The sequence below is a fragment of the Tenebrio molitor genome, chromosome 3 (assembly GCF_963966145.1).
Source record: "Tenebrio molitor chromosome 3, icTenMoli1.1, whole genome shotgun sequence".
Classification (NCBI taxonomy): Eukaryota; Metazoa; Arthropoda; class Insecta; order Coleoptera; family Tenebrionidae; genus Tenebrio; species Tenebrio molitor.
Genome location: NC_091048.1, coordinates 10,984,396 through 11,056,484, shown reverse-complemented (window position 1 = coordinate 11,056,484; position 72,089 = coordinate 10,984,396). Strand labels below are relative to the sequence as shown.

Below are 72,089 nucleotides of genomic sequence, written 5' to 3'. Positions count from 1 at the left end.
AACTTTGCAAATTTGCAAATCGTTAACGAAACGGCAAATACAATGCTTCAACAATGTCGGTTGTCATAGTTTTGAATTTGCAACGCCTTATCGAGCCTTACCAAGTTTCGTGAATGACCCCCTAAGGTAGGAACTGCATTGTAATTTTTTCAAAGAATTAATAATAAAAACTGCTTAAACTGTTAATTATTTTAATATTTTAATTTAATTCTTTAATGATGTATCGAAATAATGGCATAATATCTAAAGTCGGTACAGGTTGCAAAGAAGCATCTTGCAACCGACATTGAGAAATTTGCCTAATGTCAAAGAATAGTTAGTCTTTGGTAAAACTATGTTAGTAAATGGGCAGTAATCGTACGGTGCAAGATTTGCTTACAATGATTAAATAAAGAACATTGGTTTGTACATCAGAATTACGATTACTCCAGCTTAAATTAGGGTTAAATTGGTTATCAAAATGTTCAGAAAAATACAGCGCGTCTTTCTAAAATAGTGGGTTTGTAACTTGACTTTGTTTAACCAGAATTTATTAATTTCGCTAAATTTTCCCACGACTGACCACACGTGCAAGTGTAATCTGCTATCTTACTTAAAAGTCTCGATCTGTGACGCGTCTCTCGCCACCTTAACTAATCGGACCAACCCTTGGCTGGCGACGCTGGGTTTAAAATCTAAATCGCAGACACCAAATTCTAGTGGATCAATTCGTTTGTGAATATTTTAAACAATTCGGCCGATTTACAAGGATTTAAACTAATTAACAAATTTTACTATATGAATTTAGCAACCCCGAACAAAGCTTCCTATTTAATGTAAACATCTTATGAGAAATTTAAATGAAACGTCATTTACGACCCAACTCAGACCAATTGAATTATTATCAACGTTGTTAATTCTAGTTAAATTAGGTATTTATCACTCAAGATACACGGTTACTCCTTTCTAAACGGATGTATTAATTTATTTATCGTTATATCTCTATTTCCGTCGATTTTAAACAACAATTAAATTATTTATCTTTTCGTATGCAAATGAATGCTTTGCCTGGTCGACTGGTCGTGTGGGCGTCTCGCCACCCTGATAACTTAGAGAAATACCAGATGGCCTTTTGAAAGAAACTGAAGAAGTTAATTTTGCGATTTGAAACGGTCTTAAATTCCAGGAAACTCTGCGTGGGAACGGCTCTGTTTTTCTAACATTCTGATATTTACAAAACACGGGTGTATTTTAAATGGAAATAAATGGAATTCATAAATTGAACAGAAACAATTGGAAGTTGTTAAGACAAATCTAAATTTGTTGAAGTGAAGGTGAATATTTTCCGCGATGGTAATAAAATAAATTTATAAATACCGCGTTCATCACAGTACTTACAAGAATAGTATATCATATGGGGATTCAAAGTGAATGACACTTGGGTTGTTATTAAATCCAACCCTGGAACGAATATTAGACAAAAATATTTCTAGGTGATCTTGATATAATTTATACGTAAGTAAATAGTTCAGATTATTTTGTTTCAATATTTGATCATTCAATATTCCCTGGATACTTATCATATTTACCAGATATCCAATAATACCAGCTTTTTTTCATGAATTTAAAATAAGTTCCCCATCACTGTTTCTTAGCCTATAAATATATTCCCGCGCTTGATCGAAATACGTATGTATAAATTGTTTACTACATTGCGAAACAGGTCTTTTAAAAGGACTTTTACTCAAACTGTTACGGGTATTCATCATATCGAAAACATTATTTATAATACGACAGAAAATGGCTCATTGAAACTGTGGCAGCTTAAGAGAAGAGCATCTACTACACTATCACTTAAAGCCTGAACTGCTAACTTTACTTTTATTTTCTCTTTTTGATAATTGACATGCCCATTTCTCAGTTAAACCCGAACGGCATCACCTGAAATAGGAAGAGGGCGCCGTCCGGTGTTGAGAAAGCGGTGTATCCCTTGCTTGCTTCCTCCATTGGCACCTGCCAGTTCCCGTGGCAGAGGTTAAGGGTGGTGAATACCGTCGCTTGGCCGAGGTCTCGGAGCGTTTCCTGGATGAGTGGCAGCTTCGTCGACGGTTGAGGCACCTGTGGTCCACACATAACCATCGTTGACCGTCCTTTTTCCTAACCACCACGATCGGGAACGCGAATTCCGAAGTGAAGTGTTCAATGATTCGGTCTGCCAGCATCTTCACGATCTGCTGGTAGATAATTGTCTTTTTCTCGTCCGAATAGCGGTATGGCCGAATGCGGAACGTACTGTTGTTTTTGAGTCGGAAGGTGTGTCGCACCGTGGGGATTGTTGACGGTAAGGGCTGTTTGTTGAAAATGGGGGCAAATTCGTCAAGGAGCTGTTGCAACTCGTCGATATGGCTGTCGGGAAACCCGTGGTCGACCTGGTCGGGTCGGAGCGCCTGTGACGGAACCTGGGCGCGCGGAATCTGAGGATGACTGAAGGTGATATTCCCGGGCCATCCGCCATCTCGTCACCGGAGCGTTTGTGTCCCGATAGTGTGGTTTCCCGGCTGGGTAGTTGCAGTCAAGAGGTGGAATGGCTCTGGAAGTGCTTCAACAGGGGCGTCGATGGTTCCATTCCGGATGAAAGTGTGCGTCGCTCCGCTATCCAGCAGAGCGTCTATTTCGGACTTGCCTATGTGGAGGCGCTGCCGGGGTAGAAAGTGTAGATTGTGAGTGTCGGCGGCCGATGTGTTGGAGCTGGGGCTGTAGGTGTTTGGGCGCCACTGGGAGCTGCGTTGGGGGTCCCTCTCCCAGCAGGGACGTCAAAGAGTCGACGTCGGTGTCGGGGGCGCCGACGACGCGAAACCTGTGAGTGACTAAAGAAGTTTATTGGGGACGTGCATCCAGATCGCTGGGCGACGGCTGGCGTACAGTCCTGTTGGAGTTTCCCTGTTGCTGGGTGTTGCTCTGCTTCAAAACGGGGCATTCCGCATGATAGTGTGTCTCAGGGCAGAAACGGCACTTTGGGAGGGATCGTTTGGTGTTATTTTGGGAGGTTTTGTGGCATTTTTCTGGCTGATCTTCCACTCTACATACTCCATAAATGAAGTCATCCATAGTGGTGGGGTGGCCGATGCCGATTTACACTACAAGCTCTGGCTGGAGCATCCCGCTGCAGAACCGCACCAAAGCTTTATTTATTCTTCCATTTCGGGGACCAAACGTCTGGCTAACAGACTCTTCTTTCGTAAAAAATCTTCCACCTTCTCGTCGTTACGCTGCTGTTGGCCGCAGAACGACGCTAGGAGTTCGTTACGGCGATCTTCTCGGTCGTAACGGTGCAGGAACGCGATCTTAAAATCATCGTATGATGGCAGTAGTTGACGTTGAACCTGAAACACTGATTTCTGTGGTATACTGGATAGTGGATACGTCATTTTCTCTGTAGGAGCGGTGGACCACTTAGAAGCTGCGGCGGCCATTTTTTTGGAGGCATATGTCCGATCGGTCGGTAGCGTAGAACGCCTGAGACCCTGACAGTTCACCCGTTCACCAATAGTTTTGTTGTTGTCAACGTTTGAGGCCGAGGAGGTATTTGTAAAAAACTGGAGTAGGACCATATTTGTACCTTCTTCTGAATAAAATTTCCTTCTCATTTTAAAATGTCACATTTAAACCAGGATTTTCAATAGAAGAATTTTATATAACTCCGGTTTCCGTGAAAAACCGTATAAGTCCGTTTTCAATGCTTTTGAAAAAACAACATTTTCATGTTTGAAATACTCACTCATTTAAATCCATGTAAATCAGACGGGAATGTTTATTAGAAATCAGCGTGTTTACTGTTTGCGAGGCAGGATATCTACTATACCGACAAATCAGGGATATATGCCTCCAAAAACATGGTCGCTGCTTGCTTCAAATCGGTCCACCTCCCACTCCTCTATCCACTATCCATTGTACCATAGAGATCAGTGGCCTGAAACCACAGCGCTGCTTCATCCCTCAACTGAGCGGTGGCTGCGTTCGCTACCACGTGAAGAAAACAGCGGTTCCAACAGTAAATTTACCCCATGCAAAGAAAAAATAGACGATTCGCAACAAATAGAAAGAAGCGGCAGACTTTTAAAAAGGCAGAGGCACAAAGAAGTTGAAAAATTTTTAAATGTTAGTTTACTACAATCCTTGAGTTTACCATTCGATAATAACTCCCAGGTTTCAACTTCACAAGTTTGTGATGAGGTCGACTCTGAAGAAATAAAGTCCACAAGTCTGACGAAAAGTTGTCTCTTGAACTTAAATACAGGGTGACTGACGAAAAACCTTTGATGCTGTATCTTGCTTATTTTTTATCCGATTTGAATAAATTACACATCAAATGAAATAATTCTGAAAACACTTCAATACCAACTAAATAAAAAAAATATATTGCGTCCAGTTTTTTCAAATAGCACTGTACATTTTGTTTTATTCTGTATTGTAGAGATTTGTCTTCTGAATATAAAAATGCAAAGAACTATACCCATTCATTAAACAATAGTCAAGAAATTAAATAGTAAATTTATAAAATTTAAAAATCAAGTGACTGAAATAAACAAGAGAGAATTTTGTTCTAAATGCTCGAAATGACTAAGTGAGCTCTGAGTATTCATTTGTCAAAACAGTTTGATAATAATAATATTATAATGTTGCTGTGGAAGAAAATTTCCAAAGACGATTTAATGTTAACCTGTGGTGTGGCATTCCTGGAGATAGAATGGACTAGTGGGTACCTTTTTAATTGATAGCAGTCTCAATCAAACAAAATATCATATCATTTATTATCAAACGAAACAAGCAATTTTCTGGATGAGATACCATTAGCAGTGTTGAATAGAGTCGTGTTTCATCAGGACGGCGCCATACCACAAAATGCACGTATGAATTTTGTATTTTTAAATCATTTAAATCATTTTGGTGAACGACGAATGGGTGCTCATGGAGCTATTCGATGGCCCGCTAGATCCCCAGCTTTGAATCCATTGGATTTCTTTATATTCATTCGAAACTTTCGAGACAATGTTTATTTGACCCCACTAGGTACCCAAAAAGAGTTAAGAAAAAAGATAGTGCGAGTATGTCAGGAAAAACCCCGAAATTTTTTACTGAATGCAAAGGTGGGCACTTTTAGAAGGTATCGACAGTGTCTGCAACAGCATTGAAGAAATTTTGAGCAACTAGAATAGATTTTGTATTGTTTACAAATTTGATTACTTCATTTTTGATTTTCAATTTTTTTCATTTAAAATACATTTTTTGTTTTTTCTTTTAATGTAAGAATATTCAGAAGAAGATTCTTTATAAGAACGAATAAAAAAACATATAGAGTGTAATTTGAAAAAAAAAGTTGGCTATCGTCTGCCAAAAAATAGACGTCGAAAAAAATATCGAATAGGATAATAATGAAGTGTTTTTCGAACTATTTCATTTGATGTGTCATTTATTCAAATCGGATAAAAAATAAGTAAGATACAGCGTCAAAGGTTTTTCATCAGTCACCCTGTATAATGAGTTACTGGAAAAATATGTATAATGAATTGAACTTGAAACGCAACATCAACTATTAAAGAACAGTACTCGAAAGAAAATTAAGTTATTGAATGATCAATTACGCCATTATAGAAGTAAGTGTCAACAATTCTGTAAACAGGAAAAAATTCTTTACCAAAAACCAAATGGACTTGTTACTAAAGAGAAGAAAACGTGTTAATTGGACTTCAGAAGAAGCTGCTTCTGCCTTTACTCTGCAGTATTATAGTAAGAAGTCATATCTTTATGTTAAAAGTACATTGCAATTTCCCCTTCCTCGTTTATCTTCTCTAAGACGATGGGCTAGTAAACTGAAGATTACCAATGGTATTTTAACAAATATCTTGAAATTTATGCAATTAGTAGGAGAGTCAATGAATGACTTTGAAAAAACAGTTGTGCTACGTTTTTTATTATTATTATTATTAACATTGAGCGGAGCGGAGATCAGTGATGATCTATTAGCTCCCACGCAAAAATAAAAACTTTAAAGTTGATTGTCCACTTTGCTTTTAAAAACATTTAAACCGACCGCACTTACAGTTTCTTCAGTAAGCTCATTCCAAGCAGCAAACACTCTATTTGGAAAAAAATTGCGCCTGACGTTGGTGGTGCAACATTGCATTTTCAGTTTAAGTTTGTGACCTCTCAAATGTGAATTGTCAGTCAACCTGAACAATCTTTGTAGGGAACTGTATTTTGCGATGTTAAAAACTTTAAATGTCCAAATTAAATCGCCGCGCTTTCGTCTCTTTTCAAGTGGTAATAATTTTAATCTCCCAATCCTGTTGTCGTAGGACTCATTCCGCAAACTCCAAACTCGTTTGGTAGTTTTCCTTTGCACTTTCTCAATGAGTTTGATGTCGCGAATCAATGTTGGAGACCATATCACGTTTGCATATTCGAGCAGGGGTAGTATATATGACTTGTATATTTTTAGGAAGGTTGTCTTAGAAGGCCGAGAAAAAGCTTTGAACATGACATAACTGCTTGTATTTGCACGTTTAACTGTGCGTATAATATGCTCTGACCAGGATAAGTCGCTAGTGATTGTGACGCCCAAGTCGTTATGAGGATCTACTCGTGTTTTGATGAAGTCAAAGTCAAGAATGTGTTGGAGTATGATGTAGGAAACGACAGAATATTGGGTCCACATAATTACATGCAATGTGTTATGGCCATAAGCATCCCATTTCCAACAACGACATATTTGTCTTTGCAGATGTTCCACACCTCTTAAAGTTAATAAGGAACTGGTTACTAGATACCGGTTTACTATTACAAGATGGAAATTTGATAAACAAGAACCCATTGGGGGAATTGTTAAAATTAACGGACACGGAAGTCAATTTATGTTACAAACTTTCAAAAAAACATACCTATCGAGTGTAGTGGACCTCAAAGACAAAATGTTCGTTTGGCTGTCGAGTTGTTATCAGAAACTACTGCAAAAGCTATTGGTCATTACAAGCCAGGTGTAGACCTTCTTCTTGCTTTGAATGTAGCCAGCTTTATTAGCGACATAAACCTATGGTTTGATATATTTAACAGTAACGCACCTTATACTAAGTTATCAAACAAAAATGCTTTCGGAATTAACTTAGAAAGTTAGATGGCACATTTGGATAAAATTATCAAGTTAACAGAAAATATAAAACCTATTGGCAAAAAAAATATTTGAATATTTCAAAACGGCATAATTATATCAACCAAATAATTAAAATCCCTTTTTAAATTAATACAAAAACAATTGAACGCTACCGACTTCAGAGATCGGATTCAAATAGGCTTTAGGTAGGAAGCGGAGAATCAGTTCATAATATAATTGCATGCAAAAACGCTAACCAAGTAGCCCAAGTACTAATCGCTCACTACTGATGTGGTTTCATATTATAAATACAATCAGCGCACGGAATAATGCTAGTTAATCCGACTTGCGATGGTGTTTATTGCTGAACGTTCGACTGTATGGTTTTTGCCGAGTTTTTGCTCCGTTTTTATTCAGCGTGAGACGGAAGCAATGTCCGGTGGCGTACAAAGAGTTTAGCGAATTTATTTGAATAAAATTCGATAAGGTTGTAAAGTAAAAAATTAATTATCAAATAATAATGGAAACAATATTCAAACTACAGTGAGCGGCAAAAGTATGGAATAAATTCCTTAAAAATTAAACAAAATTTTTTTCAAAAAAATCTTTGGAAAGGTCAATTTTAGTTAATAAAAATACATGTTTTAGTACCAAAGAAAATTCTAAGCAGTCATTTGTTTTCGAGTTATGACGTCATCGATTTTAATTTTAATCGTGTAAATGAAAGTGTACAAATTTTGTTGTCTTACATGAGGAAATTTTTGAGAAAAAAAATAATAAAGTTGGAAAAAATAAATTTTATAACGAACAAAAACAAGTCAAAAAATCAAGTAGGTAAATCAAACAGTCAAATGTTATTGTCACTTTCATTCGTATGTGTTATTTGTTTTACAAAACATTTTCGAAAATGACTCATTTAACAGAAACACGTCTAGAAATTTTAATTTTGATCGGGTGCGGGGATAAAACTAGATAAAATTAAAATAGGGGAAATTTCTTCATAAACTTGCTTATTGTCAACAAGCTGGGGGATGGCGATTCGAACATCTAATTCCATAATTTTAAGTACTTACTAACACAGTTTTTGACTTGTTTTTGTTCGTTATAAAATTTATTTTTTCCAACTTTATTTTTTTTTTCTCAAAAATTTCCTCATGTAAGGTAACAAAACTTTTATATTGGCGTTTAGACAATTAAAAGCGCTATCTGAATCAAGAAAAAAAATAGGATGTTTCCATTTAAAAAAACTATCGATGACGTCATAACTCGAAAACAAATGACTGCTTGGAATTTTACTTTGTATTAAAATATGTATTTTACTAAACTAAGATTGATCTGTCCAAAGATTTTTTTGAAAAAAATTTTGTTTAATTTTTAATTAATTTATTCCATACTTTTGCCGCTCACTGTATAAGACGCCAGGTAATCTGTCAACTCTTGTACTGCTTCAAAAAACAGACAAACCATTATTAAATCGTGAAATTACATTGGGCGCGACGCCCTGCAAGTACTACTTAAATCGCCTAAATCTGTCCGAACACCGCTACTTATGCACACACCGGTTAAATCAAGATTGCTTGGAAAACTCTTTTTTGAAGTAAAACTTTTTATGGGAGGGGTTTGAAATTCTGATCGGCAACCTTTTTGTGTGATGAAAAGTGGTTGGGGTAAACACTGTAAGTTAATCTGTTTGACACGATACAAACATCCCTTAAAATTGTGTATATTTCTGTCTTTGTCACACTCACCGGATTTATCGATAATGTCCTCTCTTTTAATTTGGACGCTTAAAAATGAACAATGAGTTACGCATTTCGATATTGTTTAGTGTTATCGTTAAAATATACAATTTTGTTGTAAATATGCCTAAGTCAGGCGCAGAAAGATCAAGAGCGTGGCGTGAGAGAAAACGTACGAGTGAAGTGACTGTTCAGAATGTGAAAAGAAAACGTGCGAGTGAAGTGACAGTTCAGAATGAACTAGCCTCCTCTTGCACCTATCAGTGATAATTTACAATATTTTGATTTCCCTGTAATACAAAAGTTTCACTTCTATCGTGCGTCTTTACGATACACTCTCTTTTTTTTTCAACTAAGAAGTAGAGGAGGTGCAGATGATCATTCTTCGCCGTTAAATGCTCTATACCGGGTGTCCCAGAATTAACGCCCTTCCCATGGAGGAGTCGTATTCTCATGTGTAGTGCCTTCGTTTTGTGGAGTTGTTGGCTGTGTCTTAAAATTTGTTCTGATCATTTTATAACTGTAAGTCCAGAAATCTCGTCTGTTATCAGGCCGGTATTGTTCAGAACACAGGTTTACAACATAACCTTGCCGGTTTGTTTATCCTAATAACTGATCTATTGTCAGTCTCCAAATTATGTAAAAAACTACGCTGTACTACCATAAAATGTGCTCATATGGACCAGCTGTATAACAATTTTATCCCAAGTCATAGTTAAGGTTATGTGTAGTGTAGTGTAGAGCGTCGTGAATCGTGAAGTGAACTTCACGATTCACGACGCTCTACACTCTTTCAGCACAGATCACAGGTAATCTGTGCTCTTTAACTAACAAATGCCAATGATGATTGTAAAGTGCAAATTTTCGGCTTAAGAAAATGCAATTGAAACCAGAACAAATTTATTTAACGAACAACACAAATTAAACGTATTATAACTAAAAATATTTTTAACATTAATCAGAATCTGTTTCAGAACCAGAATCTTGAGGCTCCTAGTCATCATCTGAATTTCCTAACTCAATTATAATTGCAGGAATGTCTTCCACTGACGTGTTTCCCAACAATTTTCGCCAATCTTCTTGAATCAGTCGTTCAGGAGTGAAATTATCAATAGCTGTTAACCACATTTTCTTCACTCTCTGAATTTTTGTATCTGTGGTTGTAAGTGATGGCTTGTCTTTGTTGTAATAGGTCTTTAAAAAACCCCAAGCCAGGTCATGGGATTGTACTGGCAGTTAGTGGTAGTAGTACTGGAATAGTACCAACACTAATTTTTGATCACACAGAGCAGAAAACGCATTTCTTAAATGCGTTGGGCAATTTGGATGATAGTTCATCAAGTGATGAAGGGACACCACCTCAACAAAGTCCAAGCAGAGAGGATTAACTAATGATAGTACAGTACAACTAACAACAAGTGGTGGGAGCCGAAGTACAACATGCCTATTTGTTTCAATTAAATTTAAATTTAAATTTTTAAAATTCAATTACATACATTTTTTTCAAGGACTTGTTTTCTTTCAAGGATTATATGATATAAAAAAAAATTCGTTGCACTAAAAGGGTATGGTATATTGTTGGAATCTAGCCAGTTTATCATCTCTGCCTTTCTCGTAGATGAGACTGGAGTCTTACTGAATTGTTCAGAATGATATGGAGCGTTGTCCATTACTACTACACAAGGTTTATCCAAACAATTTAAAACTGGAAGCAACTGAACTTTTACCCATTTTGTGAAAAGGATGGCATTCATGTTCCTGTGGTAGTCTCTGTACTCTACTTCGGAGCTGAGCAGTAGATCACAATTAGGCAGAAAACCTGCGGAAGTTCCTGCATGAAGAATTGGGAATCTTCTACCCTCACCCTCCAATCTCTGTGGTACACCTAATGGGTCTGATTCATTAACCCACTGTCTCAGTTGGTTGCCATGTTCATATATCCATGTTTCATCCAAAAAGACAAATACAGGGGAGGTCATGTAAGGCTTATTTCTGAATTTATTTTGTACGCAACCAAAAATACTAATGACCACTTGATACCGTTTATAATGTGTTTTAATTTAGTAATCAACGTAGGTATGTCAAAATGACGTTATCCTGTTCTGATTAATGATATCAAAAATTAAATTCATCAACTGTCATTTTGACATTTTTAGCCAAATTACATACCTATCAAGTAGTAGTATCAAGTAGTCAGCGTCATTAGTATTTTTGGTTGCGTACAAAATAAATTCAGAAATAAGCCTTATGTGACTTGCCCTGTATATGTATAATTACCTGACTGTAAATACTGTAGATATTTTCGTAAAAACCGGATTCTTTTTGGAATGATATGGGGTTGCTCGACTAATATTCTTCTATTGTTATTCTATGTTATTGACTATTGGGATATATACAATGTTTTTAAATGTTGCCACATTTAGTATAACAAATAGGTCCATATCTTCTACAAAAAAGAAGATTGGTTTTTTAAAAACATTTTGACCTGATATTTTAATGACTACTTAACAACGTACTGCTAAGCTGTTCCGCGAATTTTGGGACACCCAGTACCTATATCTCTGGATGTGAAAAATATGCCCTCCTACTTCGAACTTCCAAAACATTAGAGAGCTAAAGTGTTGACGAAAATGGTTTTCCAAATTTGTGAATATCTTGCAAACGAGTCCTATTTGCGGCTTGTCATTTTCTATGATTGTAATCCATTTGAATATTGAACCAATTCACATAATTCCGCAATTTTGTCCCAAAATAATTCGTTTAATAAATATTTAGTAATAGGCCGGAGTTCTTTTTGACAATTTTTATCTATTGAAAGATGTTTCAGAAGAGCCTTGTGCGAGAGAACACTCTTGAGACATGATCATTGATCCCCATCTTGTACGTTTAATGAAATGTGTTTTCCGCTGCTAATATGTTCATTTTCTTATTTTCGTCCTTTCGCCTCACTTTCATTTCTGTCGACTCAGATTTTTTCGCTTATTCTTACCACGATTTTTGCAACACGTCTTTTTGTCCCATTTCGGCGCTATCCGAACAATCCGTTTTCGACTTTTGCGGGTTTCCTGCGCTTTTTCGCATGTCTTTCGACGAGGTTCGGCGTCTTCGTGCCTTTCCGCCGATGAGGACGGCCACTTCTATAAATGCGACCGACGCTGGCCGTCATTTTCAGTCTGCATTTTATCGAGTTTCTTCCTCGTTGCGGCTCGCTCGCTCAATTTCCATTTTCACCGCACGCACCCGGGTTTATTTTTCTTCATTTATGTGCGAAAGATGGCTCCTCGTCGGAGTGCCCAGCATTCGAGTCATTCATGTCAGACGTTGGCGGTGCGGGAGCCATCGGCAGCCTGATTTTCTCCAAGTTTACATTTTCGACTCTCAACAACGCGGATCGCGCCTTCTTCGTGGTTTTCGGCATCCTAAACAGAATCGGTTAATCCTTCCTGCAATCGGAATAATTCAGTGCTCACTTATATCTTTGTTGTTGTTGGGACATTACAAGCGGACACCTGCTGGACTTGAACAGGTATAGTGGTGGCCGGGGAAAATGGGAATGACTTAAATTACTTTGGATTGTATTTAAATAAATCTGTAATGGTTATCATTATAAAGATTTACGACAGGGACCGATTTCTTTGAATACCTGTGTTCTTAGAAGGAACGGTTTAAGAAGGGTTTTGTTTGCAGGTGGTGACAGGCAAAAATTTGGCCCTATTACAGTTTTATTTGAATACAGCCCATAGTGATTTAAGTCATTCTCATTTTCCCCGGCCGCCACTATATGTCCGTCACGCAGAATGACACCACGCCGATGCCGCCCCACGACGGTTATACCCAGTGCACCAATGTACAGATCCATTTATGATGGTCGACCATTTCAAACGGCTCTTTGCTTCTCACACGTCGACGCCGATAGCGCTCACCGTCTGTAAGCCCTGGATCGGCCCCCGATGCAACCTTCGATCTCCACTGTGAAGACTCTTCTCCACTGTACGAACCGCTCGTCGACTCCTGAGAAGCTCGTCAAACGCATTCGCTACCTCTTGCGAAGTCATCTCATTGAGTCAAATGTCCATCAACGTCAGTTATTAAATTCATTTATTTCTTCATACCGTTTGTTGGGACCAAACGGCACCACACTCGATTATTTGTTCAATAAAATTTAAGTGAAATGTGTTCTATAGTTTTAATTCCATTTTGAAACACAACGTAGGGTCCACAAGCTTTTCTTTTTTCAGCAGAAGATGGCGGTAAATTCGCAACCCTATAAATGCGAAACCGTGACATCGAAGTCCGAACCGGTGGGTTGTTCCATATTCGCCTTTGCTATCAAAAATATACAAAGCGCACATAAACGGTGAACTCCGTTAAATTGATCAAATACATTTGCAAATACGTGAATAAAGACAGCGACATGGCAGTTTTTGGCATTCAACCAGAAAGAAGTGATAGGAATGCGGTCATACATATCAGGCTGGAAGATATTAGCTTCGGGGAGATCGACTTCTATATGACGCAGGACCTCACCGGGCACATACGTTAAGCGAATAAGGAAAAGGCAGAGTGCGACATGTATGTACTGCGCTAACGAGGACCACGCGGAGGAAAGGAGGAAAGTAACGTTAGACATCCAAGAAGAGCTAGACGCGGACAACCTGGTCGAAAATATGTTAAAAGGAGAAAAGTGCTGGAATGGGATGCAAAGGTACATGAAGGAGGTAGATGAGATGAGGGCACAGAGACAGAGACAATTGGAATGAGATCAGACCTGGGCTCCGATGACAAGTGACAAACGGTTCCGGAAGACCCAGCAAAGTAGGAGAGAGGTTTTAGTGAGGTAAAATTCCCACATTCCCCCGCGGAATAGAACATCTTCCCGCGTGGAGCCTTTTGAAAGTTTCCTCTCCTCAAGCCAAAAAAAAAGGCTGGAAGATACATAAGCAGCAATGAAGCTGTATGGTGAATTCTTTCATTTCCCATTCATGAACGAAGTTCAGCTGTTATTCACTTAGCAATAGTATATCTGGAAAATGGACAACGCGTTTATTTCACAGCTCCAAATGTGCAACAAATAGCCCTAAATCCACGGGTTACAACGTTAACTGCTTTCTTCAAGTTGTGTCAAAATGACGCGTTTGCGAAAATACTGCTGTATTCGGAAGTGACTACGTATTGCACATGGAAATGCGAGTAGAAAATCATTTGAACGACGCAAATGAGGAGAGCGAGTCGATGGACAGCCTGGCACATAAAAAAATTTTTATAAGACTGTCCCAATTAGATGAATGTTTCTTTTTTCGCATGCTGTTGGTAAATGTGCCCGCTCCAACGTCTTTCCAGCAATTGAGAATATCAACGGCGTTACACATGCCACTTTCCATGCCGTGCATGTCAAGCTCTGAATTTATTGGAGAACGACCGATACTGGGATGTACGCATTAATGACGCGTGCAACACGTCACATCCAAATCAAATTCGTGCATTGTTTGCAATCATATTGACCGCGTGATGTTCTTCATTTCCAACACAATTATGGGCACATGGCTGAACATATTTTCCGTCGAATACGCGAAGAAAATTCAAAAATGAATACGGATTTCACAGCACAAATCTACAACGAAGCGTTGATAATGATTGAAGATTTGTGCTTAGAAATCGAGAACAAAGTTCTCAGTCAATTGGGCGAATCGATCTGCTGCTGCTGCTTCGTTCTATGTAGAATTGCGTTGTGAACAAAATTACAATGCGGGTGATCTTTTGTCGTATGTGCAATCAAATATCCCTAAGCTGACGCTTGAGCAAAAAGGCAAACTGTCAATAATAACGGGGTTGGAGAAATCTTCATCTTAGATGCGCCACGAGGAACTGGTAAAACGTTCCTAATTAAGATTGATTCTGGCAGCAATTCGATCCCAAAATGACATAGCCTTAGCTCTTGCGTCGTCCGGAATAGCTGCGACATTGCTAGCAGGTGGAAGAACTGCTCATTCCACTTTGAAGTTGCCATTGAACATGCAATTCATTGAAACTCCCACGTGCAACATTTCCAAAGCATCCGACAATGGAAAAGTATTGCAGAAATGCAAACTTATTGTTTGGGATGAATGCACAATGGCGCAAAAAATATCGCTCGAGGCTCTTGTTCGATCATTGCAAGATTTGCGTGGAAACATCAGACCATTTTGGAACGCATTAATATCATCACCACCACACCAGCTTACGAAATAAATACTTGCCTGAAATATTCTACTTTGTGGCGACACGTAAAGACGTTAAAATTAACTTCAAATATGCATGTCCAGCTACAAAACGATCGAACAGCTGAGATATTTTCACATCAACTGCTGGAAACTGGGAACGGAAAAGTGCCGGTTGATCTGACCGCAGGATGAATTTCATTGCCTGATAAATTCTGCAATTTAGTGACGTCAAAAGAAGAATTGGTTGAAAAAGTATTTCCCAATCTTCAAACCAATTTATATGAATCACGATTGGCTGACTGAACGAGCTATCTTGCGGCCAAGAACAAAGACTTCTACTTAACAATATTATTCAGTCTAACATTCAAAGAAAGGCAGTCACATACAAGTCCGTCGACACTGTTGTCGAAGCAGATGAAGCCATTAATTATCCAACAGAATTTTTGAATTCACTGGATTTGCCAGGGATACCACCGCACATAGTGCACTACTGATTTTCAAAATCGCCGTGCCAATTATCTTGTTGCGAAATATCAAGCAGCAAAACTTTGCAACGGCACGCGGCTTGCAGTAAAAAAATTGTAAGCAATACTTTATTGTCGTTATGAAATGATTGTGTCATATGTCAAAATTTTATTGAAAATGACGCCAATATCCTTATATAGTAAAATTAAGGTAGTAACTCTTGCCCAGTACGGCTTATCGCTTATCCCATGCGCAAATTTCAATAGACCTTGAAATAGACATCCAGTGTCGATTCGATAGGCGACCAGGACGAGGCACTGCTTAACGTAATACGTAACAGTCCTTTTACCACTGCTGTTGATGGAGCAAATATTAGCTTATTTCCTGGTTCCATTAGAACTGGTCGTCGGCGCTTAAGGGCAAGTGAACTTGGGAACCGTGCGCCGTGCCGGCACGGAAAAATTGGCCTTACGCCCCGTCATAAAGAAGCAAGATTATGGTTTGCTTTGGAACACCTTGCTCGAGATGAAGCCTTTTGGAGTAGTATAGTATTTTTTGTTGAGAAGGTGTTCCAGTCCTGTCCTAATGCACACCTAAGGGCCGGTTGTACAGCCGCCCGCAAAAGAATCGAGCCTACCCGGCTGCAAGGGAATAATCACCTCTCATAAACTCGTAAATCTAGCCTGCAACTATTTCGGACAGTTTGGAATACGAGGGTTGTTTCATTAATTTTTGGTCATTACTTAGACGCTTCTGAATTAAAAATGTTTCTTTTCTTAGATATCCCTAGAGTTTGTCTGTCTCTATATTTAAAAATTATTGATTTAATTCGATTGCAATAAATGTGATTTGTAACGGCCGACGTTTAGTAAAACTATAAAAATATGTGTATTAGCGCTGCTGAAATTTAAAAACTACCACCTGTTGAATTAAGTTGGTAAAATTGAAATTACACTAAGGCCCAGTTTATTCACCTTCAAGTAACTTTATTTGATAATTACCGTGGATCTACCAATAGCAGATTCTAAATCATAGCAACTACTGGCCAGATAAATTTACTTGAAGGTGAATAAACCGGGCCTAAATGTCCAAATGATAACTTTTATATTACTAGGATGCCAGCTAGACCTTTTGATCGATCTCTTTATTATGTCAAAAAGTGAGTGCCGTAAAAACAATGAAATCTTTTAAATAACACAAGATTACAACAAATCGAATTTTTATTTATAGTTTTCATAAGGTATCATTGACATCACTGTAACCAAATATTTCTATTTCCCCTATGTCAAAAATCAACTATAAGCATACAACGTTGTAGGTTGTATTTTCTACGTAGAATCCAGTGTTGGTGGTTTTTTAGTTTTGTAACAGATAATAGAAACCAAGTCTCCAAAAAATTGAATTATAGAGCTAATAAAATAAAATAATTATCATTTATCAGTAAGTAGTAATATAACAATTGACTTGAACATCGCATTGATTTGCAAAGGTGATGCCATTCCCAATCCCGATTTATGCATTTTTACAACAAATTGACACAATTCGCATGATTTTAAAAAATGTGAAACGTATTTATTAGATACTATAAAGAGTTTGCTTTCAAAAATAATCACCAATTTATTTTAGAGAAAGAGTTACAGTGATGGATAGACGTTAAGGCTCTCTATCAGTACCGAAAATGTATACGAGAAAACACCCATTTTTTACCGATAAATAACATCTTTAATCTTCAATTCTAAAGGGAGATCGATATTTATACAGGATGACAAAGTTGTTTTCTATGTCAGGACAGGTTAATTATTTTTAAATTTTGATCCGAACGCCTTAAAAAACACAATAATTGAAAAACTTTTCATACATTTTTCTCCAAACCTATTTCTTTGCCAATCTTCAGACTTACACCAAAATGACGAGCATCTTGCGAACTAGGTAGGTGTGTGTTTACTTTTTTAGTAAATGGAATGTAATTCTCTCTATTTAAAAATAATGAATCGAAGCAACGTAACTTTTGCATCGAAAAATTCCTTTTCGAGGGGTGATTTATAAGCCCTCATAATTTATATTGCCCCCCTGGAGAGCGGTCGGACTCGCCGCCTCGCTACTGCTTTAAATAGACACAGACCTAGGTACCAATTCTGTTTGCCGATTTTGTCTACAAATACTTCGACTGCGTCTTTAAAATTTAATTTCATACTGTCCGGTAGATGTTCGATTACATTATCAATAGAGCATTAAGCATTAAAAATTGGTAAAATAGGCAGGGAAAAAGGCATTAAAAATTCGAAGATAAACATTGACAATTAAATGTTGCTATAAGTATTATTGTTTCAGTGATTCACTGTACATTATAGAAAAAAAAACATCATTTACAACAATCAAATACATTTTCTCAAAATTCACTGATTTTTGACAGATCTTACAAAAAAACAACACGAAAGCATCACTTGAAAAAATAAGACTTCTAAAGTTCCGCACAAATTTATTTAATTTGTCGGTAACTTTCGACATTATGACAGAAACGATTCTTACTGTAAAAAATTTGAAAGTGAACGAATATCACAGAAAGAAAGTAATTTCCAGGTAAAACGAGATAAAAGCAGAAAGGGGCATTTAAGTTACATTGTGGATTATAGGAAAACTCGAGTCAGGTAATGTAGATACCGTAATGGGATGGGATTTTCTATGAACTGTAGGTAAAGTTAGTTCGTTGCTGCTATGTATTCCATGAAAAACAAAATTTATGTCAAAATTGGCAGTTATATAAGCCAAATGGGCTTTTTTTAGGAAATGATCAATTTGAGTCCGGTAGGTGAGTTACAACAGGGAAGCAATACTTATCCCTGTTTTATTTTTATAAATCAAATCTTACAGTGAAAAGTTAAAAAGTCAAAAAATATTCGGTCATTGTTGTAACCGGTGTTTGTAAATTTCTCTGATGGTTAAACTAGGTACTGATAAGACATGGAAAATTTCTCCGATGGTCAAATTAGCCCCTAATTAGGCATGGTAAATTTCTCCGCCGGATTATGGAAGCATCACGTCCGACCGATCGACTACCCCACATAATCGTAGAATATTATCCATTCATGATGAATGTGGATGAGGGGCGGCTGTGATTTATTTTTATCATCTTGGATAAACTGACACAATTTTGTTATTTTTTCTTGTCAGAAATATAACATGTTTGTTCCGACATTGAAATTTGAACAATGTTGTCTAATTTAATTTGATTAAAATTTTTTGTTTGTTTGTTAGAGTATATATTAAGGTACAGTCGCCAGCAATACATTTTGTTCGTCAATGTCATTTCAAAATTTGGTTAGATTGTCACAAATTTAAAAAAAATCCCCGTCTGATTATACTCACGTCAATAAAGTGTCAAAAAATTGAAAAAAAAATTCAATTATTAATGTATCACAATAGAGCATTTTCTATTGCGTCAAAGAATGACATTGACGACTAAGATTTATTGCTCGCAACTGTACTTACCATTTGGTTAAAACAAATTATAAGAAATCAATTTGTGATAGAAAAAATAAATACATGCCTACTCGTGTGTCAAAATAATAAGCGCCTACTGAAGAGTTAATCCTCTCAGGTACCGAACAGACCACCGGAGCAATTTGCCACTTTCCAGAAAGGCTAGAGTTAATCCTTCAGAGCAATTTACATGTTTGAGGGTTGAAATCGGAGGAATTTACGTCTGCCCGTTGTAACATAACATATTTAGCCGTGACAACCAAAAACAAGATAGTGGAACGTATTGATATGAAAATACAGGGTGTGTCTGAAATAAGTACATTAATTTTAACTGGTAATAGAACTCATCAAAAGGAACAACTTTTCTCTCTGCCATTTTGGCGAAAAACGTTGCGTAGTGGCTTAAAAAAATAGGAAAGATTTTCCTAAAACCGTTCATATCTCCAAAACTAAGCTACCTAAAAACGTGAAACAACCAGATTCTTACGAAGTGGATTTTTTGCTATACGGGTAGATTTCTTTGAATTTCGATTTCTGCGTTAAAACACGTTTTCTGGATGAAAATGGACGTTTTTTTCATATTAGCGCTGATCTCAATTAGCCATTGCAGTATTTAGTGGCGTAGGGCTATTTTAGTGAAAAATCTCTCCAATTTTTTTTTGGAATTAAACATCGTTTTTCGGCAAAATGGTAGATAGAAAAGTTGTTCCTTTTGACGAGTTCTATTACCAGTTAAAATTAATGTACTTATTTCTGTTACGCGTTGTACCTATGTAACCTGTGTTTCAACCTGTGTTTATTGGCGGAGTGTTTATTGGTGGAGTTCCAGTATCGACATACGATTTCGGATTCATGGATAGCTTGATTACAAATTAATTTGATCGCTCTTTATAAGATCACAAAATTCCAAATATATAATTCTTCTGGGAAGTTTTCCTGATCTGCCGTGTCCAACCTGGCTGTTACGGCTAGCTAAAGGATCATTATTGGACGACACCGTTATTCATCCCCGTTTCAGGTCAATCTTGAATATAAATATGCTGTGTTTGTTTATACATATTTCTATTTATTTTGACTGCGTCCTAGTGACTAGAAGTTGAGTTATTATCCGAGTGCGTTTTAAAAATGGGTGTCCATGGCAAGAATAAGATTTCTACAAACGGTTACCGGAAAAGTATAAAACGTAGAATGAAGGCAATACGTAATAAGAGGTAAATATAATGAATATAATTTCTTTCTCAATTTTACTCTGTCTTACTTTTCGCAACTGTACGACACTTGCAATCTGCATCTATGTTATTTATTACAATTATGTTATTGTTACATGTTATTCTTATGCTTTTTTAGATCAAACAGTACTTTTCAATTGTTTCATTGCCAACAGACTCAGTCATTGTTGATCACGCTGTACAAAGACAAAAGCAAATAAGAATTAGTTAATTACTTTAATTTAAGCAGTAAAAAAACGTAACAGTGCTTTTGAAATCAACAATGCCGAAACGGACAACAAAACTAAAAAATTATAATCAAGGTTCGCGCAGGGCAAGCAACAATATCATATGCGTACACACCGTACTGTCACTATTTACAAAACATAATTACAGAGCCAAAAATAATGTATATTTATTTAATTATGAAAATAAACTGATTTATAATTTCAAAATTTTTATTTTCTTACTTATAAATTTAAATCATATTCTGGGGAATCCGACGGAAATTTCGTAAAGCGGCTCGGGATTTAGAAACAGGGCAGAGTAGCAGGTAGTCTCCTTTGGGCGAAGTGCTCCTCTTCACACTAGGAGGTAACAAATACTAATCCCCTCATTATTAGCACTGCATGGTAGTGCCTGTCGTAAAACGGTCAGCAGGTGTTGTATGGTTGGTTGTATAGTTACGAAATAGATATTTTCGTTGGGTGATGGGCACCCTTAACGAAATTTTTGATTTTAATATGATGAGTTGAATCTTTAATAAAATGATACACAATCGAAATAACCGGTGTGCTTAATAGAAAAAATAAATATGTAACTAAAATCAAAATTATTGTAATAATGAACGTAATAAAATAGATCGTTACAATATTTAAGAAAATTCTGGGTAAATTTGCAGAGGTAAAGTATCTTTATTAAACAAAACTAAAACAACATTGGGGCGGGGAGGTTAAAATGGCCAAACATATTTTAAATAAAATTTTCGGACGTAAATAAGAATCTCAATAATCGTGAAATAATCGTCAGGTATAATAAATTAATCAGGGCTTATGTTTCTTTTACTGTTTGAACAAGTTCTAGCTGTTAGGTGCCGTAAACGGAGAGTCTTGCTTTCATACCATCGAGGGTTTTATGACAGAGTTGTAAATTTTGGTATACCGATTACAAAATAGTGAATGTCTGCTTTTATCTAAGTCTTATTTATTTTTTAACTACGAGTATTTTATCCCATGTAATGATAATTCATGTGTAACGATCGAAAATTGATTAAGATCAATATTAAAGAAACGCAACAGAAATAGTGAACAATTGTGCCATTTAATTTTTAATGAAACTTATTTGTATCTTACACTACTTGTGTTCTTATTAGCGAAAATAAAAGCACCAAAAGCGGATTTTAAAACATAATTTTATTCAACAAAGCAAACCACACTGAACTGAGCTAAAATTACTACAAGAAACAATTTGTAAATATGTAGGTAACTAAACCCATCCCCGAACTACCTGTGGCAAGTTGTTTTGTAATGGAATTCCCAGGAAGAAAAATTTTCCTTACCGAAAATCATCGATTTGCCCTTTAGCGCGGGCCTGGTCTCTAGGTATTTTTTTATAAATTACTAGCACCGGGCAATGCTTCGCTATTACTAAATTTGGTTATGTATGAATGAAATAAATATAAATGCAGTTAGATAACAAATCATTTATTCAATTGAAATCACATGGATTTAATTGTGTGATGATTCTTTTTTGTTTGTTTTATTGCTGTTTTGTTTTTGATATAATATATTTGTGCTATATTAATAACATAATTACATAAACATTTTTGTTTTATAATACAAAAATTTCCGATAATATTGCGGAATCTGGAAAAGTGCTCCGAATGCTTGCAGCGTTTTTGATATTGTTTGTTTTCTTGTTCTTCAGCTGAAAGATGTGGTTGTTAAGTTGTTCGAATAAAATAAATAGAAATCAATTAGTCCTCTCGGTTTCTGTTCTGTATGTTACATCCCATCGTTGCATCGTTTATTTTAATATTAAAAAAGATTTCGACTATTTGTCTTTTACTAGCAAGTGGCATAACAATTCTGAACGACTGTAATCAGGTTTACAATTATTTTCTTTATTATTTCCAGCATTTACAAGTAGTAATTTTTTGTTCGTTTTACCTCAAATAACGTATGCAAACATGGCTTTGATTTTTCTCTCTCATAGCCATGGATACAACATAAATGAAATATTTGCAGACTATTGGGATACATAGAATTTTTTTTTTCTATAATTGATTCAAAAAATTGAAATTCACGCATAGTTGTCTGTGCCTGAAGTGGGTCATTTTCTGACGTGTATTTTTTTTTTGCATTGTTAGTAAAATCGAAACCATAGAAACCATACAAAACAGTGTGTGAAATGCAATTTCACGCATACGACTATTTCTGTTTTTCATTTCACGCACTGTTTTTTATTAGTTACCTAGCAACATGGTCACTGCATTGAAACTTCAGAGTTCCTTCAAAAATTTGAATTTTTAATTTCAATTTTTGAATCAATTATAGAAAAAATATTGTTTATATTTCGTGCGCGAAGATGTTTTTGTGCATTCAAAGGCTTATACTGCCTCGACCTTCCTCTCGGCTTAAAGACCTTTTCATGCACAAAAAACACTCTCTTCGCGCACTTAATATAAAAATAACTATTTTGTTTGAGAATTATTTTCTCCTGTGTGAACAGATTTTGATAAATGTCACAACTTTTTAATTGTGGGCCCACTCATACCAAAAAAAGCCCAATTTACACACGAACTCGTTAAATAAACTACATACTACGTATTAAAAAATATTGCCACATTTACTGTAACGAATAGGTCCATTTCTTCTTGAAAAAAGAAGATTGATTTTTTTTTTACATTTCTACCTGATATGTATTTTAATGACTACTTAACAACGTACTGCTAAGCTGTTCCGTGAATTTTGGGGCACCCGGTATAATGTAAAATAGTACGGGGTGATCAAGAATGACTGAGTCTGTTGGTAACAATGAAATTTGGCAAATTTAAAATTTACCAACGAAGGTTCATTTTTGTAATAGTATAAACATAACCTGCATAACCAAGAATGTGTTTAATGTCATCTCAAGTTAAAAAATCCGGTTAGTGCGTGGTCAGTGCCAATTACTAGACAAAAATCACCAGTATTTTCAATTGTTTCATTGCCAACAGACTCAGTCATTGTTGATCACGCTGTAGTTTAATACAACGTTTTTTTGTTCGACGACCCTCTTAAAGGCTCAAAATCGCTTAAAATCTTTAAAATTAGCTTGACATTTCGTTTTGACAAGTTGTGACCTTTATCAAAATCCGCTCGCACAGGAGAAATTTCTCAAATTTTGAGTGTCGAACAAAAAATTAAATTTTTGAAAATCGAGATTTTTAGAATACAGAATACAGGTAATTTTAACAAGACAACCATTATTTGTCGCTAACGGAAATCCCCGGATCAGCCAGGCAAGATTTTACAGTCTTGGGTAAAATGGATAGTTGTATTAGATTTCACCCGGAAGAATGTTTAGTTTGCTGTTAATATCTACTATGTATTACTATTTATTTTGGTGGTAATCTAATTTAATTTTTACTTTTTTGTACATAGGTTTATTTATAGCAAATTTCTCTATTACTTTAAAAAAAAACTCAAGTTTAATGTCATAGTTTGCAATCTAGCTGGAGTTTCTTTATTTTAAGATTTCAATAGAAAATCGCACGGCACTCAAAATCAGCCAATGAATGAATTAGAACTTTTAATAACTGCCTAGCAACTCAAACATTTTCTGATATTTTACATGTTACATACCCAAGCAAAATTAATAATCGTTTTTGATCAGTGGCGCTTTTTTTACCAGAATTCCGAATTACAGGGGTCCCTTCGAAAATTCGTACCTTCCAAATAGTTGCTCATTAATTAAAATAATTAAATAATTATGAAAGGCACATCTAACTTTCACAAACTTTATAAAATCAGGCCTTTTGAATACGCTTCAAAAGGGTTCAAAAAAATGTATAGTAAATGCATAGTAAATTCATACATCTTATACAAAACAACCCTAAAGGAACTAAAACAAAAACCATTGAGTCAACTAAAATTTAGGCCTCTGTTGGCTTCGCAACTTATTGGGCAATTTACAAACCGTATAAAACAGGGACCTTCAGTTCTAACTGGAAACGGAATGAAACGAAACCATCCCGATGGCAGACGAACAGTAGAAAATTCGAAACGACTGAGAAACGTTGGAAAATAAAAGGAACACGAAGGAGGTGTTGCCATTGCAGCACACTAAACCGCCAACAAAGGAGTAACATTACGTGTACAGAATGCAATGTCGGACTACTTTTTGTCAAAAGCCTGCTGATCGTATTAGGAATGTTGATAGAGACGAAGATGTATTACACCTCTTTAATATCGCACCTACTACAAGTCTGCGAAGAGCAGAACTCCAACTTGGAATTCCAAGATCTTCTCTTCAAAGAATTTTGAAACGAGACAGGCAGCATCCATACAGATTTCACGGAGTACAAGGTTGGGAACCTAACGCCATGTGACTTTTACTAGTACCTCTGGGGCCACATGAATGACATGGTTTACAGTACACTAGTAAACAGCAGAGACGAATTAATCCAACGAATTGACAATGCTTCAGCAGCAATACGTCGGAATAGGCCATAAGTTGCAAGAGTCGGTAGAGTGACTTTGTTATAATTTTTCTTTTTTCTGTCTTTTACTTTGAATTGTTTTTTTACAATAAATTTATTTCATCACAGAACTGTTTTATTCTTTATCGTATCATTAACGACTATGATCACTTTATGTTACACATTTATTGATAATTATGAAGTCCATAATATTCGAATAACTCAGCTTCCTTAGTTACTAATAATACGTTAGTTACTTATAATAATACATTAGTTACACGCTCATAATACGTTAGATACGATGCTACGATAAAGCTTTGAATATGACTCGAATATTAGCGATTTAAACCATCTCGGACGTTGCTATGAGGATGACTCGGCTATAGCGCCTCAATATTATAAATCGCATAATATTCTCGTTATATTAATAGCTACTTTGTTCTAGTAATTAAAAATTGAATTACGTAATATTTTTGTTTTACAATACAAAAATTCCCGATAATAATTTAGATTAACAAATCAAAATGAAGAAACAAGAAGTGTTATTATATAATTTATTTATAAATACTGCTGTTTTTACCAATAAAACACAATTTGTACCATTTTCCAGTTGTGATGGTAAGAAAACATCTGTTTTCAATCTCCCCGCTACGAAAGTGTAACTTTCTATTTTAATAAGGCGATTGAAAGCGAAAGTAAAACATGCTAGGGGATCGGTTGCCTGTTATGAAAAACTTTCGTGCCCTGGACGACAAAAAAAACAAACGCGCAATTTTGCAGAATTTTGGTCATCTCTTTTCGCAGAAGCGCAGGTGACATATTTGACGTTTATCTTGGTAACCTTACAAACACTTACAAAATTAAAGACAACATTTGGACGTAATTTATTAGTCTGGATGCTTTAATTCTTCCATAAAATACTAAAACACGATCGGGATATTTTAGCAAGGTAATTTAGTTCACGTACGCTTCCTGTGTCTTCAAATAAATTGACGACTCTCTTAACCTTAGATTTTGTAAAGCCTACATTTGGACAGTGTTCCACGAGAAAACGAACTGTGTCATTGAAGTTCTTACGACACTCTCCATAGGCAGATTTTTTTCCTTTTTCAACAATACTGAAATTTCTGCCGCTCAAGTGACGGCCAAAATTCCGTGGCCGCAATTGTACGGGATGTGAATTTTCCGGCACGACAACTGGTTTCGGGCACGATGGCGCAGCCGAGTGCCTGATTAGTTGGAGGGCCGGAAAATACGTCCCGTACGACATTTGTATTAGACTTTTCGGCTGACCAAAATATTAAATCTTTTAAAAATCAAGACTAATTTTATTGTAGAATTTGACATCGTCAATAAAGAATCGAATGCTGTGGAATCAATTCCTTGACGACCGTGACCGCTCATTTGTTTTATTCCTAACAAATTATTTGCCGGCTAAATTTTCACGGTCGTACTTCAAAATTTGATTTTGGTGTATGACAGATGATAGTCAACTTTTTTTTTTCAAATTACACCATTAACTTTTTTTACTCAGTTTTATAGAGATTTTTATTTTGAATATGAAAATGTGAACAACCATGCTCATGCACAGAAACAAAAAGAAGAAATTAAATAATGTATTTTTTTAAATCAATCAGTTACATTAAACAGTAATAAAAGTGCATTCTAATTTTGCAAAGTGACTAAAGGCGGGTACGGATCAAGCGCGCTGATCCGCGCCGTGCCGTGCAAAACGTTCGCGAACGTTGCAGGCGCGGTCAGTTTGGACGGGTTACCGAGCACAAACGCGCAACAACGCACACGAACAAGCATTCGCAAACATTATCCGCTTGATATCGGTACATCAAAGAAATCTGCTTGTTCGTGCGCGCTCGATTTGGACGGATTTTTTATGTTTGTCGGTGAATTCGTCAAGAGCGAACGCAAACAGCTGTCTATATTTGGGCCAACCAACAGATATAGTAATAAAACCGCCCCATAGTGCCCGCGAATTTTAAATTGCAGCTTCCAATTGGCTTATTCAAAACGTACGCAGATTTTCGAAAGCCTGATGTTCATCCACAAAAATTACTTGACGGCATCCGGCATCTCATTTGTTTTAACCTCGCTTCGGGAGTTTGACCACGTGTTTATGTTTGTTTGTTTTCCTTGGCATTTTTCGATTTGTATTACAAATTTTGTTTTGTTTTGTTTCTCTATTTGTTAGAAAGTGGTACGTGGTACGCTTCATTGTCAAACAGGCTTCGGTGCATATCGTTCTACGCAACTAGGCCACATCCCCTTTTTTTATTACTACAGGTGTTCTCGAAGTTGACGCGTTCCTTATAACACGAGGTACTACACATTATTCTTAAGAATTTTAGCCTAAATCTTCTTAGTAAAATGTTTGTATTAACGGACATAATTGATTGTACTATCGGCGCCAACGAAATGTGAACGAATTTCTGGTGCCATAGAAACGTCTTCTGTTTTGTTCTACATTAAATAAAACTTTGTTCAGTGGCGTACTATATGTATGAAAGTTAAGAAAAGATTTCTACATATTACCTATAACTTTCTATTACAATTTTACAATTTTCCTCGAGTTTGGCAACAGCCCTCGCTTTTCCCATATCGGTCAAGTGTCGTGGCATGTATATTGTTTAAAAATAAATTAAATCTGTTGACAAATTATGTTTGTGAAAATTGTCACAAATCTGAGACATTAACGCACGCCTATGATTGATGCTACAACACACACTAGGAAAATTTGGCGTTCACATTTCGATGGCGCCGATAGTACCTATATTTTTATTGTTTTCTAAAATTTTAAGTCCGGTCCTGTCCATGTCTCCGCTGTACTAGATTAATAACTAACCTGGCCCAGAATGGTGTCTTTCCGGAAATCGCTTTGCAATACTCTCTGGACGGTGCAGATGCATTCTGATAACGTCATAACATTGCCCATGCATTTGCAACATATCTGTGAGCTCATTATTTTCCTAATAATAAAGCCATTTCGACTAATTAGATGACAACTCTGACAGTAGTTTTGATTAACGTCCATGCTCATTTGATTTTTTTTTTGTCAATTCCAATTTCTAACAAATCAGCGCAAATTTGAGCAGGACCGGTTTCAAAAATTTCAAAAAAAATTAACTTATTGTATCTTCATTGCCGTACACACTTTACTAAGGTGATTTTGGCTAAAATTCTTTAGAACAACGCATATTACCACATGTTAAAAGGAACACCTCAACTTCCAAATATCTGTTGGTTGGCCCAAGTATAGATATCTCCAATTTAGTTAAAATGGAAGACGGTATTTTCGAATGAAACAAACGTAGGAAACTCGGAAACTCTCCGAACACAGCCAAACATCCGCGCATTTGGTCAGTCTGGACAGTTCTTCAAACATACACGAATTTTGTTAGCAAACGTTTTGCACGGCACGGCGCGGATCGGCGCGCTTGATCTGTACCCGCCTTAAGATTCAACACAATTAGTGCGATTCTGTTTCAAAATTTAGCAAGATTGTTATTGAACAACATTGATTTTGCATAGATCCAACCAATCAACAGCTTCATAACATAGCAACTACAAACTTGTTATATAGCAATATTGGTAAATTTTAAAACAGAATCGCACCAAATGTCTATTTGACTCCGGCCCATAACAGAGATGATTTAGTAAGAAGAATCGTAGCAGTATGTGAACAAATACCACCAGAATTTTTATTAAACGCCGCAATGGGCGTCAGTGGAAGGTGTCCAATGTGCCTTAGAGAGAATGGAGGTGATTTCGAACATTACTATAGTAAAGTTATGGTTACTTGATTTTTGGAAATTCTATTATTTTTTTTTTAGTAAAAACAAATTTTTAATTTTTTATTTTAATGTTTGGGTATTCATAAGATAAACATCTGTCAGAATAAAGATAAAAAAATATATAGTGCAACTTAAAAAAACAAAGTTAGCTGCGGTCTGTCAAAAAATATAATGTCCAAAAAAAACATAGCATGTCGGGCTACAGTGTTTCTAAAACGATTTTGTTTGAAGTATCATTTAATAAAATCGGATAAAAAATAAGGAAGTTATAGCACCAAAAATTTTTCATAATACACCCGGTATAATAAAGGTATGGGTGGGGTCGACAAGAGCGATTTTTTAGTGGCCCTCTATCGCACATTTATTCCGTCCAAAAACTGAACCCTTCGCGTAATTTTCCGTTAAGTATTTCAATGTTGCTGTCTGCAACTAATGGCTGGAAAATCGTCGAGATGCCAATTAGCAAGTGTCCCAGTTGTCAAAAAATCATACAAAAACCATAAAAGTAATAAATCTGCCATAAAACGTCATGAAGAGTCGGCTGAATCTTTTTATGAAGAAACACCAAGCGAGAAAACCCCTGAAGAAGCAACCCAATGTGTCATTACCTGTTAGGGAATAAATGAAGACAAGAAGAAAGTTATATTTGAACAATTGAACAGTTTGGATATAGACCCAGTCCTTGTCCTTATAGTGAGGAACACATCTATACCCCCTCCAAATGAAAACGCTGATGCAGTTCTGGATGCCATAGCTACCTGGCGGAGCCCAAATCTTCGGCGGGACCAGTGGCTGGGTGCCCGTCGTTGGGTGTTTCACTTCCGAGACATTTGTGAAATAACAGCTTGTCGGCTGGAAATGCTCAACACACGCCCGTACTGTTTTGGAGTAAGCCCAGATTTGGTCAGTAGTGGTATCGCAGTACCGCAGAGCAACATCTTCGCTGATGCGGTCGTTGTTAACAAAACAACAGTGAAGGAGGTCGATGTTTTTGTTTAACCTTTCTTTATGTGATAAGCACAACTTTTAATAATTAAAAAACATTATTTTTTGGCATTTATATTATGGGGTATAATCGCGCAAATTCTTTTGCTCAAATACTTTGTAATTTTTCTAGGTTGCTTACCATATAATGTTAATGTTATTTTTTTGATCTTCATTTTGGATAGGATACTTGTTCAGAAAACAGGACTCTATGAAATTTTACTAACAATTAGTGCAATTCTGTTTCAAAATTTAGCAATATTGTTACTGAACAACACTGATTTGGCATAGATCCAACCAATCAACAGCTTCATATCCTAGCAACTACAACCTTGTTATATAGCAATGTTGGTAAATTTTAAAACAGAACCGCACCGATTAGCTATCTTATAAAACAGAATACACATAATTACCCTTGACTTGGACACCTGATATACTTTGACTGAAGTAAAATTGCAATACGAGAATTAAAAAAAATCTTTCAGTGATGATTGACTGACAGCTGACAATAACAAAATAGTGAGTGATCACAACACTTCAAAACTAGTAACTTTTTCTAAAGGTTGGCGAAGCAACGTTGCCAGACGTTAGTGGGCCATTCCACAGACCACTTTTTGAAGTCAATGTCTGGGTCTGTTAAAATGGAGACCGCCTTGGTATTAGGTGAATTGTTGTTACCAGGTAGCAAAATTAATGTTAAAAATATATATTTGTCTGGTCAACTGTTTTATACCGGATGATCAAGAATGACTGTTTAAGTTGGCAATACAATTAAGAACATTTTTGTGTTCAGCTATTTGCAACACTGCAACCGGAAATGTTTTGTTGGTTTATTTGACAGATATCTGACTCAACATTAACAGTGACTAAATGGTTGGTTATGATTTATGAGAGTAAAAATTAACGATAAAAAGAAATTAATAACAAAAAATGCAGAACAACTATGTAAAAATTAACTAAAGAAGATGCTCGAAGTGCCTCCCATTTTGCTCGAGACATAAATTGACTTTTCTTTTTAAGCTTTCAAATACATTTACGAGCATGTTGGCTGTAATGTTTTCCACTTCTTGAACAATAGCTGCTTGCAGCTCTTGACCTTGTCTTTCAAGAGCCCAAATAACGAGAAATGTAGTAGGGTAAGATCTGGTGACCTGCTTGGCCAAATCCTCTCACTAATGACTCTGTCACCAAAAGTCTGACGTAAATGTGTTATTGTACTCGTAGCACGAGCCGTATGTAGTGTTGCAGAGTCTTGTTGGAAATATACAATTTACCGCTCGTGGTCTGTCAGTTGGTTTATAAATGGCTCCAAAATGTACTGGATGTATCTCTCCGAATTGACATTGAAATTAAAAAAGACTAGTCTATATATCCGCTGCCTTGAAACCGCTAGCCAAACGCCAACTTTAAATGGATGCAGTTCTGATGGTGTGAGGATTTTGACCTGACCAAATTCGATAATTCTGCTTGTTCACGTAACCGTCAAGATGGAACCAGCCTTCATTGGAAAAAAAGGTGTTGTCGAGTATATCATTATTATTGATTATCGCAGTAAACCAGTTACAGAATAAAACTCTCCTGGGGTAATCGGGAGGGGTTAAAGACTGGAGGATGGACGTTTTGTAGAGGTGGTATCTTAACCTTTTTTTAAGCACTGTGGAGCAACCTGTAAAAGCGCGAGTTGGAGTAGTATGGAAAATTAGTAGTAGTACAGATAAGTGTGGAAATTGATGAATAGAAAGAATAAGGATCAAACCTGTTTGAAGGGAGAGCTTTCTTTTGGATGTGCGAGGGATTATTTCCATGCGAGTTCTGATATCCTCAACAACTTCCTCATTTAGGGCAGAAGGTCTACCTGCCTGCCTTTTGTTTCACGACATTCCCTACTCACATGCAGTATTGTAAAAATTCGTCAAAAATGACCAAAATTTCCGGAAACAGTACCGTACCGTCAAGCAGAGATTGGATCGTAAATGCCGCTTCGAAAATATGCCATTCCAATGAAAATATCGTGTTGTAATATCATTTTAAATAAATTAATTTGAAATTTGCAGCGCTTTTCAATTTGAAATGCCAATGATGCGGTTGTCAGTGTCAAACCGTCGACAACCGGAAGTTACTCCAGCTGTACCATTTAAAAATAAAATTCTGTACTACCAACTTAAACAGTCCTTCTTGATCACCCCGTACTGACAAAAAAGTGACATTAATTAATACACCGAAATGATGATAATCTACGGGCAGGAATTCTAAAGCGTCCGCAAGGCTGTATCGTGAACGCCTTCCACATTGTCGGCACCCTAGTTCCGAGGTATTTTTAAGTTTAATGAACAGAGCAATAACCACTGGTTCTTTGGTTCCCGACAGAAAACGAGTTGGTGGTGTCGACCGCACGGTCGCACTCCTGATACAGAAGAAGTCGTACTTAAATCATTTCCGGATGATGGAACGAAAAGTGTTAGAAATGTGACCGACATCCTGAATCTATCAAAAAGTACTGTTCAAAGAATTTTAAAAGATAACCACCTGCAAGCATATCATTAAACCAAAGTTCAACATCTATTATCCGAAGATCATGCACCTCGATTGAAATTTTGTAACAGGTTACTCCAAGAACATGAAGAGAATCCAGGCTTTCTTGCAAATGTGTTATTTACGGATGAATCCTATTTTTGCCGCCCAGGGACTTTTAAGAGTCACAATTTTCACGTACGGTCAGCAGAAAATCCAGATGCAAATTTCCCCTATAGTTTTCAACATCGTTTTAGCGTAAATCTCTGAGTAGGCATTTTCGGTGATTCTCTACTAAGCATGAGAGTTTCAGTTCAAAGTTTTTTGGTAAATATGTAGGTTGGCCCCTTTGAACTTCCCCCGAGATTAAATGCTGACATTTATCGACAGTTCTTACAAGACAACTTACCTGACTTATTGGATGAGGTGCCTTTACAAAATTTCGCAAACCATATGTTTCAACACGATGGATCACCTGCTCACTTTGCGATTACTGTAAGTGAGTTTTTAAACCAGGAAGATCCTAACCGGTGGATAGGTCGTGGTGGTCCCATAAATTGGCCAGCGAGGTCACCAGATCTTACTCCGTTAGATTTCTTTTTGTGGGACCATGTAATTAATTTAGTTTACTGTGTGCCCATTGATGATCTGCAGACTTTGCACAAAAGAATTATGGACGCTCTGGCCATAGTCACATAAGAAATATTACAAAACACTAGAAACAATTTACTTAGACGAGCAAGACTGTGCAGTCAAGTTGGGGGTGCACAATTCGAACATTTACTATAAAAATTTACTTTTCGTTTAATGTTGTTTCCCTTTTCTAGTAAATGTAAAAGTGACAGAATTTAATAAAAGTTGTCCAAATATTTCATCAAAGTTTTTTAGCAGCAGCATCTAAAGTCATTTCCTAGAGTTAGTAGAGTAGAGTAGAGTTACCTTCAGGAAGGCGTGTGTGATTGGTTATCTTAAAATTGTTTTCATTTTAAAACCAATATACACACGCGGCCACCCAAAAGTGAACGATTTTTTCTCTTTGTAGTTTATGCTTTAAAACATAGACGCACAGAAATGTCATTATTTGACTAACAGTTTTCCTTAAAAAAAATTAAAAATTGATATGCCGAGACATCTCACACCAAGTTGCTAGAGCCATTGCTAAATTAGAAGAGAACTGGTCTTTGGCTGCTGTAGCTGCCGAATTGCGTCTGAATAAAAGTTGTATATTTAAATTAAAATGACGATGGCAACAAAATAATGTACAAAAGCCAGTGCGGGCAGGGGTAGGAAGAATTTCTAATGTTCAACAAGACAACAGTTTGGTTAATTTTGTAATTAGAGACATTAATAATATTACATAGAGGGTATTATTATTATTATTTGGACAAGTTGACCAACAGGATGTCCCAATTACAGGTCAACCAAGTAAAAGACAAAGCAAAAACAAAGAAAGGAAACAAACCGATCAAACCACCAAACAGTCACTATCAACAGAACAGAACTATTCCAACCCACACCAAGCAACTAGCATCCTATTGCAGGTCTCTAATGAGAGGGTTGAAATAGCACCTCTTAATAGCATCGATGCCACAACAAAATATGTCAACCATACGACCGGCGACGAGAGTCCAATATTTGAATGTCTAGTCGGAAGAAAAACAGTGTTTTTCGTGCGACAAGCTGGACGATTTACCTTAAAAGTAACTTGCGAAAACAAATCTGAACAGTCAACAAGGCCGTGGATCAATTTGAACAGGATAACCACTGAGTGCTCAGCACGTCTCGACAGTAGTGATGACATTCCGAGTTGTCCCAAAAGAAGATCATTATTCATTAGGATAGCCTCTGGTAACTACCAGTTAACATATGTACCCCGTTCTTCAACAATCTGCGCTGAACGGTCTCTAGCACGTTGACTGCCAGAATGTTGGAAAAAAACATATCCTATTGGCCAAGCTTTTTTTTTCTGCTTTTAGTACAGGGTGAGCAACAATAACTGTTTCAGTTGGCAATAAAAAATTTTACATGAAATTTTCAAGACTGTGAATTGTTCTTATTTCGGTTTGTTTTATTGACACTATTGACAGCTGGTATACATTTCATATTTAAACGTCTTGGTTTTTGTATTCTTTATTAAAAAAATGGCTTTCTCGTTGGAACATGACATAAAAGTCACCAGAATTTATTGCCAACTCAATCAGTAATTGTTGTTCACAGGGTATTATATTAGTGTATTCTAAGGGATGGTAACTTTTTTTTTGTTTACATAATTGTTTATAACAATATTTTTGCTGAGACCCACCTAGAGGTCACGCGGCCTCAGAGCATAACTATTGTCATATCGGCCGTGTGTACCCAACGTAACGTCTCGCACCGACTTGCTCGAACCTGCCTTATTTTTGTGTCACAGACTTGCATTGACTCGTTTAGAAGCGTTCTCGATCTGTCAGTAAGTGGTTGCAGTTCACACATACAGGCAGTGACTTTTTCAGTGTGTGTATTGTATTGAAAAATTACTCAAAATGAGTTACGAAGAGGCACAAAAGCGTTTGCAGCAGTTGTGGCAGGTAAAGAAACCAGAATCGAACAAATAATTTAGATTTCTACAAATATTGTTTTATTAGGACACTTTATCTGATGAAGATGATAATATAAGCCTTTTTGGCGAATCATCAGATGAATATGTTCCATCAAGCAACGACGAAGATTCTAATGATTCCACAAAAGAGTCTCAGATTATCTGACAATCAAATTGATCCAAAACCAAGCACCTCTAGAGCGACAGATTATATTGTTGATCGGGTAATGGAGACAATAGAAGGAGTTATTGAAGACAGTGTCGCCAGTGACGACAATGTTGAAGAAGAAATTCCAAGAAACTCGGGCGATTTGGCGTGGAATTCTGTAACGGGATTGAACCTGAAGAACCTATTGTTTACAGAACCCAATCCAGGTGTAAACACTGAACTATATGCAGAGTACTACATGAAGTCCCCACTCGAATTCTATGAGCTATTTCTGGATGAAGAAATCCTTTCTATGATGGTTGCTGAAACTAACAGGTATGCTGCACAGTGTAGAGCGAAACAAAATGCCCCAAAAGCAATAATTCACGACTGGCAGGATACAACGGCTGTCGAAATGAAAAAAATTATCGGTATTATATTGTGGATGGGCCTTGTTCAATACCCAAGCATTGAATCATATTGGTCAAAGATGCCCATTTATCAAAATTTTATAAAATGTGCAATGTCCCGAAATCGTTTTCAATTATTGCTGAAAATATGGCATTTTAGCAATAATGAAAATTTGTCTCAAGATAGATTGCAAAAAATATCGCCTCTCATAAACATGCTGGTCGAAAAGTTTCAAAACAATGTTATACCAAAGGAAGCAGTGTGTATTGATGAGACACTCGTGCCATTTAGGGGACGTCTCTCCTTTCGGCAGTTTATAAAAAGAAACGCCACAAATTTGGAATTAAATTATACAGAGTCGCTACAAAGTATGGCAACAGTTAAATATCTCGAGAATGGTTTCTTGGAAATCCTTGAGATTTGGTATGGATTTAAGAGCATTTAAATTCTATTCTTTGCAATTTTTTCAGTTTTATACCATCATTTGTTTTCGAGATACAAAGCTAACTAGAATGTTTTTAAATGGCAACAGGGGTTAATTTTATGATTTTTGAAAATTCTAACAGAATTATTGTTATTGTAGTAACCAGGGCGATTTCGAATATACGAACCTTTGTATATTCGGATATACCAACCTTTGTTGCTCGCCGCCTTAACTTACAAAATTTTTTGCGCTAGCCGTCACATTAACGTCACATTAAATCGTTCTGCTACTGAATGCGCCCAGTCGGTTTCGGCAACCTGTTTATTTATTTATTTATTTATTTTATTCATGATATAGTCTACCCGTATACAACTCGAGGATGGAAAATTCTCGATTACTCGACGTGTTGCCGGAAACACGTCTCGTATAATCGAGAATTTTCAATCCTCTAGTTGTACAGGGTTATTATAAATGTTTGTAGTCCAAGTAGGCCATGAATTTGTGCCGCCTTGTTTCGATTGTGCACTGTATCTAGTGGAATATTGGTATGAGTGAGCTCCTGACCAACTGAAACGGTAAAAGTCGCTGTTAATGTCAAATCACTTGATTACCGCATTTTTTTCCTTCGAATCAAAATAAGTCTTTAGTAAAAGTTAAGAGTGTTAAGACCACAGACGACGACGATGAGTATACAACAGTGATCAAGGTTAGGTTAGTAAAATTCTGTAAGTTTCAAGTAAATTTATTTTCAGGTTAACTGTTCTCTTCCAAATTCTCTCTTCTAATTATCAGTTTCTCCTAAACACATTTTGATTTTTAAGATTGCAATGGGGTACACCGTGGAACAGACTACTTTCATTATTATTTCATTTTATTAAAATGGTGTACGAGATGAAAACAGAATGCAATCATGTAAGGCTCAATATCTCGCAAAGTTTCCTAATTTAGAGATAGAGGAACAATCTTTAATGACCCACATTCGATGGATTGTGAATAGACAAAACTAGAGATGCTTCAAAGGAAAAGTCATCGAGAAGGCTTCAAGTTGGTGAAGTTTTGAGAGAGAGAATGGAACAAAATCCCAGAACATCATTGCTGTCAGCACAGTCAGGTGTAGCACTGAGCACATGTCAGAAAATTGTGAAGAAAAGATTAAATTTGCACCCTTATAAAATGTCATTGTTTCAAGAACTGAAACCAGCAGATTATCCATGTCGTGTTGCATATTGCAGCTGGTTTTTAAACAACCTAAATGATAACAGAACTTTGGATTTGTCATTCTTTTCCAACAAGGCATGGTCCTGCAAGGGCGTAGCAATGATTTTTTGCTGGGGTGGGCCAGACTTTAAACCAGACAGATGATAGATAGATATTGCAGATGTATCTTGTTTTTAATGTGTTTTACTTTTATTCTGGAGTGGGCCAGAAGGATTCTGGGGTGGGCCGGGCCCACCTGGCCTCCCCCTTTACTACGCCCTTGTGGTCCTGCTGTAAGTTCATAACCTGATGTACTCAGGGAGACGTTAGAACTAATAAGTATACCTCCTCTTCCATATTTGTTGCTGATTTCATTAACAACTATTCCAGATTGGATCAACACATGCACCTGTCTGACGTCGCCCATCTTGTGTATCCTGCTCCTCCACATTATAACATTGGAAATCATTTAATGCACATTAACAACAATAAAACCTTGCTGGACAGTTAAATAGCTTTAATTTGTTGCCATATAACACATAAATAAAATGTCTATTTACAATGATTTCATTCTCTCATTTTCCATCAACAGTTTTGGAATCTTGTGGTACTTAACATTGTTTCCTCGAAACTTTTAAAACAAAAATGATTCAGTACCCATTGAATAATTTAACAGCAACAATTCAGTTCTACACACCTGTGGTTAAACACCAGTGGATAAGTTTACAAAACTGAAATAGAGAAAATTAAATTTTATTGTCCGTATGAGATGGATTGAACTATATGAACTTTAAAATTCACTTTGATAACAAATCCCGTCTTGATGGATTTAAGTCACTGTTACTCACGGTATTAAAACGTTGGAACAATCTCTTTAAACAAATCTTCACTGTTGTGGTTAATAATTCAAAGAATTTTTTGAAGGTAAACATAACCTCCTAATGTCAAGAATAATAATCTACTTCGTATCATTTTCGTATTGAACTATGGAACGGCAAAAGAAAAAATTTCATTTGTTTTCATGGGCTCGTTGACTACAAACATTTATAATAACCCTGTATAATATATGATAACACCACTAGTGATCCAAGCGATAATTTTTAACAAATGAATGCAGCCTTGAGAATTGCTTCCAAATGGACTCACGTGTTTTTTTTTTTGTGTTGTTGGAAACATTTTCTTCGATTTCTGCGTTAATTTCTTCTTCCGATTTGCTGCCAAACTGCCAAAGTTCATGGTTCATGGAATAGTCCTCCGAATACAACTCGTAGTCCAAATTCAAAGCAGAATTGCGAAAATACACAAATAAGTGGGAAAAAGAAAAGTGGGCTGAAGGTAGGGTAAGGGGTGGATGATTCGCCCAGGTCGTTTTTTGGCTATAATATTTGAGTTTCTCTCAATTTTTAACAGCCAATGGTTAGTGACTTGTGTTCCTGTCAACACTGTCAACTTCCACTAAAGATTAGTAGAAGTGTGTTCGTTATAGTTCCCAGTAAAATAAAAGTTTATTTCCACCACATTAACTGGTATTGTCATTTTTGTAGAGATTTAATTTAAATATTGAAGCAGTGTTGTAAATTTGCGATGGACGGGTTAGTAGATCATTTCTTATAGAAAAAGTTTTTTATTATACCTGAATCAGAATCCCTGTTTTTGACACTAAAATTCGTGCGAAAAAGGGGCCTTAAAACACTAAAGCTTTAAGGTCGCTTGGGTAACAAGAAATTCACCTACATTTTGAACAATGATAAATAGACATTTATACATAATTTATGATAGCAACGAAACAACAACAATTGATCATTTCTATATCAACGATTAATGAGACAGATTACTTCGGAAAAGGTATTTCAATTTGCTTTTTTTTTTGTTATAATTTTCGGATTTTAGTGCAGGTATAATAAAAAATAGCGTATGATACACGTTTATAAGGGCTTTTAAAGCACTTGCGACGTTAAAAGCACTCCGCTACACGTCGTGCTCTTAAACTCGTCGCGCGTGCTTTAAAGGCTTCCTTATAAACTTGTATCATGATATACTATTCAAACTACTAAAAATGTGATATCTTTGCAAATTATTATTATCGATGGCATACCTATATTTAAAAGTAGTTCCACCGATTTATATCCTATCTTCGGCATGTGCTTAGATTTTGTAGATTCCACACCGTTCTCCATAGCAGTGTTTTGTGGCTCTGGGAAGCCTGAATCAATTGACATGTTTTTAGAATCTTTCATTACTGAAGTCAAACTTCTAAAGCGCGAAGGAATTCATTACAAAAATCAATGTTTTAACTTTGATATTGCTTTTTTATACAGGGTGGAACAAAAGTATTAAATATTGGCTGTAACTTTTTAATTTGACAATTTATGAAAAAATGTTTAATATAAAAGTTGATTGGTGTATTATCCTGCATCACCTGGTCTTTCTAGTTTGTTCCTATCTTCTTTTGTTTCGCTGCTATGGCAACCAACTTTGGTTTTTTTAAATAGCACCCATACATTTTTTGTATGATTTTCAAACAAGCGTATCTTTCTGTATTCATAAATGCAGTTTTGCCATTATGGGGAAAAAGAATAAAATTAAAAAAAAAAAAAACAAAGGTGATAAAATTAACTTACTAAGTAATAAAATGCAATATCAAGAATGCCATGGAAATTCGACAATTTTTGTTGAACGTCATGCATGATAATAAACCAAACAATTTTCATATTAAACATTTTTTCATAATTTTTCAAATTAAATATACGAGTTTGAGATGCGAACTATGTGATCCGATTTAGATTTGAATTATCTCCCCAATTAAATTGAACCCGACGCGATGCCCTGGAATCTCATAGATCACCCTGGGCTACTCCGGTGGTCGAAAACCCTTGGGGGTGACGTGGCTAATTTTGTGCCCTTACGCCGGACCACAGCTAATTGAGTGCGACGGACACTGGCGGTAGCTTCCCGAACTCGAGAATCCAAGACATAAATAATGAATGGAAATGTTTTATAATAATTACATACTGGTTCCCCTTGACAAGAGCAAGTATCCCCAATCGGTAAATGCAAGAAGATCACATTCTTCGCGATAAAGAAATTAATACAAGACTCTAAAGAGACACGGGGTCATCAGATACTCAAAGAAAATAATATAATCTTTACTTTAGAGCGATAAAGAACTAAATGCTGTTTGACTAATTAAATTTCGACCACAAATAATGTACAAGAATTAGAGAAATAATTTACCTTGTAAATGTAAAGAACGTGGTCACAAAATGGCTGCTGGAAGTATTGAACGTACCTCCGGCTACTTTGGAGATCAAACCCCGAGTGAATCAAAAAACCCTGTTTTCCGTTCCGCATTCGGTTTTATCATTTCTGGCGCACCCCACTTTCGCAACCCCTACTTGACCAAAGTGACCAATCAGCTCGGTTCTACTTTACGCCGACCCCGACACCCTTTCGATATCTCTAGAACTTTTGAAATTACAGTTTCCATTTTCCACCATTATCTTAAATGTTTAAATCACGACCTGCTGTATTATAACCGGCCTGTTCAAAAGTGTAATTTGAGTGATCCCCGCAGAGCGCTAGTGTACGGGCGCTTTTTGGGGATATTATTCATCTTAAGTTTTTGTCACCGAGAGTTTTTCTCGTTCAAATGACATTCGAATTTAAAATCAAAAGTACAAAAATACAATTGTATTCAGTATAGCTTTAGAAAGAAAATATGAACTTACTGTACTCAATCTTAACTCTAAAATCATGTCTAAACATATTTTTCCGCATTTTTATTCTTTAGAAGCGCCCGTACTGTGGCGCCCTCATCGGCGAAAATAGGCTCTTTCTCGGAAACATTGAAACATTTTCGCAATGCGTTTTTAATGAAATGAACAGGCCGGTTATTATACAGCAGGTCGTGGTTTAAATTTAGACTTTTGTTAGGACCAGACCGAATGTACAAATTTGTTGTTGAATTAGAAGCCTGAAAAAGAACACTAAATTACTGACTCTATACAATAATAAAAATCAGCACCAAGAATTAGACAGAATTAAAATGAAACAAACAGAATTAAAATGAAACAAACAGAATTAAATAAAACAAACAGAATTAATATGAAACAAAGAGAATTAAAATGAAACAAAAAGAATTAAAAATTGAAAAACAGAATTAGAATGTAACAAACACAATTAAAACGAAACCAACAGAATTAAAATGAAACAAACAGACAAAACAAACAAACAAATTAACCTTATTTCGAAACCTAAATTGGGCTTGAAACGCTGTTACGCAAGTGCCATTTCATGCAACTAAGTTCCGTTGTTCTGCTACTTCTAAAAATTGTTCTACATTGGTTTGATTCCCCAGAATTGTTCTAATTAATAATTACTTCGTAATTTTCATTCTCTCTCTCTCTCTCTCACTCACACCTCTGATTTCTACAACTACCTGGCTTTACCGTTACCGTGTTGTCCCTTTCTACTTTGCCTTGTTACTTTTCTAACTATAAGTGCAAACGATTCTAGTTATTTTCTACGATAAAGCGCTCTGTTTCTAATTTGCAATTCTCGCCCTTTAATTACAAATATGCCACAAATTTGAGAATGTTAAAAATAGCTATTTATGTAACCAGTTAGGAAATGCGTTATTTTGTGTAACGAGTGGAATATTTGCGGGACGAGCGCAGCGAGATCACGCAAAATCACACGAGTTACACAAAATTGCATTTCCTAACGTGTTATATACAAGATTTTTTCTAATTTTGACAAAAAAAAAGTTTCCTCAAACGTTAAACGAAGTAATGAATTTCATTAATAATAAATTATTATCGTATTAAAATATCAAGGAGGTAAGTAGGCACGGTTATTTTGCTTAAAAACAAAAAATATGACAGTGTCAAATTGATGATACAAAAAATTTTTCCTAACCAGTTAGGAAAGATTTTACTTTTCGTAACCAGTTACGAAAAGTGTGACGTTTCCAAACGTCAATTAATTTTGAAAAGTGTCACTTTATATGTCAAAATTAGAAAAAGTAAATTAACCTAATGAACACTGGTTTGGTGGTTCTCTCAATTTGAAACCTGCTAACATCAAATTCATTAATTCAATTATCCCCTGATTTTAACTGGACTCCCCAAATTGTCGAACGAGTAAATTTTGCAATGTTTCTTTTCCCATAAAAACTGTTATCTTTGAGTTGTGGGGCGTATCCGAGTTCCTCCCGGTGGTCACTTCTTTACCTGCATAACCCTTTTTAACGGACGAGTTCCTCCCGAGGTTATCAGGGATTACTGCGATAGGTAGTCGACGGGTGGTAGCCGGACTAGATTATAATGACGAGTATTTTGCTTGAAATTGGCGATAAATGCACTGATGAGAGGGAGAAACAATTTTATTTACAAGGGTAAATTAAAATGACATACGGCATTTACAAATTGTACTCTATTTACGTACATGATATGAGTATACAGTGAGTTTTTTTAAGACTGGCCACAGGGTTTTACATCTCCAACGTATACGGTTATCACTTATTACATAACTTTCTGGCTTGACGAAATTTTGCACCATTCACTACAAGTTTGCCTTTTTCACTCAGTTTCCATGGTGACGCTTTTGAAGAAATAATTAAACTAAAAATTTTACTTTGAAATGGGCCTATTTATAAGTGAGAATTACCCTTGCATCCCACCAAAAAAGAGATGGTTTTAATCATTGGTCGCAAGAAGTATCTCTTCTTATAAAGAAATATTTAATTTAATATTTTAGGAAAGGCAATGTAATTCCTAATTACCGGATCCTTCTTATCAGTCTTATCACCAGTGTTAATCCCTTACCGTTCACTACCTGCTACAAGACCTGAAAATTTCTGACCACCGGGAGGAACTCCGCTGCCGCCGTGTTGTGTTCGGACAGGACGCGTACCTGCATTTTCAAAGAAAGGTTGCCAGATTTCACTTGAGGAATGTGGTGCCGACACGGCTTCAATAAAATTTACAACTGATCAGCATTTCCGTCGCAAATGAACGGTATTTAAAATATTTCGTTGAAATTGTTTAGATTAAAATTCTTAATTTATCCAACCTATTCGGACCGTTACAGTATTACAACAGATTTTTTCAGAAGGACGAATGTAATTCGGTAAGATTATTTCCTGAATAAAGTTGTTTAAGTCCTTTAAAACGGTTGCAAGTTGCTCGTCAGAAGTTGAGGATTCATGTTGACTTTTGATATAAAAGTAAAAAATGTGACACTAGTATTCACCGTTGCCTTGAAAATTAAAAAAAAAAACATTTGAACAAGGACAATAAAAAATTATCGGTTGTGATTCCACGAGAGCTCTGAAATGATCGATTTTTAACACGAAAGCTCTCCTAGGTAACAACGAGTGTCACTTTGACAGTATTAATTTCCCGGGAGATGGTAATTTTTTTTTTACAGTATTCGGTACAGTTAATTTCAAAATTATAGAGTACATCTAATTTTCTACAGTGTGAATTGCACTTACATTTTTTGTCAAAGATCAATGTCAATTTTGACAAACAAAATGCCTAATCTAACCGAAAACGTGAAAGTGCTCATTCTTTCCAAATTAGAAGAAGGGTGGTCGATCCAGATGGTAGCCCAGTATTATAACATCGCGAAGAGCACCGCGCAGAGGATAAAACAGACAATATTATGGTGTTCTAAAATATCAGCGACGTTTTATGTTGTTAAACTTATCTAACCTATGTAAAAATATGACGCTCAAATTTCAAAAAGGCATCTTTACATGTGGAAAAAATTTTAATAAATCGACTTCTTGATTTTTGAGGTGTACTCTATAATTTTGAAATTAACTGTACATCTTAGGTTTCTGTAGGTAAATTGCGGTAACTTACAATTTGTACATAATTGAATCTATGTGATTCAGAAGTAGAATTATTCTTATATAAATTAATGCATTCCTCTAAGAACAACTGCTTCTTTATTATTTTGCCACGTAGTTTTTTTCTCAACATTGGCGCTTCTAATTTTTATTTAGACGGTAGTCTGAAATGTAATAAGAACATTTACAAAATTAAAGATATTTGGATGCGCCGAGTAAAAGTTTTTACTGAAGTGATAGAATAAAATGACTCACATACGTTGGAAATGCCAGCAACACTTGAACGATGCTAATCCCTTGGTAGCAGCATTGTCTAAGTAGAACTAGTCGGTCAACCGTGAGGTAAGAATGTGCTGCCATCTAGTGTAGCAAAGAGATGCTTCAGAGAAATCATGATGTGGTTCGGATCTGAAACAGTCATAACTGTTCGTTCCGTATCGTGAAAATTCGCATAATATCGGATTTACGCATGCTAGAGTGGGTTGTTGTGGATTATTTCTTGATTTTCAGTAATGTTGAAAATTCCACTTTACTTAGTTTATTTGTACCTAAACATTTATCGCCACGAAAGAATTACGCAGGATTTATCTGTAATTTTTTAAATAAAATATGTATAAATAGTAGATTAGGTATAAAAAATATAATATGTATTATTAAAATCATAGCAACAATTTTTTTAAACTTGGTTTAAAAATAAGGAACGTCGATGCAAACGGTCATTAATGCGTATTTAATAATTAATTATTTGGTTGCATTGTTGTACCAGTATTCTTTGACCATATATTTTTCCACTATTTTTTACGCAAATAAAGTGTCACATTTCTACACTAAAAATAAATCTAGCTATTGTTATTCTTTCAACCACTTCTCAGAGTAGCAGGGTAAGTATTAATAGTGGGGCCAGTTTATAGAAAGAGAATTAAAGATTTAATTCGAATTAAATTTTAATACACGATTAACCCATGAATCCGAAACTTCGATTGGTTAAATTTGATCACGTGTTCTTGCCTTTGATTACGATTAACTTAATTTCGCTTTTGTAAACTGGCCCTTAGTGTAATTGTTTTAACAAAATGTACTACTGAATTAAAATAAAACAAAACAAAGAAAAAGAGAGTGATTTATTTTCACAGAAATTTTAGTTACATAAAAATGCATCAAACAATATGTACCTATAGTTGACTCAAGTTGCAAATATGAAAAATATTCAATCCAAACTTTGATTTTCTGGTCCCTTTGTGGTTTTATTTGGTTCAAAAATATGAAAAAAATGCTGTTGCAAATGACAAGTGTTTCTTTGCAACTTGAGTCAATTTTAAATATACAATATATACAGAGGATAAAACCACTTGTTTAATGAATAATCAAATAAAATTTTAATTGCTCTAACGGTTTAAAATTTTTATTTCGCTAGCGGTTTAAAAATGTCAAGTCAAAGAAAATAAATAAAAATCTATTAAACAATAATTATACATACAGGGTGGGGCATCGTATACACGCATGCGAGAAATCGCGACTTCTAATTAAATAACATTGTCGAAAATTTTCACACTTACCTGGCTATTGGTAAGGTACATTTCATAATTTTTTGATAATTTTTCACTTACAAACAAAGCCAAAAAAAAAAATAAAATGTAAATTTCAACCAAAAAGTCAGATTCACTTCCTGTAATTATTTACGAAATCAGCGGAAAAAAACACCAATTAGATTTTGAATTAAACGCAGTTTTACATTTCAACTTTCAAAATCATTTTTATTTATGATCTGCTCCTTGTGCTGTCGTAAATTTAGGTGACAATGGAAACTGTCATTTTTATGCCAAAGCTGGAAGTAAGACGGTCAAAACGGGCCGCTACTAGTGAATCGCCCTTTTGTTGGCAAATTATAGGATTTGGGCCATAAATCACGAGTTTGGTTTGCGTTTAAATAAAAAAGCTAATTATTTAGCTAACCAAGTCAAAATTTGTAATTGTGCCACCAGGGATTGATGCGCTAGCAGATACAGTTTCATTTAGTGGAAAAAATTTATAGGTAAATTAACAGTTAATTTCAGAAAACTAATAAAACTGTTACGGCCTTATTTATTAACAAAAAATTTTTTTAAAATTTAAAAAATAGTGTAGATTCTGTATCAATTCCTTTAAAAATAAAGGGCTTTTAATTAAAAAAATAGATACAGAATCGCCCCTAATTACTTTCTAAACATTTTTAATCATGTTGGAGAATTGAAAGCTTCGTTGACTTTTTATAACTTTTGACCTTTAACCCCTTTAACGAATTGGTATAAGATTTACATTCCTTAAAGACTAAAACTTTAACTAAAAAATTAACCAAAAATAGTTTATGATTTTTACATTCGTTGTCAAAAAAATTAGGAACACACGCCTTCATTTTTTCAATAATTTTATTTTGAAGGATACGACCAAAGTGTCTGTCCCCCCAAAGAGTTTTTAAATAATTAGCTACAACGTTCATTCCTGTTTTTGTGAAAGATATCATTTCTGAGCTTGGATTTTTCAGAGCACATGGTTTTTCTATACTATAGTTTTTATAAAAGAGTAGTAACCTATTGTCTTCAGATAGGTAAGAAGCTTCTTCAAAAACGGTTTTACACTGATCGCACTTAAAATGTTGTAAACATTTTTTTATAAGGTAGCCTGCAAAATATACCACGGCACATTCTTCTAACGAAACTGTCTTTACACTTGTCACGATATCAGTAGAACTGCTGGAAGTTGAGGTTTCATTAGCAATACTTGATAAATTCGGGATATTCTCAGTAACGGTGTCGATATACTTAATTGAAGAAACAGTTGCAACGTTATTGTAATCACCAGTATCCTCTAATACCCAATCCGGAATTTCATCTTTATCGAAAATGTTGGTATCTTCGTCCGGTTCACAATTCGCCTTATCCGAGGGCTTCATCAAATTTGTAATCATATTTGATTTTAGAGCCGCTTGAAACGTTCTCACGGTAGGGTTTCTGTTGTAACCACCTTTTTGACGCAGAACTGAAAATAAATTTTCAAGAGGATCTTGATTAAGGCGACCAGTTAACAAAAACGAGTAGTTGTCGTGTTTATTTTCCTCAAACAATTGCCTAATTGTGTTGATTGAAAGTAAAATCCCATCAAAACAGGGCGGTCGGGAAAGTTTTCCCTTTTTGTCAATTTTTTGTACTCTTTTAAATAGTTTATATCCCTCTTCTAAAGCTGTCAGTACCTCGACATGAGAATCTGAAAGTGCACGGTTGCACGGGTTTTTAGAATATAAATATTTACTATTTAAAGCGTCAAATAATCTGTCTACTTTTTCTACAAACGTTGCTGTAGGTGTAGCCTCCTCCAATGATATTTGATTCGTCGCTATGGATGTTTTAATAGCTGCTGCCACCGAGTGGCTCAAAACTTGGGCAGCTAGTCGAACGCTCATTTTTTGAAAAGCATTGGGATTGAGATGCTTTTCACTTATTTTAAGCAAAGCTCTTCCTGTTTTACTCGCATGGTCAATCTCATAAGTTTTTCTTATTACGTCAAATGATATCTTTTCAGAATTATACAAAAAATCTGCCGATACTAAATTGTTTCTAATACTCTTTAACAAATGTGGAACATCGAAAAGGCCGAAATATTTTCTCCCTTTATAATGAAAATATGTTTGTTGTTCAGATATCTGTAAAGTTCTAAATAGTCTTTGATTCGTCGTTGATTGATCACACACAATAGCGGATGGATTCATATTAATGCCGCTAAGGAGATCCAAATTTTTTTTTAAGATTTTTTCTAGAACTTCTGCTTTTATTCCATTTTCGCTAAAATAGTATGCAATTGGCACCTTCCAATCGGAGTACAGACCTCTGAGTAAAACTACTAAAGCCTGCTTAGCTGCAACGGGCTTCCGGCCAAATTCTCCCAAATCTTCGAAGCCTTCAATTAAATCCTTTGACACAGAATATTCTATTTCTTGCTTAATGGCCATTTCGTCAAACATCAATATACACTTTTTTTCTTTCTCAGTCATAGTTTGCCCTTTCAAATTTAGTTTGCGGAAAAAATTTTGATTGAATCCTGGTTGGCATTTAAAATTTTTCAACCAATTTTTTATAATAGAAACTGAAGGTAGGATTACTCCATTTTTTCGTAAAAATTTATACATTGAAGGAGATTTATAATACATTGATATTGCTGTATTTTTTTCATCACTCAACCATTGTGTTCTTGGTTTATGATGTAACTGCATTCTCGTTATGGCTCTAGGCATTGTAGACAGTGATTTTAGATTTCTGGCACAAGTAAATGTTGCCTTTTGCTTTTTATTCAGCTCCTTTTGCACAGATTTCAATTCCGTGCTGACAGAATATAATTTCTCCCGCAACCGTTTTTTACGTGGTGTTTCTGGCATCACAAGCAATCTTTTTCTACATACAGATTTTTTGGGTGACGGTAATGTAATTATTTCATTCATAAAATTATTACTACATGTTGGAGGTGTGTCTGCTTCTGATAAATTTGATTTTTTCTTTGGAGTTAAAATGTGAACCGTGTCATCCGCATTGTCACTTTGTTGCATAAAGGAAAATAAATTATCATCTTCACTTGTGGATTTCCCTTGGGGTTGAGATTGACATTCTTCATGAGAAAAATGTAGATATACGGATTCTTCTTCTAAATCAGTCTGATACTTTATTGGAACAGTGCCAGAAGCTAAATTTCTAACAAGTAAATCTCCTTTCTTGAAATGATCTGCACACAAAATTTTTCGTTTCAGTTCATCTGAACTGAGTGCAACCAGTTCAGCATTTCCTAAAAATATACTGTGTCAGGACAAATTAATTTAACATTTTTATTTTATTAAGTAAACTGACCGGCACAAAAAACGACTCAGTTTGAATTTTAAGTAATTCGTTGTCTTAGAAAAATTTTTTGGTAATTATTTTATATAATGTTGTATTGATTAGTGTTATTTAACTTATTTTTTGCCAAAAAATATCCGACAAACAAAACATTAAACACAGCAAATAAGATTTTAATGAAAAATGATAAAAGTAATTTTTTAGAAAAATTTTAATGTTATGAAAAATTGCAAAATTTGAACAGTATTTTGAATTAGTATTTCGTATTGTCAAATTAAATCTTTTAACACGTAAGGTAACCGACAAAAACACAACATGGAAGTAGCGCAGACTTTTCTAATAATTATATAATGTAACTATTATAAAAAAAAATAAACACAAAAAATAACAAGTGTTCAATTGAAATATTCATCAAGTTGGCTGTGACTTTATTTTATAAAAAACAACATCGTAAATGAAGTTGGTTATACAAAGATAGCGACAAAGATCAAAGCCAATTTGATGAACTTTTCAATTGAACACGTTTTATAATAAACTAGGCAAAAATAAATAATAAATTTGAAATGTTACAGGTACTTGAAGCATTACATTTAATGTGCATCTACATATATTTCTAACACATTTCATTAAACATTTTAAACTGTAGATATAAAAAATTCAAAAATGGAAAAATTCCCTATTCATTTTTGCTTAGTTTATAATGTTGAGTAAAAATTAATATTTCTATTAATGTAAGTACCTACCTGAATGCAGAATCCACTTTTCACATCTTACAGGGTCATCAACAGGGAAAGCATATTTTCGTAACCCTGGATATTTTCTCGCTGATTTGCCGCAATTGAAGTAGCAACACTTATTACCCGACATTCTAAACAATAAATACAGCATTATCTACTTGTACGCTATTTGGTATAGTCAAATGTTCAAAAATATTGAAAAAATGCTGTTGCAAATGATAAGTTTATAAAAATACTATCTTTATTTGCTAAGGTATTTCATTATATACTTAACTTACCTTTTCTGCTGGAAAGACGCAGTGTGATTTAATTAAAAAAACTGCACAAAGCACAAACGAATTAAAAATAACTATGAATTAATAAAAATATATAGTTTATATTTTAATAAAATTGTTTTTATTTTTGAATTAAAAATCATATACGACACACAGAGCAAACGGGCACAAGACGCAAAACAACAACTGTCTCAAGAACCTTGTTCACAACTACAGTTTACCTACTCAAAATTTCTGAAAACATGAATAAATTATTTCTTCTTTGAAACCATAAAAGTAGGTACCTAAGCGAATTTCTAGAATGAGTGCAAACTGTTTATGTTGTTGTTTTTCCTGAAATTATATCGATCCATTGTATCGATCCATGTTGGAGCGGAAGAGTTGGTCCAATTTGTTTTTATGACGCCGCTTCCAACATTTCAATTACCCCCTGTGCCGGTACGTTGGTGGTCTCTCACACAATTTGGAAAATCCCGTCATCTGGTTTATTTAGCGCAATAAGTTTAGACCGAGCGCCTCGGTTCAAATGTTAGCAATGTTTCAAACCACTTATCAGCACTGGAGAAGCGACTTTTCCAGTCCATCGCCCTCTGGTAGCTACGTCCATTAACTATTAACAAAATTCACCGGTTGACCGACTAGTTCTACTTAGACAATGGTAGCAGCTACTTGGTCAAAACCCCTGAACAATTTTAACCATGTGCGCAATTTACCTGCGTCCAATTTCACCCGCCCCCCCTTCGAAGGCTCGCTCATTCCCCCCCAAGCGTTGCGTCTCGATCTTTTATTCAGTTCTTAATATTACAAAGGAAAATTAACTAGACTAGCCTAAACAACAATTAACAATACTATGAGTACAATGATTTCCCGGCCTGCCCCGAGTGTGAGCCTGAAGACGTCTTGCGGCGGCGTGGGTTCCTGGGCGTCCATGATGCCCACGATTATTGGTGTTTGGTTCTCTTCCTGGTCGGTGGTATCTTCTCGGTCTGGTTCGGGGCCCTCTGCAGGAGGTTGCTCCCTCGCTTGCTGTCCCTCGTGTCCGGCGGGTGCTGGCCGTAGGTGGTCGATGTGCTCCCTTGTCGCGTAGGCGCCGCGCTCGATCCAATAACAATTTCCTCGGGCGTCGGCAATGACGCGAACTGGTCCTACCCATGTAGGCTCAAACCCTCTCTTCGTGTGGTGGCGTACCAGCACGAGGTCGTTTGGCCGGAAGGCTGGAACAGGAGCTCCGGGGCGGATGTAGCGCCGACGGTATCTTCGTTGGTGGTCCAGTGCGTCTTCTTGCCTTTGCTCGGGCGTCGTCTCCAGGGGGCCGTTGTCCATTTCCCATTGACCTGGCATCAGCAGGTGGCTGGGCGACTGTCCGGTAGCGGCGTTTCGGCGGCGGCGGATGTTGAACAACCCTTTCTCCAAATGACGGTCCCAGGGTTGGTCCGGGAACATCTGATGGGCCACACGCAGGATCTTCTTAATCTCTTGATTTCGACGCTCCGTAGGGTGGCCCCCTTCACGGGGAACGCTTCGACCCAGCGGGTGAAAAGGTCGGTGACAACAAGTATGTACTTGTTGCCCTCAGCGGTGGATTCATACGGACCCATGTAGTCTACGGCGATGGTCTGCCAGGGCCGTTCTGGGTTATAGGCGTGAAGCGGAGCGCCTGGTTGGATCGGCCCTCGCTTCGTCGTGGCGCAGATCAAGCAGTCCTTCACGTAGGCTCGGACGTCGCGGCTTACCGTTGGCCAGGTGTATTGGCTGAGGATCGAACGCAGGGTCTCCTCGTAGCCTGGGTGCCCGGCTTCTGGCACGTCGTGAAATTCGTTGAGTATCCGCTTCCTGGTTGTTTCCGGTACCCACAGGACGACCTTCTGGCCGTCTCGTTTCACGAGATCCAGCAGGGTCGGGACGTCGATAGCACAGACACGCTCCGTTGTTGGATGGATCGTGGCCTCCCCGTCAGGGACCAACATCCGGTCCAGATCCTCGGCGTCGTCTGGTACTTTGGCGTCCTCTGGTTGACGGGACAACACGTCTGGCAACTCATTGTTCTTCCCGGGACAGTGTTCGACGCGGAAGTTAAACTCCTGCAGGAGCAGGGCCCATCGGGTGAGTTTCGCGTTCGAATCTTTGGCCCCGTTAAGCCAGAGTAGGCACTTATTGTCAGTCCGTAATAAAAATGGTTTGTCCTCGAGGTACGGACGATACCTTTTGACCGCGAACACTACCGCCAGACACTCTTGCTCGTTGATGTGGTAACGCCTCTGGGCGTCGTTGAGCCTGGCACTGGCGTATGATATGATCTTCCTCTGACCCTCCTCTTCCTGATACAGTACTGCTGCCACTCCGAGTCCGCTCGCGTCTGTTTGCAGCACGTACTCGCGGCTCGCGTCTGGTCGATGCAGCAGGAGGGGTTGGTCGATGGCAGTCTTCAGGTCATCGAAGGCCTTTTGTGCCGCATCGGTCCATCGGAACGTCTTCTTGGCGACCAGCAGGTCCGTCAGAGGTGCGGCGATGGTGGCGTAGAGTGGCACGTATTCACGTAACCAGTTGGCTAGCCCCAGGAAACTCTGAAGCTGCCTCTTGGTCCGTGGAGGAACAGCATCGCGGATCTGGACGAGGTGTCGCTCCTGTGGTCGGTTCCCGTCTTGCCCGACGATATGTCCAAGGTACGGCAGCTCGTTAACCCCGAAACGGCATTTTCCGGGGGCGCAACGTAACCCGAACTCTTGAAGCCTCTCGAATCACACCCGCGGCGAGCATCTCGTTGATGCACTCGTACAGCGCGCACTTTTTTTGTTCGTTTAAGTGGTACGGTCTAATCCTAAAGGGCTCGTCCTTTTCGAGTCTAATTTTGTGAGTCACTGCACGCACGTTCCCGGTCACGGCACTGGCGTCCATCACACACACAAACTCACGTAAAGCGTCCAAGAAGTCGGTGTGGTGAGGCGCGGGGAACTGGTGCTGTAGCTCGGGCAGGGGGTGGCTGTCCACGTCGAGTCGCGTCGTCTCCATGGTCCTCTTCCAATAAGTGGTGGAACGGTGATGGGTCCCGTGGTGAACGCACTGTTGGGCGTAGCACACGGTGGCTTTGGCGGCCTCCAACCACTCGTGTCCCAGAATGACGTCGTCTCGGAGATCAGGGACCACGAAGAACCTGGTGCGGGGATAAATGATGTCGCCGATGACGATGTCCATGTAGACCACCCCCAAGGAGCGCGTGGCCTCGTTCTTTGTTGCCAGCTCCAGGTGGACGTTGTAGTGGTCGTCAGGTGTCGGTGACAGCTGGGCGGCGATGCAATTGACGGTGGAGTTTGAGTCAACTGCTGCCATTATCTCCCGAGGTCCCAGGTGGGGGGGGACTCGTGGAAGCCGTGACGATGTCACACCTATTCGGCTGACGCGGACCGAGATGGGGATGGCTCGGTCCGGCGCCAGTTTTCCGCCGGTTGACTCACCTTGCTTCCTCCGCTGCGGTAAGTTGGCTTCTGGGTGTGGGCGGCCAGCTGTAGTGCCATCTCCACGAGAGACGTCACTGTCCTACAACCTGAAGCGACGAGATGGGGTCGCAGTTCTCTGGGCAGCTGTTTCACCAGCTCGGCGACGAGACGCGACTCGGGCGCACCAGGAAATAGCCGGTGATAGAGCGTCTCTTGTCGCGCACAAAACACCTCGAAGTCCTCGCACTTTTCCACATGGCCCTTTTGGAATGTCTCATAGAGCGCAGTGAAGTTCTTTTCCACCCCGTAGTGTGTCATTAGACGGTCCTTCACGGCACGGAACTCCCGATCGCGACTCGCGAAGGCCTTGTATCGTTTAAACACTGGCCCACGGAGTTGTTTGTGAACAACACGCACCTTCACTTCCTCCGATAGGTGGGCGTTGGCTGGCTCGGCGAAGTACTCCTCCAGCCGCTGGATGAAGTAGTCCGGGTCCTCGTCCGGATCTCCGCTGAACGTGGGAAGGTAGTCTTCCAACTTGAGGACTACTGGTGGAGCTGCTGAAGGAGGGCTGCTGTTCCGGGTGGACAGCCTCTCCAAGGCTTCCGCCAGGGAGTGGGAGGTTCGCTGAAGTGCCTCCAGCATGGCGGACTGGACCTGGGCACTGGAAACTTCTGGTTGATCCTTGTTGGGCGCCATCGAGCTTGCACCGCTCGAAATATTCGGTTCCACCTCTTCACTGGATTGTGAGCGGGTGAGCACCATGCTCGGCTGGTCTTCTGTAGGTTCTTCTGGTATCCGCCAGAACCGGCCCCACGTTGGGCGCCAAAATGTTACCACCGGGGTCGGTGAACCTCGTTGGCGACGGCGGCGGTTCTTCTCCGGGACGTTGGAGCTGGGGGACCAGGACGCCAGTCGCCCTGGGCAGCTAGGTCGCCGGGGAAGATTTCTCCTTTTTGTTTTTGGGGCAGAGCTTTCTGCCTCAGAGATTCGGGGTAGCTCTGAAAAGAGCACGGTAGGGTAATAAAACGACGCGTCTATCTCAAGACGGTCGAGACGAGAGTGACCGATGCAGCGAGGGTGCTCGCTTATATGCATCGTGGGGTGAGAACGAGTGAGCCTTGATTCGCGCCCTGATTGGTCGACTGACTTAGGGGCGGTCCTACCGAGAACACGAAACCGGATTGGTCCCTCGCGATCGATCCCGTCCTGACACCGGATTGGTCGTCTGATGACGGGGCGGTCCTTAAGTGTTCCCTTAACCCTGATTGGTTCCTTCGGTTCGGATCCGGTAACAATATTCGGTCCCTTGGTACAAAGGATTTTCCGAGAAAACCTAGAACGTTGAAAGAAATTAGAAGATGGAAAGCGGCTGAGCTAAGACTTTTTTTATTGTATAATTGTCAAATTGACAGGAGCATAAAATAACCTCAAAGTGACCATCAATAAATAAACGTGCCTTTTTTGTTTTTTTCTGTTTCTGTCGTTTCAATAAAGAGAAAGCGAGGAAGGAAATCGTGACGTCACCTCAAAAGGGTAAAAATTGGACTATAAGACCAAATTACGTGCCAAAAAATTAATGTTCTGGCCTAATATGAATAATCAAATAGAACAATTTATCGGTAAATGTAATATTTGTGCAAAATTTCAACCAAACAATAAAAAACAAGAATTAATACCACATTCAGTACCAAATTTCCCTTTTGAAAAAATTGCTGCTGATATTTTAACATATCAGAGCAGAGACTATCTTGTTGTAGTAGACTATTTCTCAAAATGGATTGAATTAGTTGAACTAAAAAACAAATTAAAAAATATTTTTTCCGTTGACCGCTTGTTAAATTCAATATTAATGAATTATTTTGTCTAAAATATTGTGTATTAATGGACCTCATTAATACACAATTTTTCATTAATCAACGATTTTTGCAATTTTGACATTTTGATGTATAAACAACCTCGAACATGCATTGTTTGCACTTACCAACACTGCAGCAGGTAGTACAGCAGGGTTTTCTATATTTTATAGCTCCATAACTGCACAATTACGAATTCACTTTTTCAAAAGCCGACCTTTTTGGTTATTATTAGCAAGTCACATTTTTCAAAGGTAACTAGGTTTTCTCAGCAACCGTGATTTTTACGTGAAATTGAACGTGAATGGAGTTGACGTCTTCTGACACTCTTTGTGCCAAAGTGAATAGAAAGTGTTGAAAAATTTAAAAATGGCCCGAAGGCGAAGCCCGAGGGTCCTACAAAGCACCAACGGTAACAGTAAAGGTTAAACATTATTTTTAACTCTCAACATGACACTTAAATTTAGCTTGACAGTTAATGATTATTTACAAATTTTCGGCTTTTTTCTATTAAAATCGGTAATTCGTGCAAAAAAATAGTATATGAACCTCGCGAGTGAATGATTTTTACACTCAGTGCTTTGGAGAACCCTCGGGCTACAAACTGCACCTCGGGTAAAAATCATCCACTTCACTCCCTCGGTACATAATATACCATAATGTTGCTAAACAATGTCTAGAATATTTTGTCATTCATGCATCACATTTATATGGAAAAGACTTTGTTGTTTATAACGTCCATACTCTGTTACACTTATGTGACGATGTCGAAAGGTTTGCTTGCATTAACGAGTTCAGTTGCTTTCCTTTCGAAAATTATCTAGGATTATTGAAAAATAAAATAAACTCAAAAAAGATCATACTTCAGCACATTCATAGAACAATCGAAGAAAATGACAATTTAAGAGAACATGTGACTGAAAAGGTTGGGGATTCGGACCGTATGATTCCAAAGGGAGTTTTTTTGGAAAATTATGATTCATATAATAAGTTGCTTTCATTCCATTGCACTCATTTGCATTTTGTCCAGTTTATGATTTCGACAAAAAAGCCAAATAATTGCGTTTTTGTTTTTAAATAGGGTCTGTGTATAAAATTTATGCGATTTTATGACAGTCAATTTTTTTTTTGGAGGGAATAACATTTTAATTACAACATGACTTATATACAACGTGTCTCAGAAATAAGTACACTTGCCTTCAAAACTTTCCCGTACACCTATTTTTCGCTGTATTAAATCAGGGTAGTAATTAATCAACTCTGACATTTAAACTTTTGAAAAGTCAAAATGCCTCGACTGGCAGAGCAAGACAAAGTTTTGATGCTTTCCAAATTAGAAGAGGAGTGGTCCACAAGAAGGGTTGCTACTCATAATAGGCTAAATAAAAGCACTGTTCTCCAAGTAAAGAAGAGGTGGGAACAAAAAGGGACCGTGAGTAGAAAGAAGACCGATCATAATTTTTTTAGTTGCTGTCAATGTCATCTTTAACCTAATCTCAAAATTACCCGTTCACAATGCTTAAATTTTGGAAAATCGTTGTTACTTGATTTTGAATGTGTACGCGATAGTTTTGAAAGTAAGTGTCCATTAATTTTAATTGGTAATAGAACTCGTTAATATCAACAATATATTGAAGGGCCGGTTGTACCAACGCCAGTTAAAGTTAACTGTAGGTTAAAATATTTCGTTACTTTATTTACCTATTGTTAAAACAATGTTTTCGTATATTTTAATCTGTAGTTAAATTTAACTCACGTTGATGCAACCGGCCCTAAATAATTTTTTTTTCTTAAACCTTATAGTTATCCAATTGAAACTATTGAAAGATTTAGCACAAATTTCACGGGGGATTAATTACTTGCTTCGCCGTTGCCGATAAGCGAAGAACAAAAAACAAATGCAAGAAAACTTTCCCGTGCTTCTTGCGGCTAATTGCTGCGCCCGTTGCTGTAACCTATAATGATAAGGGTGGAAGAGAAAAAAGAGAATCATATGGTAGATATTAAATGAAAATAATTGTAATAATAAATATTTTAAACTGACCCTAATGAATCGCCCATACCCAAATGATGACAAAATGTCTCCTGAAATTTGTGTATTAATCCGTAAAAATTCTCATGAAGTAATTAGAGTAATTAGTAATCACTAACCATTACAAGAAGTGTTGAAAGTGACCGCCGTTATTGTCAATAGGTACAATAATGAAGGCACCGACGAAATAATTCTTCCACTCCTTCCAACATTCCTCTGTTATTGCGAATTGTTGTGGCAGAATTTTCCACCCGTTTTCTTAAAACTTCAATTGTGTCAGTTGGGATCGAATATACCAAGTCCTTCATGTACCCCCACAAGAAGTACCACGGAAATTCTCTAGACTCGAGGAGTGCTCCCGAAGCTTCACCATTCACTAACACAATATCAATGTATTCACTACTCGAAAATAAACTCTCATTTTCACAAAATTTTAGCTTAATCGCAGAATCAACACGTAAACACCTGTCTTGTGGAGTCGGACAAAACTAACTAAAAACTACACCTCGGCCGCAGAGCGGAAAAACTGTATTCTAAAAACACAATGTTTTGCGTTAATTTTACAAAAAGTATTATTTCACGGTCACTGTCATTGGGTCAAATAACTAGAAAATGCGAGTAAATAGACAGCTTCTTAATTTATGGTGGGAAAAATACTGAAATGAAAATTATACAGCGTGTGTTTTCACGTTGCCTTTGAAAAAAGCTAATTCTCTATAAAATCGTGAACTTGACTAGCAATGCACGTCAAAATAATTATACGTCAAGTAGACAGATTGTGAAAGATGGAATTCGAACAAAATAAATTCATTTTGACGATGACCTCTTAGATTTTACCATTTATTCTGATGAAGCCTGGCTTATGTTATCAGATTATGTAAATTCTCAAAATTTTCGTATATGGAGCACCGATAATCCTCATGCATATTTGAAAGCTCCACTACATCCGCAAAAAATAGGTATTTGGATAGCGGTTTCTAGAAGAAGGTTAATTGGACCAATATTTTTTAACAATACCATTAATGGACAAAGGTGTAGAGATCATACAGCAACTCGATGAAAATGAAAGGAATTATGGTTGGTTCCAACATGACCGAGCAACAGCACTACAACCCAAGAAGATTAGCTTTTTTGCATAAAATTTTTGGAAACAGGATTATTAGTCGTTTTACTAATCATCCGTTCCCAGCCCGTTCCCCTGATATCACTCCTTGTGATTTTTCCATTTTTGGCTACCTTAAAGATAATGGGCCGTATCACGACACCCTTATTAAATTTAATCACGCATGATTAAAATTTTAAAGACAACTTTAATCATAACCCTATCATGACACCCATTTTTAGCGCTAATCACGACTCATTCCCGCAATTTTTAATGATGAGATTTAAACACGGGGAGGAGCGTCTTTAAATTTTTTAATCACGGTGTCATGGCGGACTTTGTGAGAGATTTACAAGATATCGCGGCCGTACGTGAAATTAATGGGGTTGAAATAGCCGAAAGGGTTGTTCGCACACGTGAAAATCCTTTCGAAAAATATTCACCACGTGAATTTCGAAAGAGATACCGGCTTACGAAAGAAGCGGTGGAATTTGTGGTGGAGTTAGTGGAGGACGACATCAAAGCGAATTCGTCAAGGGATAGTGATATTTCCCCTTTATTACAAGTACTGATCACGTTGCGTTACTTTGCAAAGGGTTGCTATCAGCTAGAATTAGGTAAGTAGTTATTTTAATGTTTGAATTTAATTTTCCGGCGCCCATTATCATCGCATGCGCGTAAGCTTGCGTAGTGTTTTTGACCCTTCTGTCAGATCGTTTAACCTCGTTTCCTCGTTTGAATTCTTTGAACGCAAATGTTTGTTGTTAACTCTGTTAATTTGTGTGATTTGTATTCTTTTAAAAAGTGTGGAAACGATTTAAACTATCTCCGCGACGTTACTGTTTATGACGGTTTTATATTATGCAGTTGCTACAACACATTAGTGTGCAAAAAGACTTCATCATATATTTTTACATAACCACAATACATACGTTATTGTCGTCGTCTTTGTATTAATTTTTTTTTTTTTTTAGGTGATTTGCATGGTGTTAGTCAAGCAGCTACATCTATCATTATAGCGAAGGTATCCCGGGCTATTGCATCCAAACTACCAGCATTTGTGAAATGGCCAAACCAACTTCAACACATTAAGGAGGCATTTTATAACATGGCTGGCTTTCCTGGGGTTGTGGGTTGTTTGGACTGCACCCATGTCAGAATTAAAAATCCACATGGTGACCAACCCCTTATATATTGCAACAGGAAGGGCTTTTATTCCTTAAATGTGCAGGTAGATGTTATGAACATATGTGAATATACATAATATTCATATGAAAAAAAATACATTAAAATAAAACCTTTTCTTTTAACGTGTAGGTTGTGTGTGATGCTACTTCTCGTATCCTTGACATTGTGGCCAAATGGAGAGGCAGTGCTCATGATTCGAGAATATGGGCAAATTCATATTTAAAGGAACAATTTGAGGTATGTTTTTTATGTCTTAAATAAAGTGTGTGAATATTTTTTTGGTTATTTTTTTTTTACAGAATAATCAGAAAAAGGGGATTCTTTTAGGGGACAGTGGATATCCATGTAGTCATTACATGTTGACTCCTCTTCTGCATCCTCATAGTCCAGCAGAGGAATCTTATAATCGCGCCCATAAGAGAACAAGGGTCATAATAGAGTGTTGCTTTGGGCGATGGAAGGGAATGTTTCGAGCACTCCAAAATGGCATGCAAGTGTCTTTGGAGACAGCTGAAGCATGTATTGTGGCAACGGCGGTTCTCTACAACATCAAGCTGGACTTTGATGACAATTGGGAATACGAAGAGGAAAATGTAGATGATGATTCCTCTGATGAAGACCAAGACCATCATCCTGCACAAGCCCCACCCTCCATTCTTGGAAATTTGTTTAGGCGACGCTTCATAGAGGAGCACTTTGCATAGATAGAACGGGGGAATTTTCGGGCATCTCCTTTAATTTCGTTTCGTTTGATTCGTCGATTTTTCGTTTCGGTTTTCATCCAGTATAGTTTTGTTTTGTGTTACATGAATAAATACGGTTCTTTTTAGAACCCTTCATAGTCGTTTTATTAGTACCAACATGCGTATATCGTCAGATTTAATTGCTATTATTAAGTAGTGGCCTTCGTAACTAGATCATCCACTCATGTATCCCGATACGCGATTTTCGAACATGAAATTCCGACCTTCGAAAGTATGTATAAAATCGACTCGTACGTCCACAAAATAGTTTTGCAGTTTCTTTACCTTCCTATTGTGACAGACAACAGTAAGTTTCAAGTTAACCCTATGAATCAGTCCTACGATTCAATGTACTATCGCTGCCAAAAATATGGAAACACTTTTTTACTTTGCAAATTCGTCTTTTGCTGTCAACGAATTATAGGCGTCCCCATTTTATTCTGAAATGAAGTCCCAAAATATTTATTTATTATTTAAATTAGGAATTTATATTTAATGTTATGTTCATGTGTTTAGATTAACGTTGGTGTTTGCATAGGTATTTTTGGCCGCGATAGTACAAATTTTTTATAATTTCAAACTCACATTTTCCCCAAGTTCTACACTAATTCTGCCTTTACAAGTGGATTCACTCAAATTAAGACTGCAGTACTTTTAGCTGCTAAAGTGTGTGGCTGATTTACGGTTAGTGTATTCAGGGTGTAAGTAAATACGGAACAGTGAATGGTTGAACGAAATAAAGTTGTAAATTCTCGGTCAAAGGATCATACTTTAAGTGGGATTTTTCCTGTTGGGTGGTGCGCAAGGTCGTCCATCTGACAGCGTTAAAAAAGTTCAAAAGTTTTGGGAGAAACAAATTTTAATAATAATTTTAAATGTTGCCCAAGTCGACCTTAATGACCTGAATTTTTTTTAATATTTCTAATTTTTGCAGTTCCACCTCATGTTTCGTTTTCAAAATTTCCATTTCCTTTTCGTTGATCCGCCTCTCGTTGTCGATCCTGGCCTCTAAATGTGCCTTGTGCAGTTGAAGCATTTCTTCTTCAAAAGCACTCATCTCGTGCCGCCGTTTTTTTCCTTTTGCTTTTTTTGTAGTCGCATTGCTACCGGGATCAGGTTGGGGTTCAGGACGGATGGGAAAACTATGACATATAAAATAAGTATTTTTCTGTAACGATGCATTAAATAAAACTTACTTTTGTGTCTCTGTATTTTCGATTAATCCTGTTGTAGGATCTATAAGACCAATGGATTCAGGCTTGATAGAGGAGGAGGAGGAGGGTAAATCCTACAAAATTTTCAATAGTTGCGATAAAAAATGGTAAAACAAGAACTTTATGGATATCTAATGAAATTTAAAATAATTAACTAACTCTAAAATTGTCCGAATCAAACGCAGACACGTCTTCCTCAAAGTCGATGGGACAAACATTGTGAATAGCCCAATCCATATCAGAGGGTGTCTCGGTCTCTGATGGACCTGGACCACCCCCCATTTTTCTTTGCTCCTTTTTGAATTGGGCAATGCTGGTTTTGGCCGCCTGTTTCATTCTAAAATAGTTGTCCCTCAACTTTAAAGGAGATCGAATATGACCCGCCTTCCTCATTTTCTCCGCCAATTCTTCCCACAACTTCCTCTTTTTTTTTAAAATATTCGGATCCGCGGTTTTGCTCTCCAACACAACGGAGTGCTCCTGAACAAAAGCCAGCGTCATCTCCTTTTCTTCGGCCGAAAAGTTACCCGCCCGGATTCTTTTTGGTTTGGATGACATATCTTTGAAATGGAAAATAGGAATTTTGTAAAAACATAAAATTTTACATAGGAACAGATTGGGCTGTGGAAAAAAAGGAATAAACAGTACCTACATGTGTGTATAAAAAAAATGAGAGTAACATTGTTTTTTTAAGTATATTACACATTTTTACAAAAAATATATTCCTGATTTTTCGTTATACTCGTATATATAATGTTACAAATTGTTGTGTCAATTTTTACCAAATTTGATTTACTCACTTCCAGAACCACAACAGAAACACCTTAAAAAAGTATTAAATGATTGTCTAACTAAAAACGAAACACTAAACACCTAAAAACGAAACACTAACTAGAAATAACCACGTAAAAACTGTCCACACACAAATCAAATCAAAAGCCGTTAACAACTCTTACGGAATTCAAACGAAGTGAGCAAATTGCCGTTGAAACTTCTCGATTGACAGAACTTTGCAATGTTGCCAGATTCTTTTTATCCATTTAAACATCAGAAGCTGTGATTAGCTAACTACGATCTAAACAAGGGGTCGTGATAGGTCTATGATTAAAGTCGTGATTAAATTTAATAACGTGTTTTGCTAATCATAGCCTAAAGACAACTTTAATGACTAACGGTTAGCAGTATTTAGAAAGATGTTATTTTGACATCTATAGTTCATTTTTTAATGCTGTACAAAAAGTCAGGCAGCCAAATATACACTTTCAATTCATGATGCCATATGCCACAATAAATGCATTTTCTTTATACCATACTGTTATTAGGATTTATCAGTACTCAATGCTTGATTGATATGACACCTATAACAGTCAAGGCCGTTATTCAGAATTATAGGCCGTTATTCAAAATTATCAGACCGAGGCCGTTATTTTTGCTGCCGTTGCTACGGTTACGGCACAAATGACAACTAAATTTAATTTTTGAAGTAAAGAGAAATGTCAGTCTTACAAATAAATGTTAAGTATTATTGGTATAAAGAAAACTATAAAACAACATACGGCCGATATGGATATAACAGACTTGGTTGATTATAAAATCTCGGCTCCGCCTCGATTTTACAATATCTCAACCTCATCTGTTATATAACCCACATCGGCCTAATACCGTTATATACTATAATGGGTGATATTAATAAAAATAAGCAAATGCTTCCAAGCATTTGCTACTTCGCATTAGCATTTGCTTTAAAGTAAAAGCTTTTGCTTCTAGCAATTGCTTGTTTTGGTATTAATAAAGAAATCCTCTTGACGAAAGCATATGCTAGTGACTTGACAAGTAATTGCTTGCCGTTCAACGCGGGGCGCCAGGAAAATGTATCCAAAGTGGTGCCTTGTCTATAATTTTTCCCGTGACAACTTTTACAACATTCGATACAATTGGTTGACTTACTTCCATGAGTTCAGCTACCCCAATCTGAAATCCTATAAATAGTTTAACACTATTTATTACTCTATGAATAATTTAATTTTTTATACTTGGATCAGCCACATATCGCAACAATATTTTTATTTTCATCACCAAAGATAAAGTACCACCACGAGTTTCTTCATCGTCATTCCCAAGAAAATCAGCAATCCACTGAACACTTTCATTTCGGAAATGAAACAATTTTACATCATCTTCTCTTGTAATGGTATTGTCTTTCCTTTCTTTGTAAAAATTTACGGTTTCTTGGCACTTGGAACATACTTTTATGGTGCTTTAACAGCCGATTTATAACTACTAGTACGACACGAAGGAGAATGTCATTTATCCTAGCAATTGCTTACTATTTCAAGCAAATGCTAAACTTTATTAATAGTGAAAGAAGCAAATCCTAATATCGTCAAGCAAATGCTTTCTAAAACGAGCAAAAGCATTTACTAGCCAGGTCTCACTAGCATTTACTACACTTTTATTAATATCACTTAAAGCAATTGCTTATAAAATAGCTAGCAAAAGCATTTGCTACCTTTTATTAATACTGCCCAATGTCAGTTCGTGTCACTGTCAATTAGGTATTAATTTAAAGGCTAGTTTGGTCAAGGGTTTTTATACTTGATTATCCATGGGCTGCACAGAACAAATTACATATGTTCAAGGAAAAGTAATTCGCCCTGTATCTGTATTCGAAAAAACATTATGTTGAACATTTACAAACATGTCTATGATGAATATGCGGAATATAAGGGTTTGGGGATACGGTTAAACTAAAGAAGAGCAGATGTGGGAATTGGATGTGCGTATTGAAGTGACCGTGGAACCACTGATTATACACCTTGGAGAGTCTGTGAACGATTCGGATTAACCGGAAGAATTCGAAGATGAGAGTTGATTTAAATCCATAATATGTGTGAGTTATTGTTAATTATTGTTTCTATTTACTAACTTACTGTTTTTTTATTTATGAAATCTAGATTAAACACATTATTAAACACGTTTTCTCATTTCAATTAAATTTTAGGTAAATCTTATTTATTTCCGCCAGTCTCATTACACCACTCAGTGGAATAATGACTTACTTATCCCACTGAGTGGGGTAATGAAGCTCACTTATCCCACTGAGTAGAGTAATGAAATGCGTCCGGTAATGAAGTTCCTTATTCCACTCAAATGAGTGGGATAAGTGTCATTTATCCCACGGGATTAGATAAAGTGATAAACTGCTTCTTGAATATCATCGTCATTTGCACCACCTAAAATTGCAGCTTCTAACATTTCGTCCATTTTTGACACACTTGTCAGCTTTGCAATGTCTTTTAATAACGTTAACGCCTTGATAAATTGCAATAACTTTAAATCACTGTGCCGTTAAAGCGTAGCGTTATTTCATAGCGCATGCATTTATTAACGTATTACTTAAATAAAGTTTGAATGCAATATCTCTCTATTATTAATTTTCCTAAACATTAAAGCCTTTAAAATGTATTAAACATTTCAAATATGTCGGGTTCTATTCTTTTTTCTAGCAGGCGTGCCCTTTTCTCATTCCAAACATCTACCGTTCTTCAATAATTGTTTTAACTAGTTGTTTGTCTGTACCGCTATACATAAAACCATAATTTTCGCTGTACTCAGCGTTCGTTCCTTTTTGCTTGTTCTCACTCAGAACGGTTAAATCTATTTGATATCTTCTTTCTAGTTCGACTGAATAGGGCCTCCGATGTACTTCACTCATTTTGTTTTTGGAAAACTTGTCTCTTTCTTGTTCGGTATTCCATGAACATTCCAATTCCAACAAACTAAAATTCATAATAGATATTTATGCATTAAGGGAGATATGAACATGATTTTTCCCTGAGGTTGACGTGGTTATAATCCGAGGGCCTTTGGCCCGAGGAATTATAAGTCAACCGAGGGGAAAAACATGAATATCTCCCGTGGTGCATACAATATTTTATTTTTTAGTCTCTGTACTTAAAAGTTAAAATTTTATTAAAAATATTTAGCAGGGAAGATTGCGTGAATATGTGGTTGCTATAGTTTCATTCTCATGAGTTTGTTGGCAACAATGTGGAGGGCGAAAAAATTTGACAAATCCCAAGGGAGATATGAGTTGTTTTTCACAATCTGTATCTATGACGAAAAGAAACAATATCGTGTTACTAAAAAATAAACCATTTATCGTTCGTTTTGATGTGTCCTGGTTTTGAGGATTATTGAATTTTAGCTATTGATATTTTACCAGTGTCCTGATGGCTCAACCCCTAGCCTGAAGGGCGAAATTATTTTTTTTAGGGATTCCATCACTTTATTGGTAAAAGGGTAAAACATTGATGGCATTGACATTTTCACTGACATTTGTTGTCACATTACACTTAACCTCAAATTTATTATAGTATTGGTTACTATTTGTACGAATCTAATTTCATGGCAAACCGCGATCACAGACATTTATAAACACCCTGTATTTCGAAAAATTGATACATAAAAATTTTGTTGATCTTGACGAGAACTGTTACTGGTTACAATTAATGTACTTATTTCTGAGACACGTTGTATATATATTAAATTGGGATATAAGGTTAGGAAGTGCATTATAACAGAATCGAGAAAAAGTTTGAAAAACCGGGACGAAGTCGAGATTTTTCAACTTCCGAGATTCTGTTATGGCACTTACTAACCGTATATTCCATTACGTTTTTCGCACAATCGCTTATACGAAAAAAAAATTGCTTCGAAGTAATTTTTTTTACAGGAATATTTTGAAGTCATTAATGACTTACCTCAGTAGGTACAGTTGGCTTCAAAAAACACGGGAAATGAAATTTGACCTAATGTGAATTGAAAATTTAATTTGTCAATTTATGTCAATTTGTGTCTATTTGACAGTATTTGTACTGTATTTGCATAACTGACATTTCTGACACATAAAGTGGAGTTTTTTAACCTAAATTCTAAAAGGCCGTTTCAAACTACAAAAATTTAATAAAATCTGACAGAACTTTTTCTGACAGTTCCCGTTTTTTTTTTTTTATATCGGTGTCGTTATTTATTTACAGCATAAGGGTTGTTTGTTCAACTTTCAAATTGTGTCAACAACAATTGTAAGTAGCAATAACAACAGGATTGCGCGAAAAAACCTATTGAATCATCTAAATTGAACATCTACAATGCGGAAAAATTAAATTAAGTTTGTAGTATTTGTCTTTCTCGTGGAATCGCAATCGCCTCCACATCCAATAATAAAGAACTCCACAAATATTGCAGTCGAAGCACCGCAACAAAACGTTTGCTCGAATTTATCTGCGACAGAGACAAAATTAGAATTGGAATTGACACATGGAGTTGAAAAAAATTACAGGTTATTTATACAAGGTGAGCGAAACTCGATGTCTCAGCTCTATTAAAAGAAAAGGAAAGACATAAAAAAAATCTGAAAAGAGGTTCTTAAATGAGTAAGGCCCATTTTAAACCGAATTTGCATATTTTTCCATATTTGGAAACTGAAGTAATGACGTCATCGAATTTTTTTTTCCCAGAAACATACCTATATTTTGGCATATCTACCTATTTAAAAAGAGCTAATTTTTCTGAAGAAATTTTGTAAAGACAAATTCACTCATGTTATGAAAACAGTTGATATTGACCAATAATGTGAGTGCGACCAAATTTATAATGACGGGAGTCTGGAATGTCCGACAACTTCGGCCGCCCCGGTCCAAGGCGTCCAAGACCGTCAAATAAATGGACAAAACATTATTTCAGTCAACAACGATGAAAAATGAAAAAGTATTCGATCTCATTTCAAAAGAACTAGTGGAAATGGGACATAGATATACGGCTACACAATGCCGTGATAAACTCAAATATTTGAAAATGCGGTATATGAAGACCAAGGACAATTTGAAAAGAAGCGGTGCTGCCCCAATTATGTTCGATTATGTATTTCGAACAAATGAATAAATAATACTTGGGCGAAAAGCCCAATGTAGAACCGGTAGCAATAGCTGCTTCCAGTCGCGATCCGGGCGAAATTAGCAGTAAATACTTTAACATTGTTCATATGAAGGATAGCCGATGATACTCCTTATTGGTCATAATACAAAATACTTATATTCAAATGGAAAAATAGTATATTATATTATAAGGAGAAATCATTAAAAATGTAAATAAAGGAGAATTTTATAAATATTTAGGTATTAATCAATCAAATCATATTCAACATTCAATTATAAAAGAAAATTTAGAAAAACAATTTTATTTAAGAATTAAATCTATTTTAAAATCAAAATTAAACGGTAATAATTTAATTAAAGCAGTTAATACATATGCTGTTCCATTGTTGACCTATTCTTTTGGTGTTATAAAATGGTCCAAAACTAATTTACAGAATATAAATATTCAAACTAGAGTTCTCTTTACAAAATTTTGTAAACATCACCCCAAATCTGCTATTGAAAGATTTAATTTACCACGCGAAATTGGTGGTAGGGGTTTTTCAAATCTAGAAATTCTACAACACAATCAAATTGCTTCACTAAAAAATTATTTTCTCAATAGAGCTCGTGATAACACTTTTTTTAATGCTTTGGTTTCAGCGGATAAAGGTTACACACCTTTAAATTTAAGTGATAATGTAATTTCAGATATTGTTGAGCCAAATATACCTGACACTATAGCAAATATAAAACAAAAGTCTTTACATGGGAGATATTTTAAAGAGCTAGAACAGCCAGAAATTAATATTCAAGCTTCTCATGCATGGCTGAGACTGAGGGTTTTATCTTACAGGTGCAACTATTGCAAAAATCCAAGAAATGCAGTTTCATTCAAGTAAAATGACAGCTGTCAAATTTAGTCACTTGTGAGTGATTTATGTCAAGTTAAATGGCAACTGTCAAATTAACTCACTAGTGAGTACTTTATCTCACTTGTGATTAAAATTTGACTTCTGTCACCGAAAACAATGGTCTAAGGTAGCTCAAAAACTCCACCTGTAAGATAAAAATATTAATCTTGAGGTAGCGTCAATGATGCTCAATATGTTTCCATGTGAAAAGCTTTCAATTTTAGCATACATTTTGTTTTTCAGTATTTGACGGCTCTGCCTGAAATACTTATGATTAGGAATAATTATATTGAGCTCGTTTAATTTTAGATATTGAGCTAACATATTCAGAAGATGAAGTTCCAAATTCAACTCCCGCCAAAAGAATGAAAAGAGAATCTAAAGAGGAGGCAGCAGAAAGGCGTCATCGGGAAAGGCTTGAAGTACAAAAGGCGGCTATTACAAGTTTTGAAAAAATGATGCAGCAGTTAATTAGTAAAATTTAATAAACAAGTAATAATTAAATGTACCTATAAATATAAAATCATAAACAATGCACTCTTCAAGTGGAGTTACATAAGGCAGAGTGCCTTGCAGCATTTCCACGTTGAATTGCCAATGAGATTCTTTGGTAGAAGAAAAATCTTGCTCTAGAATCTCCGGATTCAATCATAAGTTTTGCACCAATGAAATGGTGAAATGCAGCAGTTAATTGATAAATTATAAAATGTTTTTGTGTTAAATATGTACAGGGTCTATCAGAACTGGCGGACCAAAATAATACGGTAAATTCATCATCTTCTGGGAATACGAGTAATAGGAAAAACGTTCAAAAAAATCTATCTTAAATAGTGAAGCAATTTAAACTGATGTTGATGTTAAGTTACCTATAAACTATGTATGTATGTATGCATGTATGTACATTTGGTACCTATACAGGTTTACAAAGTTATCCGATTTTTTTACTATTTTTTCCACTAACTTATAATATAATAGAGATCTTTTCATATTTAATGGCGGAAACAAAAGACTGAGAAATGTCACAAATTTGTATTGTCAGTGTCAAATTTCTCAAAGACGTTCGTGATTTCGACAGGAATGCAGCAAATTGGCAATACGAAAGTTATTAATCGTTGAACTAGAGACATAATTTGTAATACGTTTGATTATATGAGAATAACTTTTCCTTTTGAAGCACTGACAAAAATTGGTTTCCTTAGAATTTATTTTTTCAATCTAATTACGGAAAATTTAAATTTACCTAGACATTCCTTTTTACGGCGTTTGTGAGAAATTTGACACTGACAATACAATTTTGTGACATTTCTCAGTCTTTTGTTTCCGCCACCAAATATGAAAATACCTCTACTAAAAACTAAGCTAACTAAATAAAACAGTGATTCAAAACCAATAATAAATTAGCAATTATCCCTCCCCACATATTGTCCTTCTCCACTCAACTTTCTTCATCCATTCGATCCCTCTTCCCTCCTCATTCAACATTTCTTCTCTACTCTCATCTCTCTCTCTCTCTCTCTCTCTCTCTCTCTCTCTCTCTCTCTCAGTTCTACGCATTCATTCAACAAATGCTCTATCGTCCCCTTTTTTTCTCCACACATCCTGCACACTCTAATCCTATCCTCATTTCAATATTTATTCTCTCTCTCCTCATTTCCACACCTAAATCTTGCTATTATCACTCTCTCCTTTCTACTCTCTCTTCCTAGGTACTTTGGTAGTTCTTCCGTTATTATTTTTTCAAGTTACCTATAAACTAGTTTTCCTGATTTATTTGTAACTATGAACGCATTTCAAATGATGCATATGCATTGTTGGGTATCCGCATTGTTTGTGCAATGACGGACGTTTTTAAGTTATAGTATCTAACATAAAAACTTTTGACCACACAAACGACCCAGGTGGCACAAAATATTTCTTTTATATTACTTTAATATTGTAACCTCTTGTAAATATTTAACCAATATTAGATATATTTATTTAATATTTTCAAAGTAATATATGTTTTTCAATATGTAGTAAATATTTATTTATGGGCGGACAGTGGCGTAGTTAGTGGGAAAGAGCGCCGACTTTCACGGCACAGGTCCCTGGTTCCAACACCAGTCACGGCGGACCACTTTTCCGTCATCATCTCCATCCATACAGTGAGCGGCAAAAGTATGGAATTCATATTCATTAAAAATTAAACAATTTTTTTTTTCAAAAAAATCTTTGGACAGGTCAATTTTGGATTATTAAAATACATGCATTTTTTAGTACCAAATAAAATTCCAAGCAATCATTTGTTTTCGAGTGATGATGTAACGGGTGAAGGATCCCGATGACAAATATAATCGATTTACATATTTTATTTTGTATTTTTTCTTTATTTGTTCTATTTGAGTTATTAGTTGTAATAAAAACAACTTTGTGTTTGAACAATTGTACTGGTTATTAGTTCACGAAGCAGCTTTTAAGCATTCCGAGAGCGGAATGGTGTCAGTCTGGCCGTGTTAGACGTTCTTTGGCAAATTCGAAATTGGCGCCTTGTTACGAAGCGCAGTTGCCAACACTGAGCCATAGGAGGCGGTTCTCGTGCACACCTCCTATGTGCACGTGTGGACACACACACAGTTGACCCCGGGGCGACGATAGAGAAGCACGGGGAATCACCTGTTTGTCATTGTCGAATTGTACAAAGTAGGCAGAATCTAACAATATTAAGTGCGCGAAGAGAGTGTTTTTTGTGCATGAAAAGGTCTTTTACGCCGAGACGAAGGTCGAGGCAGTATAAGCCTTTGAATGCACAAAAACATCTTCGCGCACGAAATATAAACAATATTTTTTCTATCATTGATTCAAAAAATTGAAATTAAAAATTCAAATTTTTGAAGGAACTCTGAAGTTTCAATGCAGTGACCATGTTGCTAGGTAACTAATAAAAAAACAGTGCGTGAAATGAAAAACAGAAATAGTCGTATGCGTGAAATTGCATTTCACACAGTTTTGTATGGTTTCTATGGTTTCGATCTTACTAACAATGCAAAAAAAAATACACGTCAGAAAATGACCCACTTCAGGCACAGATAACTATGCGTGAATTTCAATTTTTTGAATCAATTATAGAAAAAAAATTTTTTTTATCATGTTAAAAAACAGGGTCCTTTGCAACTTGATAGCGATGAAAAAATGGCACGTTTTTTTGACGGCTGTAGAAAAAAGTTTTTTTTTACTGCATAAATACCGGATGTACTGTAGTTTCAATTTGGTTGTAGGTCGTAAAATTTTATGGTACTTTAAGTTAAAGATCTTGCGGGGCTTATAAATCCTAGTTTACCACTAGCAGGTAATATTTTAAGCAGGGTTGTACATTTTGTATATTTGCATTGTACGGCAAACGGCACGCGCCGGTTTCCAACCTTTTCAAACCCAACCACTGTGCCCGTTAATCGCTCATAATATCCAATAAAATTTTACGACCTATAACCAAATTGAAACTACAATATTATGAAAAACCTTTGGTGCTATAACTTCCTTATTTTTTATCCGATTTTAATAAATGATATGTCAAACAAAATCGTTTTAAATGGGCTACAATTTGAATTGATCCAATATTTGTTCTTGAGTTCTGTTTTTGACAAATGATAGTCAACTTTTTTTTTTCAAATGGCACTATTAACTTTTTTTGCTCAGTTTAATATTGATTTGTATTTTAAATATGAAAATGTAAACAACCATGCTCATGCATAGAAGCAAAAAGAAGAAATTAAAAAACGATGTATTTTTTTTTTTTATTAAGCAGACACATTAAAATTAAACAGTAATAAAAATGCATTCTAATTTTGCAAAGTGACTAAGACAGCTATGGACATTCAAGACAATGTCTATTTGACTCCGGCCAATAATAGAGATGATTTAATAAAAAGAATCGTAGCAGTATGTGAACAAATACCACCAGAATTTTTATTAAACGCCGCAATGGGCGTCAGTGGAAGGTGTAGAATGTGCCTTAGAGAGAATGGAAGTAATT

General features: G+C 36.5%; 3 long non-coding RNA genes across 3 annotated transcripts; 2 read left to right on the top strand and 1 right to left on the bottom strand.

Moving 5' to 3' along the window:
* Positions 1–36,220: 36,220 nt before the first annotated feature.
* LOC138126363 (uncharacterized) lies at positions 36,221–37,523 on the top strand. The gene is made up of 2 exons (XR_011157777.1): positions 36,221–37,297; positions 37,349–37,523. It is a non-coding gene; the product is annotated as an uncharacterized lncRNA (long non-coding RNA).
* Positions 37,461–38,024, bottom strand: LOC138126364 (uncharacterized). Its single transcript, XR_011157779.1, has 2 exons — positions 37,807–38,024; positions 37,461–37,689 (listed from the first exon to the last, which is right to left on the bottom strand). It is a non-coding gene; the product is annotated as an uncharacterized lncRNA (long non-coding RNA).
* A 20,249-nt stretch (positions 38,025–58,273) lies between these two features.
* Positions 58,274–60,131, top strand: LOC138126655 (uncharacterized). Its single transcript, XR_011157900.1, has 3 exons — positions 58,274–59,337; positions 59,424–59,531; positions 59,594–60,131. It is a non-coding gene; the product is annotated as an uncharacterized lncRNA (long non-coding RNA).
* The last annotated feature ends 11,958 nt before the right edge of the window (positions 60,132–72,089 follow it).